Consider the following 72,089-nt stretch of genomic DNA (forward strand, 5'->3'; position numbering starts at 1 on the left):
CTTAGTTATTGGAGCAACAACCACTTCTTTAGACAAAGCCTCATAAAGAAACTATCTGTTTAACTTTCTTGCTGAAAAATGCTAAGTTTAATTTAAAATTTTAAGTTAAACATGTTTTCGGAACCCAATAGAGATTCCTATTTACAGGGTTAATTAAATATTTTCTAGGTACATACGCCTTTGACATTTTTCTAATTTGATTTTGGTGAAGCCTATAATACCAGTTTAGTCCTCTATAATTTTTAAAACCAGAACCATTTGAACCGTTGGACTTTTTCAGCCTTACTATTTCTTCTTTAAGTTTTTCATTTTCAATTTTCAATTTTTCAAAATCCTTTATAAGACATGATTTTGCCAAAATTCTTTTTGTTTCTAAAATTTTATTTTCTAATTTGATATTTTATTTTCTAATTTATACATGGATTTTGTCATTGCCTTAATACCAAAGTAAAGTTGATCAGGGGGTAAGAGGCATACCTCACTTACCATATCAGACTTGAAGCCTGAATCTCCCCCTGCTTCGCTACTTTCATCTGAGGTCGCTCCCCCTTCATCGATGCTGGGTTCTGATGTACTTTTCCCTTCGTATCTTGCCATCAGTGCTATCCCGGTATATTCTTGAATCTCGGACTCAGATGAAGAAATGTCGTCCCAAGTAGCTTTTAGGTTCTTGTGCTTCTTGGGAATCTTGCCTTTGTCCTTCTTTAGTTCTGGGCAATCTTGTTTTAGATGTCCTTCCTTTTGACACTGGTAGCAACGCATCCTTCTTCTATTTCTTGGATTCTTTTTATTCTGCATTTCTTTAAATTTATTAGATCTAAAAAACTTTTTAAAGTTTCTTACTATGTATGCTTCCTGATAATCTTCTGAGTCTGACTCGGGTTCATCCATTTTGGTTGCGTTTAGTGCGATCATCTGGCTTGATTCCTTTGTTCATGCACACCTGGTTTCATGCAATTCAAGAGTGGAGAACAGTTCTTCTAAAGTACTTACCTCTAGGTCTTTCGAAATATAATAAGCGTCGACGATTGATGCTCATTCTAAAGTTCTGGGAAACGTGTTGAGTGCGTAGCGTATTGTGTACCGATTTGTTACCGTTTCTCTGAGGTTCTCGAGACTAGTAATCAGTTCTTTTACCTTCGCGTGTAAATTGGCTACCTTCTCACCTTTTTCCAGACAGATGTTCATCAGCTTATTCCAGAGGATGTCTCTTCTAGCGAGCTTCGCTTCGGACGTGCCTTCGTGAAGTTCCAGGAACTTCTCCCAGAGTTCTTTAGCAGATGAATAGCTTCCGATGCAGTTGACCTCTTGAGGCGGCAACATGCTCAGCAGGTGATATTCCGCACGGCTGTTCGCTACAGACTCATTCTGCTCCTTCTTTGTCCAATGGCTCTCTTCTTTTCTTCTCCATCTTGATTCATCGGAGCTACAAAACCATACTTCATAATAAACCAAATTTCGAAATCAGTTTTTAGGAATACCTCCATACGACGCTTCCAGTCTGTGAAGTCCCCCTCGAATTTTGGTGGAACGATGCTTGGTCCGACCATCTCGTTGCTTCGATCGGCGGTTAGTCCTCTTGAAGCGCCTTGCTCTGATACCACTTGTTAGTTCCTTTGGAGGCCGGCAAGAGGGGAGGAGTGAATTGCCCTATAAAAAATAAACCACAAACCTTTCTCGGATATTCAACTAATTTAAAAGAACTTGTAATAATAAATGAAAGAGACTAATTAGAAACAAATTCAAACACAGAGGGTTTACTTGGTTTGCAATCAGAGGATTGCTAATCCAAGGCAAAGATGACGCACTATCTGATTCTCCTCTGGGCGGAGTAGCTTATTACAGCGTTGACAGTACAAAAGAATAGAAAGCACAGAGAAAATGAATTACAAGTTGAATTGAAAAATTTGTGCAAACCAGTGCTATATTTATAGCACTGGTCGGGGCGCCCCGAAGGGGTTCCGGGCGCCCTGGGGGGATAAAACTTTATCCCCCAATGTTCAGATCACGTTAGAATTGATCTGGTCAAAAACTTCATCCCGGGCGCCCTGGGCTGCTCCGGGCGCCCGGAATGGTTCCGGGCACCCTGAGCCTTAAAGTCAACAGAAGTTGACTTTTTCGTCTCTAGTTCATCTCGTCTCAGTCCGAGTCTTGTTCGCTCTGGCTCTGCTAGTTTGGGTGATCTCAACCATCTGGAATAGGGCTCACCCGAACCCAAGTTCCGGCCTTCTCCTCGACCAGCCTTCCTTCCCGATTTCTCGTCCCTCGAACGCCGCACACGTTCTTCTCATCCACCGGTGTACTCTTCTACGGTCACCTCGTCCCTCGGATGCACCGAGCCCGTCGACTCTCTCCCCATGCCGTTCTTCTCGCTAGCCGCGTCTTCCGCTCGACTTCCTGTGTTCCTAAGCTCCTGCACACTTAAACACAAGGGTTAGACAAAACATGACCTAACTTAACTTATTTGATCACATCAAAACACTTTGGGGTTCCAACATATATATATAAACAGAAAACATGTATGTTACATGAAGCCAGCATGCTCAGTAAGGTGTGTAAATAACCACATTCAAGCAAGTAAGCATAGTATCTAGTATCTATATATCCAATATCTAATATCTAGTTTCTGGTATATGGTATCTAGTATCCAATATCTAAGATTTAGTATCTGGTAACTGGTATCTGCTAAATATCATGGATAACAATGAGAGACTGTATAGATATAGAAATGAGTAGCTCAAAATCGAGTGGATAAGCTTCAAGCACAAGAAAAAATACGAGTGGAGTAAAGATAAACACAGAAACTATTCGAAAATATAGCTCATGTACTAAGATCAATATACTAAAGAAATAAAGCAAGAAGTACCTATCTTTATCAATAGTCCGTACTAAACAATCCTCACATCGAGTCTTCTCGAACCAACGCTTTGCAAATCGCATGATATACAGTTTAGCTAATCACATATATAACAACTAGCTAAACCTAAAGCTCAATTCTAATTTGATTCGGTAACTGTTTAATTTCACCTAAAAATCCAAATTCAACTAGATGATAAGTTCATCTTTAATCCACCAATCAATTCAAGATCTAAACTAACAATCCAACTAATATAATAAATCATGTATCAATTAATCCTCAATTAACACAAACATCTTTTAGATTAATCAATACCAAGCTTAAAATATGCATATCAACTAATCAAGTCCATAACTCATATTCGACAATCAACATTCCCATAAAGCAAGTCATATCTCTACTAACTCAACTTCATCATCAATTCACTTATCAAATCTAATGTAGAAAAGAAATCAAATCTCAACATGACTTACCCCAAGTCTTGCAACTAGGTGTCACTGAAAGTGACTCACAACCAACAGTAGTGATCCACTACTGTTTGCTAACTCCTTCCCTTGCAAACCTAACAATCCAAACAATGAATCCATTAATTAACCTTGTAATCCAAATTGAGCTTGACTTCAACAACCTATAAACTAACACTTACCCAATCTCAAATGAGCTGCTGGTAGAATCAAACAACAACAATGGTCGTTAGCTACTATGATGGCTGGAGCAGAGGAATGACGTTGGTAGATTTAGGTTAGGCGATGGCGGTGAAGAGCCAGCAACTGGATCGGAAGAAGAAAGGGTGGCGACGAGGATGAACAACAGAGACTGTTTGTGGCGATCCGTGATGACCGTTGGAAAAAGGATGAAGGGGCGATACACCATGGACACTGCACTCTCGCAATGGTCGGTGGAATCAGCGTTGCTGACCTAGACCCTTGAGAAGGATGGGTGACGGTGGCTAGGGAAACCCCTAGTTTCCTGCTCATGACCGAAGAAGGGCCGACGACTGCTCCCACAACGACCGGCAGAATCGATGATCGATGGCTTGACGAGGACGACACGATCGGGGCATCGCTAGAGGGAAGGGCAGCGACATGACTCGAGAGAAATGAGATAGGCTCGGGGTTCTCCTTGGTCGGTGGTTATGTATGAGGGGAGAAGAAGCATCGCGGCGTCGGAAGGCGGCGAGGATCGACGTCGGGTTGGGAAGGAGAGAAAAGGGAAATTAGCAGCGGACGCTTAGGGAACGAGTAAGGATGAAAAGGAAGATTTATAACTTACGTAGTTTTAATTAAACCTAAGGTTGATATCTCAATCAACTCCCACAAAAGGGTTATTCCAAACAGACTTTCTCTATACCGAATAGCTTTATCCCCTTAAATAGCTCATACGAACTCCGTTTAAATCCTAGAAAATTTCTAAAAATTCATAAAAATTCTAATAATATTATTTATCAAATAATCATATTATTTAATTATTATTTGGGTACCATATTTTATACCCCGAGACCAGGATATAGTCAAGGTCTCAGCTTAGGTTTCCCAACATTTACAGTTCCCTCAACAGGGAACACGTCCTCACTGGATCTTTCATCCAGCTGCTTACCTCCACTAATCAACTATAGTCACTTGACTTGCCTTTAACTCACCAGGTCTTCCCACTAGTTGTCAGGTCCACATACCCAATAGGACTTCGACTAGTTGTCAGGTCCCACGGATCCAACCGGACTTCTTGCCAGATATCGGGCCTCGCGGACCTATATAGACTTTCCACTAGCTATGAGTCCACGGATCTAGCTGGATTTTAGTCTAGTGTTAGGTCCTTCATACCAATCAACTCCTGCACACTTGGTAGAAAGATTAGTCAAACATCACATCTAATTTTAACATATTTATCATACATCAAAATTAGGGATGTAAACGAGTCGAACCGAGCTGAACAGTATTAGGCTCGAGCTCGACTCGTTTAAGTTATATTCGGGCTCGAGCTCGGCTCGAGCTCGAATCAAGCTTTTATCACAAGGCTCGAACTCGGCTCGTTTTAGAATTATCAAGATCGCGAACAGTTCGAGCTCGGCTCGTTATTAGCTCGATTATCAAAATTAACGAACCTAACTCGTTAAGCGAGCTCGGACTCGTTTTCGGGCTCGTTTAGAGCTCGCTTTAGAGCTCGTTTTTTGTCTCATTTTAAAGCTTATTTTAAGGCTCGTTTTAGAGTTCATTTTTTTGGCTCGATTTAAAACTCATTTTTTGGTTCGATTTAAGGCTCGTTTTAAGGCTCATTTTTTTGGCTCGCGAGCCTATAAACGAATATATTCGCGAGCTCATGAGCCGAATATCCTTAAGCTCGAGCTTAGCTCGATAAAACTGTCGAGCTCGAAATCGTGCTCGAGCTCGGCTCGATAAGATAAACGAACGAACTCGAACGAGCTTTTTACCGAATCGAGTTCCGAATAGCTCGCGAACCATTTGGTTCATTTACATCCCTACTCAAAACTAGATTATTAGTGCAATTTGCACTAACATATAATAATACATTCATAAGACTCTCTCTCTATATATAAAAATATAATTCATAGTTAAATTCGGTATTGGAGAGAATGTTCTTACCCGCGCAACAAGAGGCGAGGCATGCATGCAAGTTCCAAAAATGATACAGAGGATACCCATAACTAAGGATCTCTTAGTGGTTGTGTGGATCAATAAGAGCACTAAAGTTACTATAACTATCATGAACACCATCTCAAGTACTAATCAAACATCTCAAGTACTAATAGTTTGATGACCTTCAACTAAATTATATTTACATGTATAGATTGGTTAGGGAGAAGTTTTAGATGATACAACAAATATGATAGAGGAAAAAATTTAGGGAATGTTATACTTACACGGCCTTGGCGAGAAGCATAGATTAAGAAAATGATTAGGTAGAATACTAATTCAAAGGCTATGTCAATACCATTTAAATGTCATAGTAATAATTACCAATGAAAACTTAATACACTAAATTTCATCTCTATTCAACAATGAATATTATTTTCTCTTCGCTAATAATTCCAAATTAACTATGTTTCTTTTTATTATTAACGATCCTTTTTGCAACGACTCTATAGTTCCGTCTATATTTAGAGACGAAATTATAATGTCGTCTCTAAGTTAAAGATGAAAATATATTTTTGTCTCTAATTCTGTAGTTAATTTTTTTTTTAGTGATTATCATTTCTTAGTTTAAAATCTCTTTAAAATTTAATAATTTTTGGAATTTGATCTTTAATTATTTTTTCAATTAGAAAAAAGTTTGTAATTAATCAAGAATTAAAATTTTATGATAGTTAAAATATGAAACAGTACGTTTAAAATAGGTTTCATATATTTTTTTTTACAAATTTAATTTCATCATTTAATTTTTTTTGAAAAAAGTTAAATTTTAAAATTCTAAAGTTCTAATAAAAATTCTTCAAATTTAAAAAGAGAAAGAGCTCGAAAATAAGGCTAAAAGTATATATTTATTTTTAATTTTTAAATTTAAAATTAATAAAGTATTCTTATACAATATTATATTATTAATATATATAATAGATTTAGTTAAATATACCGATTAAAATAATATTAATCATTAATCAATGAGAAATTAATATATTCTAAGGATAACTTTTTCTCTTTCTAGTGGAATAATTTTTTTTTAAAAAAAAATTAAAGATGTTGCTTGAGACTAGTTATATACATTATGAAATTTAGTTATTTGAAAAATTATTTTATATTTTCTAATTATTTTAAAATTTTTGAATGACAAGATCATATAATTTTAAAAACTCTTGGAATAAATTATTCAATTATAATTTGATCATCAATAAATAATTTTTTTTTGTTAGATACATTTATTTCACAATAACGCAATACATCACATAGAGAAAAAAAAAAGAGATTGATTTGTTTAATCATTAATGCAAATTAATATAGGAAAGAATATAAAAACATATATCAATCAAAATTCAAAACTAAAATCTTTAGACGGGCAGCTCCACTTCAGCTCTAGCATCCTTATTCGATGTGGACTTGAAATAACAAGTATAGAGAACTAGTTGGGCAAGGCCAAAGAGAGTCCCCAAACCATTTGGAACCTAATGAAAGAAAGTGATAGAAAAATATAGATTAATTGATTGATCAAGATTATATATATATATGGACTTAACTATACAAATACTTACGAGGATATTGATATCGAAGGGGAGGAAACCATAGCTAGTCCAACAAACTCCATTGAGGAAGCTAGCAAGAGAAAGTGTGAAAGGCATGAACTCCACGCCTTTTGTTTGAATCACAAGTTTCTACAAAAGTATAATAATAAATTTATGAGACTCTCTTTCTCTATATATATAAAATATAAGTCATAGTTAAATTAGGCATAGGATAGAATACTCTTACCATCACAACAAGAGGGGAGGCATACATGCAAGTTCCAAAGATGATACAAAGGATACCCACAACTAAGGATCTCTTAGTGGTTGTGTGAATCAACAAAAGCACTGAAGTTACTACAACTATCATGAACACCATCTCAAGTGCTAATAGTTTCATGACTTTCAACTAAATTGGATTTATATGAGTAGATTGGTTAGGGAGAAGTTTTAGATGGTACAAATATGATAGAGGAAAAAATAATGGACATGTTATACTTACGCGGCCTTGGCGAGCAGCATAGATTAAGAAAACAGTGAGGTAGAATACTTCAAAGGCTATACCGATGCCATTGATGGTGATCACGAGAAGACTATTGGGGTGGACAATGGGCAACCCATAGAAAAACCAAAGCAAGCAATTGAGTAATGTAGCGAGGTAAGGGATTGGCGAAAACTTCTTCACATCCTTGCTCTTGATGATTTGTATATACGTCGGCCTATAAATCGTGGAAGAGTTGCATTTAAATTAACATATAATCTTTGTAAGTAATTATCAATAACAAGAAAAATAAAGAGTTTAAAATCTTACATGGGCGACAAAAATAAACCACACGAGATTACATTGCCTGCAATGAAGATGAGTTTTTGTTTATCATAGATTATGGAAGATACATGAAATTATTGATTTTTTAAAAGTATAATAAATGCATATACCTATTATTCCAATGATGTTGCGGATGATGCTTTGGTTGATAATCATCTTTATTGTAATATTGTTAACTCAAATTCTGCCTTGTAAATCAATGAAAGTATAATCAAATCAAATATACCTTTCCATTTCATCCAAATGAATTAATTAAAAAGAAGAACATATTATAAAACCAAACTAAATCAGATAATTTGTACGTGCCAAAAAGGAGGAGGATGAATCTGTAATATCCAAGAGTATGTTGCTAAACTCCTCTACTCTTCCACGGTGGAGCTGTCCCTCTTTCTCTAGATCTTATGATGGGCATGCAAAGGTTGTATTTTATAGCCTAATTATATGACTTAGTTTGTTATATTTTTTCATAATATCTTGGATAATGTTATAATCATTTGTTATTGTTGGACTTAGTGAATTTCACTTTTTTTTTTATTAAGATAGGATATTCCATTTTTAATATAAAAAGAAAAGTTCAAATTATTTTAATTAATTAGCATAATAGATTAAAAAACATGGTCTAATGAATGAATAAGTTTTAGTTAATCTAATGGATTAAATGTTATTTAATAATTTGATAGATTATTCTTGAATTATTAATTTATGTTTTCGTGTAATTTAAGCGAATATTTTTTTTTAAAAAAAAGAGAATTTTAAAGGTTTAAATTATTTAGGTATTTAGTGAAAAAAAGTTTCATTAAATAATAAAATAGTTTAAATAATATGGATAATTAAATGAGTTAATTGTCTTGATAATAATAACGTTTTTATTATTTAATATTAATTATCGATTGAGTCAATTATTAATGATATTAAATTCATAAGAAAAAAAATAAATATCTCTTAATTTTATTATTAATAATAATGTTTTTATTATTTATTATTAATTATTGATTAATTCAACTAGTGATAGTAAGTTTATAAGATAAGAGAGCTGAATCTCTATTTTTTTATAATTAATCATAATATTTTTATTATTTACTATAATTAATTATTGATTAAGTCAACGTAACTAATGACCACAAGTTTATAATATAAAAATAAATCTCTTAATTTCCTTGATAATAATAATATTTTTATTATTAATTATTGATTAAGTCGAGTAATTACTGATAGGGTGTTGGTAAGATAAAAAATAATTTTACATATATTCACAATAGTATGATATTATGTCTAAATTCTGAATTTATTTTTAAGCTCTACTTTAAAGAACTTGTACCAATCGAGATATTTTTAACTTTTAAACTCATAATTTTTTTCTATATATTTTCAATTTGTTTTACATCATCTTATATGACATCTGATTTTGATCATAACTTTAATATCATTTATTAAAATAAAAAAATTTATATATCTTTATAATAATATTATATTATCCATTTTAAGCTAAGCTCCCTATAATTTTTTTTTTTCAACACTACCTTGAAAAATTTTCATGATTTTAAATTTATTCTTTCCATCTATTTTTAAACGTGGACGGTATTCCCAACCATTTTTTTCATTTGTCATATTTAAAGATAAATATAAAAAAATTAATATAAGTAATTAAATATATAACTAATAAAAAATAAAAAACCTGAGTACTAACTTGGTTCTCTATACCATTATTCGGAATAAGACCACACATATCATATCTCCTACTACTATATCTTTTATATAAAATTATCAGAAAATGGATTCGTGGCGCAATGGTAGTGCGTCTGACTCAAGGTTGTGTGTTCGATTCACGTTGTGGTGGCTTAACTCTAGGTCAGAAGATTATGTGTTCGATTCACGTTGGGCTTTAAGTCAAGACTACTCTAATTTGTTATTTGAAAACCTCTTTCAAATTTAATAATTTTTAAAATTTTGATCTTTAATTATTTCTTTCTTATTTAACTTTGAAAAAGAAAGTTTGAAATTAATATAGAGTAAAATTTTTATAGCATTTTAAATATGAAATAGTACTTTCAAAATAGGTTTAAATATTTAGTTCAAATAAAAATTCTTTAAATTTCAAAAAAGAAAGAGTCTGAAAATAAACCTAAAATTATATATTTATTTTTAATTTTTAAATTTACAATTAATATATCCTTGTACAATATTGTATTATTTTTAAAAATATATAATATTATGGTAAAATAAATAATAGATTTAGTTAAATTTACTGATTAAAATATTATTAATATATTTTAAATCAAATATGATGGATTTTTCCTATCTAATTGGAATAACTTTAAAAATATTTAAATATTATTCTTTAAGACTAATTATATTTTATATACGTTTTGAAATTTATTTATTTGAAAAAAAACATTTTGAAATTTTAATTATATTAAAAACATTGAATGATAAAATAATATAATATATATTAAAAATTATTAGAGTAAATTATTCAATTATAATTCAATGACCAATAAATAATTTTTTCCCATTAGATTTATTTGATTTATGCAAGTGAATAAATCAATATTTTACCATCTGAATATCTTTTTGCTACCTGTTAAAAAATGTAACAGAAGCATTAATATAAAATTAATGACAATTCCATATCATTCCAATATTAATGAAGACATTAAATCTATTAATGACGACATTAAATCCAGTATTAAATGCAAGGTGAGTGCTCCTATATAAGGAGGCTGGATCTTGAGCAAAGCAAGAAAAATAGTGAGAGCGAAAGTAAAAGAGTTCCTCTACCTTCGTTCCCCGATTATTTTCTCTTAGTCATGCATTCGTTCGGCTGAACTACTTGTGATAGCATTCAGGTGCATTCTCAGTTCACCACGAACAACCAGTGCTTGGTTGCGTGCGTCGTTTTTGCCATTGTATTCTGGGAAACAGACGACCTGAGAGAACCTCGAAGCATAGCCGGAGGTGAAACAAATATGTTTCAAGGAAACTGCGTTGAAAGTAGGTCTCGGTATCTTAGTCAGCGAATTTTTTTTTCTAATTCGCCGATCGACTCTAGATTCAGTGATCGACTCCCGATTCTGCTACGCACCGCATAAACTTTGCAATTATTAGAGTATATTATTCAATTATAATTTAATGACCACTAAATAATTTTTTCCCATTAGATATGTTGATATGGGTTATGATGAATGGATAAGGTGACGTGGCAGTTAGAGTTAAGATGACGGGGCAGTCAAAGTCAAGATGATATGACAATCCTACTAAAAAAAGAGTAATATCCCCTCATCTGACCTAGATCAGTCGCCGAGTGTTAAGGTTCTTAGGCTAACCAGAACGGGTTTTAATCCTGCCGGGAGGAGATAGTCAGTTGCTAAGTTGAGCGAACCAGAGACACTAACGTCTCAAGGGCGGTCAGATATTAAGGCAGTCAAGCTTAAGGCCGATCGACCTTATATATCGACTAGAATGATTGGCTCACTCTACAACATACCAAAGCATAAATGATAGTGCACATGTGTATCCGTCCAACCTTATAGTTGGGCCAACATGTATGCTCTGATCGTACAAATATTTGGTCGCACAAATATCCGACTGGGAAATGATACAATGTAGCTGCATCTCTCTACGACCCCTTATTGACTCGGGCGAATAAGAGGACGACCGGGTTTACAACACCTATCCTTCTATTTCTATATGGACGGGATTCGACCATGTATAAGTTATCACAAGGGCCCCAGGAAGTAAGAGCTACTATATTATTATTGTGGCTCAAGTAGATCCCCAACATGACTAAAACACTATATCATCCTCTAAGCAAATATCACAATGCTATGTAGAGTATAACAGAGTGGCTTAATGATCGAGCTCGATGAACGAGGCACGCATAAAGATGGTAGGCCTTAATGGTTAGCTAAGGTACATGTGGTATAATATATAACAAGACAGATTAGGCAAAATATCACCGAACAGCCTAAATATATAGACGGCTTAAGGACAAATCGAGATATATCCTGTGATTAATATCCTAACAAGGCGATTGATTTAACGATCGACGATCGGTCACCGGCTTAGAGACCGGTCGAGATATACTTAATTATTAAATAGCATCATAATGAGGTAGGCTTTAAGGCTAGTTGAGACAAATGCAGAATGCGTCTGAACGTCCCAACAAAACGGTAGGCTTAAGGATCGGTCAACTTAGGCTCAGCAAATAACATCATCCTGACTAGATAGCCAACTTAAAGACCGGTTGGGATATATTCAGTAAACTACATTAGCTTAACATTGCAGCTGAATTAAAGACCGGCTGAGACATATTCAGTTCGCAACATCATCTCAATAGGGAGTAGGCTTAAGGATCGGCTGAATTATGTTCAGCAGATAATATCTCGACAATCCTGACAACCGACAGAGAAGGAAGCTTGCGACGGAAGAAAGTAAAAGCAACAAATACGACGACTACGGCTAATCGCGCGACGAGCGATGGTACTGTGCATGCTCGTGGAGAGGAGGGTGAGCGGCGGAAGATAAATAAAAACTTAGATTTTTAATTAAAACCTTACGTTAAGAACTCCAATTAGCTCTCACTTTAAATAGGTATTCTAAATAGACTTTATATCCTACCATTTTATTTCCATAAAATCTAAAACGACTCATTTAAATTCCTAAAAAAAATTCATAAATGTTTATAAATTCACCTAAACATATTTTCTGATTAATTATCTATTTTTTTAATATTTTCTAAATAAATTCATTTAGTTGAAATTTTTAATTATATATATATATATATATATATATATATATATATATATATATATATATATATATATATATATATATATATATATATATTTCATTTTATATTCTACCCCATTAATAAAAATTTGGTCCTTAAATTTACTACTTAAACTATAATACTAAAATATCCTCATCTAAAAGTAACAACTAGGCAATACACATATATACTAGTCCATTCAAGTATCCTGAATAGTCTATAATTGTATGAGATCCCTTATAGACCACATGATCTATTCGCTACTTCTGAGCTCCTTTGTGCATGCCCATAGTGGATCCTCCAGTTAGTGAATGGTAGACTCCGTCTGTCTAAAATTCTGTACAAAGTGAAGTTCTGCACGAAGCAAAGTTTTGTACACATAACTCGTTGAAAACTCCACCAAGTAATCCAAAGAGTCAGTCTAGTGAGTCAGTAGTAAATGGGCGAACTTAATTAATCGATCAATGATCACGACTACAAGAAAACAGGGCTTCAGAGATGAAAAAATCTATTTATGAAAGTCATTTTTCTATCTATAAAGAAAGTTTGAGATGAAATTGTTGGATCGTGAAACGTCGATAGAGGGGGGGGGGGTGAATATCGATTTGAAAAACAACGTTGAAAAAGAGTTAAGCGCAGCGGAATTTAAAAGAACAGACACAGTAATTTTACTTTGTTCGGAGCCTGTCACGACTCCTACTCGAAGGCCCGTACTCCGTGAGTACTTTCGTTGGGCAATTTACTAGCAGTTCGAAATGATAATTACAAAGGCAGTACAAGAAATGCTAATAAACGGTAAAACAAAGCTATACCGACAAAAGGAAAGCTACAAGGAAAGAACACGTTGTCAGAGTTTCGTTAGCGTCGTTGGAGCGCAGAGCAGCAGAGCAAGCAGTTTAAGAGTTCTGAGTTGATATTGAAGCTCCACCCCTGGGGCTTCTTTTATATGCTGCTCCGAGCGCCTGGATCCCTTCCGGGCGCCTTGGTGCGACGTGGCAAGTCTAATCAGTGAACTCCACGTGGCGACGACTCGGCTTGGATAAAATTCGCCTCCGAGCACCCGGATCCCTTTCGAGCGCCCGGACCTCCGGGCGCTCGGATCCCCTCCGGGCGCCCGGACCCCTCTTCTCCAGAAAGTCCTTCTCTTGTAAGAAAAAGTTAGTCCGAGGTAAATATACCCTGCAACACAGATTGTTAGCACAGTTTTATAGATAAGCAAATTTAGTATGAATCAACAAAACAGAGTATGACTTAGATTCCGTCTTTCCAAGACCGGAATCTAGTCACGATCTCGACTTAGATATCCAAAATGGATCTAAGACGGATCGACGCCTAATGTTCCCTTCCCGGGAACGCGTCCTCGCAGTCACTCCCCTCCAGTGACTTACCTCACTTACCTGCCCGACGTCCGGTCAGCCCGTCGACCCGTCTGGACGGTCAGCCTGTCGACCTAGCCGGACTTCGTGCCTAAGTGTCCAGCCCGTCGACTCGCTTGGACTTCGTGCCAAATCCCGTCGACCTAGCCGGGCTTCGTGCCAGACATCGGCGACCTGTCTGGACTTCTCCTACACACTCGATCAAAGTGTTAGACAACAACAAACTAACTTAACCTGATTTTTCATTCATCAAAACCTAGGTTAAATCGTTAGTGCTAACCGCACCAACAATCTCCCCCTTTTTGATGGAATGACAACCTGGTTAAGTTAGTGAAAACATATGCAAGAAAAGAACAAGTAACAACATGCATTTATGTGGATTTTTAAGTTAGTTTATATTTTCAGTTTGGTTTTAGCTAACTTAACCACCTAACCCTCCCCCTTTGACATTCATCAAAAGAACTAATGTCAAGTAAGCATAAATACAGACTTCAGACAAAATAATGTCAAGTTAACCTAGGGGAGTTAAAATTAAATCCTTTAAAAAAAACTAAGTCTTGAAAAAATAGCTGATTTATAACTTAGTAAAAATTTTAAGTTTGCAAACATCACTTTCAAAAGGTAATTTTCAACACTAAGTTTTTGCAAATTAAATTAAGTTAAACCTAATTTTTCAGAACTGGATTTAGGATAACTTTCAAAGTGAAGTTAAATTAAATTTAAACATTAAGAAAAGTGATTTTGAATTTTGGGAGAGTAAAATGAAGGAGTTTTCAAAATAATTTTATAAAATTGTTTTTCCAAAATCAAATTTTCAAAGTTCAAAAGTATTAGTTTCAAAACCATGGTTTAAAATACTTGAAAAGTTCAGTTTTCAAAGACTAAGTAAAAAGGATAAAAAGTTTGTGAAAAAGAAAAAAAAATTCACAATTTTGAACAAGTTGTTTTTAAACTTTGATTTTCAAAATTAAGTTTTAAAATTCAATTTTGAAAACTAAAGTAGTTTTATTTATTTCTCCCCCTGAACCTGATATTAAATCAAATGTCTAACTAGTTTATTACTGACTGACTATCAAAAGATAGTAGCTTTCACTTGGTTAGTCAAGTTAAGGTCAACCTTAACTTGATTAATGTATATTTTGTATTTAACGCCCAGACTTATATCGATGCACTGAAATAAGCATCTTAAGTCTTAGGCAAGTGGCCTATGCATCTCACCCCTTTCTATGTTCGTCAAACACAAGCAAGGTAAGCCTAGGGTGTCGGTGAGATTCTCATAAACTAGTCCTATGGGTACATGCTTTCTAAGGATGTTGAACTAGTCTAAGGCTAAAAGTATTTTTTTAAAATCTAAAAATAGGAAAGTTTTGAAAATAAAACATGTTTAACCTATAATTTGAGAACAATCATTTTGAAAATATTTTTGAAATTCGAAACTCCTAGTCTATTAGGCACATTCCTAGTTTTCTACGTAAATTGCTAAATTCACTTTCAGGGAGTGGTTTGGTGAATATGTCAGCTAAGTTTGACTTGGACTCAATGTATTTGAGCTCAATGTCACCCTTAGTAACATGATCCCTGATAAAGTGGTGCCTAATTTCAATGTGTTTGGTTCTTGAATGATGCACTGGATTTTTTGTTAAATTGATTGAGCTAATATTGTCAATTAAGACTTTTACATTTGTGATTTTTAAGTTGAAATCTTTTAAGGTGTGCATCATCCATAATAATTGAGCTACACATTCTCCTATGGCTATGTATTCTGACTCAGTTGTAGATAGTGCAACACAGTGTTGCTTTCTACTAAACCAGCTAACAAGTGATGGGCCTAGTAGTTGGCATCCACCACTTGTGCTTTTGCGGTCTAATTTGCACCCAGCATAATCTGAGTCAGAATATCCTATTAATTCAAAGTTATTGGTCCTAGGATACCAAATTCCTACATTTGTTGTTCCATTAAGATATCTAAAAATTCTTTTGACTTGAGTCAAATGGGATTCTTTAGCACAGGTTTGGTATCTAGCACACATACTAACTGCAAATAAAATATCAGATCGGCTTGCAGTTAAGTAAAGTAGACTACCTATTGCACTTTTATAATACCTTAAATCCACTGGTTTTCCATTTGGGTCATTGTCTAATATTGTGTTTACTGCCATAGGTGTTTTTATTTCTTTTGTATTTTTCATTCTGAATTTTTTAAGTAATTCTTTAGTGTATTTGTGTTGATAAATGTAATTTTCTTCATTTGTTTGTTTGATTTGTAATCCTAGGAAATATGTCAATTTTCCTACTAAGCTCATTTCAAATTATTGTTCCATTAGGTTAATAAATTCTTCTAAAAAGTCTGAGTTAGTTGAACCAAATATTATATCATCTACATATATTTGTGCTATAAATATGTCATTATTTAGTAATTTAACAAACAAGGTTGGGTCAATTTGACCTTGATTGAATCCTTTGGATGTTAAGTAAGATGTTAGTCTTTCATACCATGCCCTGGGTGCTTGTTTAAGGCCATATAATGCTTTCTTTAACTTAAAGACATAATCAGGGTGTTCTAGATTCTCAAACCCAGGAGGCTGACCTACATAAACTTCTTCTTTTATTAGTCCATTGAGAAAGACTGACTTAACATCCATTTGATATAGCTTGAATCCCTTATGGGTTGCATAACTTAGTAACATTCTAATGGATTCTAATCTAGCTACTGGGGCATAGGTCTCATCGTAGTCAAGTCCTTCAACTTGACTGAACCCTTTGGCAACTAGTCTAGCCTTATTCCTAGTAATTTCGCCAGTTTCACTTAATTTGTTTCTAAATACCCATTTTGTTTCTATTACTTTCTTATCTTGTGGTGGTACTAGATCCCAAACTTCATTACGCTCAAATTGAGCTAGTTCTTCTTGCATGGCTATGATCCAATCTGGATCAAGTAAGGATTCAGCTATAGTTTTGGGTTCAATTTTTGAAATCAGGGAAATTTGACTTAGGTTCCTAAAGGATGATCTGGTCTGAACCCTTAGGTCTGGGTCACCAATTATTTGATCAGTTGGATGGTTAGGGTTGACTCTTATAGTTTTAGGGGGTTGATTTACTTGAGTGTGTTCATCTTCTTCATTGTCTAGGGATTGATTGGTTTCTTCAGAATTATTAATTTCAATAGGTTGAAGTTGAGTTTGCCCTTGGGTTTCTTCAAATTTTACATTTGTGGTTTCCTCGATTTTTAACGTAATTTTATTATATATTCTGTAACCCCTACTGTTTAGAGAATATCCTACAAAAATTTCATTTTCTACTTTAGAGGTAAATTTTCCTAAGTGTTCTCTAGTATTTAGGATGAAGGCTGGACATCCAAATACTTTAAAATATTTTATGCTGGGTTGTTTGTTATAAAATATTTCAAAGAAGGTTTTATTATGTCTTTTATTTAATGTTGTTCTATTTTGCACATAGCAGGCTGTACTAACAGCTTCTGCCCAAAAATTTTTAGGTAAGTTATATTCATTTAACATAGTTCTAGAGGCTTCTAGTAAGGTTCTATTTTTTCTTTCTACAATTCTATTTTGTTGGGGGGTTTTTGGACACGAAAATTCGTGATGATAGCCATTATCAAGACAGAATTTATTAAAATTATGATTTTTAAATTCTCCCCCGTTGTCACTCCTAATTCTTTTAATTTTAAGATCTTTTTCATTTTCAATTTGTTTGCAGAAGTTTGTAAAGATTTCAAAAGTTTCGTCTTTATGTTTTAAGAATTTTACCCAAGTAAACCTAGAATAATCATCTATTATTACTAAACAGTATAAGTTTCCATTTATGGATTTAACTCAATGGGAGTCGAAAAGGTCTAAATGTAGAAGTTCTAATATCGAGTTGGTTTGTGGCTGATTGGTTGGTTTGTGAGTGGATTTTGTTTGTTTACCTTGTTGACAAGCATTACATATAGTTGAATCTAGGTTAGGTAATTTTGGTAAGCCTCGCACTAGTCCATTTAGTTTGCTTATATTTCTAAAGTTGGTGTGAGACATTCTTCTATGTCATAACCAAGTTTATTCTTTTTGTGTTAAATAACACTTAATTGAAGAAGTGGTTAAGTTGATAGCATAGATGCTGTCTTTTCTAAAACCTTTTAGGCTTATAGTAGGATTATCTAGATGTTTGATTAAACACTCTGTGGATAGAAATTTAATCTTATACCTAATATCACACAATTGACTTATACTCAGGAGATTGTATTTAAAATTCTCGACAAGTAGAACATTTGTAATTATGAAATCTATTTTTAATTCAATATTACCTATACCAATTACCTTGAGTTTGCCGTTGTTTCTAAAGGCAACTGTTCCTAAGCTTTTGTAAGTGAGTTGAGTGAACTTGGTGTGATCTCCAGTCATGTGTTTGGAGCAACCACTGTCCAAAATCTACTTGGTTTCCAACAATGAGTAGGAATTAAGGTTAGTCTTTTAAGATTATAAATTTTTAAAGTTAATTTAATTTTTAAAATAATTTTTAAAGTTAATTTACTTTTTAAAATAATTTTTAAAGTTAATTTAATTTTCAAAAATAATTTTTAAAGTTAATTTAATTTTCAAAATAATTTTTAACGTTAATTTAATTTTCAAAATAATTTTTAAAGTTAATTTAATTTTCAAAAATAATTTTTAAAGTTAATTTAATTTTCAAAATAATTTTTAACGTTAATTTAATTTTCAAAATAATTTTAAAAGTTAATTTAATTTTCAAAATAATTTTTAAAGTTAATTTAATTTTCAAAATAATTTTTAACGTTAATTTAATTTTCAAAATAATTTTTAAAGCAAAAATAATTTTTAAAGTTAATTTAATTTTCAAAAGTAATTTTTAAAGTTAATTTAATTTTCAAAAATAATTTTTAAAGTTAATTTAATTTTCAAAATAATTTTTAAAGTTAATTTAATTTTTAAAATAATTTTTTAAAGTTAATTTAATTTTCAAAAATAATTTTTAAAGTTAATCTAATTTTCAAAATAATTTTTAAAGTTAATTTAATTTTCAAAATAATTTTTAAAGTTAATTTAATTTTCAAAAAAAAAATTTAAAGTTAATTTAATTTTAAAATAATTTTTAAAGTTTATTTAATTTTCAAAATAATTTTTAACGTTAATTTAAAAAAATAATTTTTAATTTAAAAAATAATTTAGTTTTAATTCAAAATTTACTTTTAATTAATTCGAAATTTAATTTTAATTTGAAATTCACTTTGAAATTCGAATTTTAATTTTAATTAATTTTAATTTAATTTGAAAGTTAATTAATTTAATATTATTCATCTCACCCGATCTAGATTATCAATCAGGGAATCCTATAATTTTGTGAGATGAATTAGATTTTAATTATAGAGTTTGGTTTAACTTGTGTTAGATTCAGGTTTAGCTTTGGTCTCAACAAATAGGCATTCTTGGGATAAACTTCTAAGCTTGGTGAGTCACTTGGACGTCATTAGAAGTAACCAACCTTTCAAGGTTTTCCGAATAGTCCTATCCACGGAGCTTAGTACTAAACCTTGGTCTAACTAGTTAGGATCCATTTAAGGGTAGCTTCGGTCAGTTCCACTTGGCCAAATGCACCAGATCGAAGCCATATCTTTCTAGACATGCGATGCCCGAGCTTCCCTAATGTACTATCATCCAAAAACTTCACCAGTATGATGATTCAAGTTAAACTTGGTCTCTTTTTAACTAATCGTAATCACCCTGCCGGGTTAGTTTGTTTGGGTTACCCTGTCGGGTAAGTTAGTTTTGGAAGTGCCAGCTATTCTGGAGCCTCCCCCTGAATTATTGGCCTTAAATTTTCATTTTAGGTTTGTGTCTATTTCTTTTATAGTTATAATTAACTTGGTGATAATTTATATTTTGTTGAGTTTTAAAATGTTTAAATTTTGAATTTTTTGATTTAGGTTTGTATTTTGGTTTTTGATTTGGTTTATTCGAGTTTATATAATATATTTTTTCTTTAGGTATATAATATTGATTAAGTCCTACTTGCGTGGTCAAACACGCTTTCGGAACCCAAGCTTGATTAGTTGATTTGTATTGGGTTATTAATGATTTAAAAGTTTTATTTGAGTTCGACTTGTATCCGAGTCCGGTTTTATTATAACACGCCTTTTGATTATTCAGGATTAAGTCTAGATTTTTTGATCTTGTTGTGAATTTTTCTAGCATTTCTTTTAACTTATTAATTTCTAACTTTAATGATGAATTCTCCTCAAGTGTTAGATCTTGAGTTGGATTTGAATTTTTGATTTGTTCCTTGAGGTCTTGATTTTCCTCAAGGAGTGATTTGTTTTCATTTTCTATTTTAACTAATTTACTATTTAAGCAGGAAATATTTTTTTAAAATTTTTTGTTTAAATTAAAATATACCTCATCCGGGCCTTCGGAAACGAGTACGGACTCGTGGCTCGATTCGGGTTCGGACCCGTCTTCCGATTCGTCTTCCGTTTCAGCTTCGCGGGCCATCAGCGCGAGGTGACTCTGGTGTTTCTGCTCTTTTACCTCCGATTCATCCGAGGAGTCGTCCCACGTTGCTTTGAGGGCCTTCTTTTTGGTCGGCTTCGGTTTGTCGAACTTCAGTCTTGGGCATTCGTTCTTGTAGTGCTCCTTTTTATTGCATCCGAAGCAAGTCACGTTCTTTTGTTCCGAGGGAGAACTGATCTTTTGAAGGTCCTTCTTGCTGAAGCTCCTTTTTCTCCTAGTGAACATTTTTCTTACCAGGTTCACCAGGTGTTCTTCGTCTTCGGAATCTTGATCGGAATCTTCTTCAGATTCAGACTTGCTCTTCTTTTCTTTGGAGGAGGCTACAAATAAAGCAACACCTTTCTCGGCTCCAGTATTAGTTTGTTCATGCAATTCTAACTCACAAAAAAGCTCGTCTAACTTTAATTTAGATAAATTTTTAGAAATTTTATAGGCATCTACGATCGATGCCCACAAACTATTACGTGGAAAAGCATTTAGTGCGTACCTTATTAAGTCTCTGTTTTCCATCTGGTGGCCTATCGCGTGAAGTCCGTTGAGGATGTCCTTGATCCTCGCGTGGAGTTGACTTGCCGTTTCCCCTTCCTGCATTTTTATATTAAATATTTTATTTAAAAGTAAGTCTCTTTTTGTTACCTTTGCGTCGCTCGTTCCTTCGTGCAGCTCGATCAGTTTGTCCCATAATTCTTTAGCGTTCTGATGCGGTCCGACCCGGTTCAGCTCTTCTCGTGTTAGACCGCAGTGTAGCGTGTTGATTGCTTTGTTTTCCGCCGACGCCTTTTCCTCATGTCCGGAGTCCACTATTCTGTGTCTAGTGGATTTCCGGAGTTGTCGGCTGGAGCTAGGTAGGCTTTTATGACGCTGAACCATTGATCGTAGTCCGTCTTTAGGTACACCTCCATTCTTTTCTTCCAGTGCGAGAAGTCATCCCCGTTGAATAGGGGAGGACGTACTATGCTGAAGCCTTCTAGTTGAGACATCCTGCACACAAGTAAACAACGACAAAAAAAATATCCCAAGACTTGGTCTTAGATTAGTAGTGCGGAAAAAATAATAAAGATATCTAAATTGGTGTTGCACCAATTTAGATTTAATTGCAACGAAAAAAATTTCCAAAACAGGTAATAATACCAGATTGGAATTAAGCGTAAAACTGAAAATCGAAAAAATAAAGGTTAATTTTTTACCCCCTGTCTGATTGGTGGTTGCACCAAATCAGAGCGGTACCTGCTCTGATACCACTTGTTGGATCGTGAAAAGTCGATAGAGGGGGGGGGTGAATATCGATTCGAAAAACAACGTTGAAAAAGAGTTAAGCGCAGCGGAATTTAAAAGAACAGACACAATAATTTTACTTCGTTCGGAGCCTGTCACGACTCCTACTCGAAGGCCCGTACTCCGTGAGTACTTTCGTTGGGCAATTTACTAGCAGTTCGAAATGATAATTACAAAGGCAGTACAAGAAATGCTAATAAACGGTAAAACAAAGCTATACCGATAAAAGGAAAGCTACAAGGAAAAGAGCGCGTTGTTGGAGCTTCGTTAGCGTCGTTGGAGCGCAGAGCAGCAGAGCAAGCAGTCTAAGAGTTCTGAGTTGATATTGAAGCTCCACCCCTGGGACTTCTTTTATATGCTGCTCCGGGCGCCTGGATCCCTTCCAGGCGCCTTGGTGCGACGTGGCAAGTCTAATCAGCGAACTCCACGTGGCGACGACTCGGCTTGGATAAAATTCGCCTCCGGGCGCCCGGACCCCTCTTCTCCAGAAAGTCCTTTTCCTGCAAGAAAAGGTTAGTCCGAGGCAAATATACCCTGCAACACAGATTGTTAGCACAGTTTTATAGATAAGCAAATTTAGTATGAATTAGCAAAACAGAGTATGACTTAGATTCCGTCTTTCCAAGATCGGAATCTAGTCAAGATCTCGACTTAGATATCCGAAATGGATCTAAGCCGGATCGACGCCTAATGTTCCCTTCCCGGGAACGCGTCCTCGCAGTCACTCCCCTCTAGTGACTTACCTCACTTACCTGCCCGACGACCCGTCTGGACTTCGTGCCAGCTATCCGGTCAGCTCGTCGACCTAGCTGGACTTCGTGCCTAAGCGTCCGGTCAGCCCGTCGACTCGCTTGGACTTCGTGCCAGCTATCCGGTCAGCCCGTCGACCTAGCTGGGCATCGTGCCAGACATCCGGTCAGCCCGTCGACCTGTCTAGACTTCTCCTACACACTCGATCAAAGTGTTAGACAACAACAAACTAACTTAACCTGATTTGTCATTCATCAAAACCTGGGTTAAATCGTTAGTGCTAACCGCACCAACAGGAATATTCTGTCTCAAAAATCCGTTAGTCATTTGTTGGGACCTTGACGCCACTAGAGGGGGGGGGGGGGGGGGGGGAATAGCAAGTCACCCAACGTTTGCTTCCTACAATGGTTAGTATGCATAGCGGAATACAAAAAAAAATACTAACAAGAGAAAGCAAACCTAACACGTTGATTTAACGTGGTTCGGAGATAAATCTCTTGCTCCACGGTTGTCCGTAAGATGGATGATCCCGATCCGTTGGTGGATGACTCCTCGAAAAACCTTTGGCTAGCTTAAGTAGCTCCTTGTGGGTGCAGAAACCTCGCCACAAACTCGCACAAACTCTTGATTACTTAAGAAGACCTTGGAGACTCTAATAGGGGTTAACCAACAATATTTTCGTCAACCATGGCCAAGCACCCGGAGCTCTCTTAAATAGAACTCGGGAGAAAATACCTAACTGTGTTTTCTGCCACCAGTTGACTGGTACGATCACCAGTCGACTGGTCCTAAGTGAAATTCGACCGTTACAAGCCAACGGTCAGCTATCAGTTGACTGATGAAAACACCAGTCGACTGATACAGTAACGCTATAGTGCTGCTACAGTGATAATACAGTACTGCTACAGTTCACACTAAAATTTTACCCTGAGTGCAATCTCTCATGCACTTATCCTTGCCCGCACAATCTAGACCTAGCTTTCTAGCCTCCTCCATCAGCCTTGCGTCCCTTGGATACCTCCCCATCCTTCACGCCTTGCCTTCTGGAGCTTCCATTAGCCTTGTCATCATTGTCAAGTGTTCACTGCCAAGAGCCACGCTTCAGGACTTCATCCTTTGCCAAGTCACACTTGGACTTACATTGCCAAGACTACATACTTAGACTTACACCGTCAAGACTCACCCTTGGACTTTCTTCCTTTGCCAAGATCACTCTTGGACTTTCCTTGTTGTACCTATATCCTGCACACTCACAATGCATATCAAATATAACAATAAACCTAACTTAAACCTTTGCCCAAACATCAAAACCTAGGGGACCCAGATTGCTCCAACAATCTCCCCGTTTTTGATGGTTGGCAACCCGTTTAAGTTAGGAAAATAATATAGCAATACATATGCAAATAAATATGCATATCAACTCATGCATAAATAATGGAACCTAAATCCCTAGGCTCCCCCTTTACCTAGGATTTCTTGCAAAGGTAAACTTCTCCCCATTTGCTAATAAATGACCAATCACTCCCCCTTCACCTAAGGTCCCCCTTGAGCTAGGATTTCTTGTAATGGTAAATTTCTCCCCCTTTGCTAATAAATGAGCAATTGCTCCCCCTTCACCTAAACTCCCTCTTGAGCTAGGATTTCTTGCAAAGGTGTGTAGATTTCCCACTTAAACCTATACTTCTCTCCTTTTGCCATACATCAAAAAGAGCTACAACAATATTCTAATTATTAGATTCTTTGATCTCTAATGACCATAAACATTATGTATTAATCCCCCATAAGATTACATACATGTTCACCACTCTTTTAGTTATTTTCTAATGCTGAAAAATATTTTTAGACCGTATTAGTCGACTGTCATAAGTCCCAGTCGACTAACATCGTCAAAATGAGCTTACAGAGACATTTTGTGCTCAAAATTACTATTACCAATCGACTGATAACTGTACCAGTCGACTGGTACTCTATTTCTGTAAAAATCAGTCTTTTTGACCCAACTTCAAAAATACACCAGAAATTCCATAGACCTCCAAAAAATTCTAAATTTTGTGGAGAGGTCTATTTTATCCATGTCTACTTAGAATATATATATATATATATATATATAAATATATTTATCACATATCCCAAGATTGACATAAAATTCAAAACTAGCTAAATGGTTCAATTGAACCTTGATCTAAAGTTCTAGTTTTGGCTTCCTCTTTATGAATCTGCCTATACTAAACCATAATACATCCCTAGCATTAGTTTATATGACATCTATACATCAAAAATTAATTTTCATGCAATATGAACCCAATTCACATTTTAATGCATGAAACACATCTCAATTGTGCCAACCCACTAGGTTAGAGACTTAAGTCCGTCTCCTAACCACTTGCCACATTTGATAACCCATCTACCATGGGTCCCAGAGGCTCTTCCTAACCTTAGGAATCTTAACCTTAATCACCTTCCTTGGTAACTCATCCACACTATGGCTACACCCACATGGTATACCATAGGTGACACTTGTCCTACAAACTTGACTTTCTTAACCTTAGACACCTTGTCTTTGGTTAATTTCTTCTTGTCCTTCACCTTAGACACCTCATCCTTGTCATATTATATGTCACCCTAGCATATTCCTTCTTATTAGCCTTCGATGACTCTCCCTTGTCCTTTGTTACACCTTTCTTATCAATGTCATGTGTCACCCTAGCACTTGACCTCCATTGGCATGGGAGGGATCCAATTTGACACTTTTGGATCTTTGACCACCTAAATACATGTAAAGTCCTCTAGGTCCAATAATGAACCTATCTAGGACTTTCTTCATTTCTTCAAGCCTTACCTTCAAGGCGTGATTTTCTAATTCTAGGGTTCTAACCCTTGAATAAACATGTCCATCTTGGACATCCATAGACCTACTCACCTTCCTAGGCATATGTCTCCCTTTCTTAGGATTTATGCTTAGGTTTTCACCCACTTTCCTTCCCTTAAGCAAAGTAGTTTGGGTCTTATTATGTCTACCCTTACTAGATTTAGCATGAATATGTCTCCTAGGGTTATCACCTACATTAACCCTATTCCTATCATTGTATTTAAATCCATGATTATGCTTGGGTAAATAATGTATGTTATTTCTAGCAAGCATATAAGAATTAGAGCTTGGATTAAACTTTAAAATAGGGATTAGCTTCTCTTTTACCTTTGAAGCTCCTCCTTAACTTGAGCTCCTCTTCTTTTCCCATTTCTTCAAGTGCACCAATTTCTTAAGCTCTCCTCTCCTTGGGCACTTTGTGCGGTAGTGACCCCACTTACCACATGTAAAACACCTAATATGCTTCTTCTTCTTCTTCCTACAACTCACATTAATTTCTAAATTAACTTTAGTGAGTTTAGGATTTACCTCCTTTACCTTTTTGAGCGAAGGACACCTACTCTTGTAGTGCCCCATCTTACCACTCAAAGCATTTAATGTGGTCCTTTGTGCTCTTCTTGGTAGTTAAGGTGGAGGGTTGAGCTTCCAAGATCTCCTCTTCCTCGGATTGCTCTTCTTCATCTTCACTTGAAGATGTGGATGATTCCACTTCTTCCTCCCTTGAAGATGTGGATGATACCTCCTCATCTTCCTTCTCCTCCTCGGATGTTGAACACGTGTCAACATCTGATTGGTCCTTCTCCTCTTAGACCAATGAGCCCTTCTCCTTGGGCTCCTCCACTACTTAGAGTTTTGTAAGATCCTCATAAAGCACAATTACCTTTCTCCAAAGGTCGCTTGCGTTCTTGTATTCACCTACATTCACTACCAAATTAAGAGGTAATAAATTAATCAAAATTCTAGTTACCTCCTTGTCCGCCTCTAATTGTTCCCTTTGCTTCTCGGTCCAATACCGAGGTTGGAGGCGCTTTCCTTGCTTGTCCGTTGGAGCTTCAAACGGTTCCTTCAACACAATCCATTGGTTCCAATCCATTTGGAACCAAGTCTCCAAGCGCTTCCTCTAATACTCAAAATCATCTCGATCGTATGGAGGTGGGATTCAGATATCCCATCCTAGAGGGCCTTCGGACTCCATCTTCCTCTAGCGCTTTGCTCCCTCGGCGATTAGTCCGTAGAAGAGCGACCCGCTCTGATACCAATTGTTGAGACCTTGACGTCGCTAAAGGGGGGTGAATAGCAAGTCACCCAACGTTTGCTTTCTACAATGGTCAGTATGCACAACATAATATAAAAACAAATACTAGCAAGAGAAAGCAAACCTAACACGTTGATTTAACGTGGTTCGGAGATAAACCTCCTACTCTACGGTTGTCTGTAAGGTAGACGATCCTGATCCGTCAGTGGATAACTTCCCGGAAAGCCTCCGGCTAGCTCGAGTAGCTCCTTGTGGGTGCAGAAACTTCGCCACAAACTTGTACAAGCTCTTGATCACTTAAGAAGACCTTAGAGACTCTAATAGGGGTTAATCACCTCTATTTTTGTCAATCATGGCCAAGCACCCCGAGCTCTCTTAAATAGAGCTCGGGAGGAAACACCTAACTGTGTTTCCCGCCACTAGTTGACTAGTACAACTACCAGTCGACTAGTCCTAAGTGAAATTCGATCGTTACAAGCCAACGGTCGGCTACCAGTCGACTGCTACATTAACGCTACAGTACTGTTATAGTAATGCTACAGTGCACATTGAAATTTTACCCCAAGTACAATCTCTCATGCACTCGTCCTTGCCTGCACAACCTAAACCTAACCTTCTAGCCTCCTCCATCAGCTTTGCGTCCCTCGGATGCCTCCCCATCCTTTATGTCTTGCCTTCTGGAGCTTCCATTAGTCTTGTCATCATTGTCGGGTCTTCACTGCCAAGAGCCACGCTCCGGGACTTCATCTTTTGCTAAGTCACACTTGAACTTACATTGCCAAGACTACATACTTGGACTTACACCACTAAGACTCACCATTGGACTTTCCTCCTTTTCCAAGATCACTTTTGGATTTTCCTTGTTATACCTGTGTCCTGCACACTCACAATACATATCAAATATAACAATAAACCTAACTTGAACCTTTGTCCAAATATCAAAACCTAGGGTACCCAGATTGCTCCAACAAGCCCCGTAGCTAATTTTGAGATGGATATATTATGTCTCTATTTTTAGAAACGGATGAAAAAACTGTTTATAAATATGTTTTTCAGTAACTAAATGAAATTTATTTAAAATACAAATTCAATCTTTAATTTTATTTTAAATCAGTTATTAATTCATCTTAAATAACATATCAAATATAATTTTAAATTGTTTATAAATTTGTTTACAATTCTATTTATAAATTCATACATAATTTTATTTTTTTAATTTATCACTAAATTTTATTATATTATATTTTTATATTTTTCATATATATATTATTTTTCAAAAAATAATCATGCATTTCAAATAAATTTAAAATATTAAAAAGAACTAATTTTTAAATAAAAAATAACATATAATTAACGATACATAATAGTTACATCACACAAGTAAATTTAACCATTAAAGAAACTATAAATAAATGTATACAATTTTAAATTTCATCACAAGTAATCTAATTTTTACATTATCTATCACAATACTCACTAGGACCAATTCCTTCTAGATATAAATGATTTGTATGTTCCATCTCTTGAATCATTTTGTCAATCATCTCCTTGTGATTTTCTTCTCTTTATCTACCTTCTTCGATAAACTTTTCTTCCCTCTGCCTACCTTATGTGATAATGAGTTTCATTTTTATTTTACTTTTAATAATGTCTTTCTCCATCCTCTTGTTAATAGTATGCATGTCTTGAATTTCTTCCCTTTGCTCTCCCTTGTCTTCCAATTCCATTACATGAATTGCTTCTCTTCTACAAATTAACAAACCAACCAAGTGTGTTGAGATAATCTAGCAAATTAAAACACGAAATGAATAAATCTTACAAACACAATATCACATAAAATAAAAAAGCTTAATATTCACCAACACAATACCACATAAACTCTAAACATTGCCAAGAAATAATCATGTAACATTAGTAAACAAAACTATAGCAGATAGTAAGCAAATAGTACCAAGCAAATGATTAAAAGATATATTTGAATGCAATCAAACACCTCATTATTCACCTCAAGGCACTACCCAATTTTATTAGCAACACCAGTTCAAAAACTTACCTTGCAAAACCTAAAAACCTCAGAAGAAAAAACATTAAATATAGAAGAAGCTTTTGAATTGAAATTTAAATATTGAATAACCACACTTAAAAGCAGAAAGAAAACAAAAGTAATTAATTTTTTAGAATCAAAAGTAGATAAAATAATAGACTGCAACAACTATGAAGTGGTTGAAAGTGTAGTAGTAAGTGTAAAATTCTAGACCTGCTAACAAGAACAGATTTAAACAAATTATGTTTGAAGAATGAATCACATAGTAATTACCTTAAAAACTTGATTTTTAATAGCAAACCAGTATCCTTCCAAGTAATCATGGACTAGTGTAGAGTCGTAATTCAGTTGCTCAAGGAATATTCTGGATGTTAGTAACATCGGGTGAAGTTTTGATAAAATTCAAGTGATAATAAAGACATGAAGAATGTAGAAGATCTTCTCTTTAATCCAGCCAACACAATGCCCCCCAAGAACAAACTGACCCAACTGCATAAAGTCATTCTTCATGGATTCACCTTTAATAAACACATTAATGAAAACTATAAACAAATAGATAAATCAAACGAGTGGACAGTAAGAGCCAGAGCTTTTATTATATATGATTAGTCGATTAACATTAACAAATATTTTAACTAATGACATGATAATAATAAATATATTAACTAAATATATAACAATAAATAGATAAAACAAACTAGATGCACAGTTTTACAATACTTAACGAAAAGCAAACTACGCAAGAGAGTGCTAAAAAATGGATAAGAATTGTCCTCCTTATCCCCAATATCCATAGAAAACACTTTACATATATATTAAAAATAGCGTTCACAAAAATTGCCCTATCAAGTGATCACATTAATCATGTGACATTACCTGATTTAAGAAAAATATCATACCCATAAACATTACTCATGTGACATTACCTGAAAGGCTGGAGGTGTAACGTGTTGGTTGCTACTCGGAAAACCTAGAGGTTTCATTGTACAAAAATTTTGTACAAAGGTCTGAACCTTTTCCTAGCTACCATGTGTTCTTTTAAATTAAATTTTGGATCGTCTGCGGAACTTAACACGTTTGATCCAAAACTTAATCTATTTGTTCTTTTAGGTTTTGACTTGGATCTCCTGCGGAACTTAACACGTTTGATCCAAATCACCTAAGTTATTAATTTCATTAAATATTAATTTCCAAAATTGGTTCCCAGTACTGACGTGGCGAGGCACATGACCTTCTTGGATATGGGAGCAACCACCACCGACTAGACAAAACCTTTTAAGGAAAGCTAATATTTAATTTCATAAAATAACTTTAGGTCAACCGAAAAGAACAATCAAATCACAAGGAAAAGAAAACAAAAGAACACTATATCGAAAACAAATTGAAACACTAGAATCGTATGCCTCTTGTATTTAGTATTATTTCCAAAAATAACTAGTATGATGGAAAGAAAATTACTAGTTATACCTTTTAGAAAACCTCTTGATCTTCTACAGTATTCCTCTTCTAACCTCGGACGTTGTGTGGCAACGATCTTCCGAGATGAGAAACACCAAGCACCTTCTTATTCCTTACAAGTTTCGACCATCAAACTTCTCCTAGGATGAAGAGGTTCGCCACCACCAACGCTCCAAGGGATGCTAGAAAGAGGCTTCTTTTCTCCTTCTTCTCCTTCTTAGATCCGCCACCAAAGCTATCTCCACCAGAAGGTTTCGCCACACAAAGGAGAGGAGAGGAAAGAAAGGTCGGCCACACCCAAGGAGAAAAGAGAAAAATAGAATAGAGTTCTTCACCGTGAAGCCTCCTCTACCCCTCTTTTATAATCCTTGGTCTTGTGAAATAAGGAAAATTTAATAAAACTTCCTTAATTCTTTTGCCATTGAAAAGAAAATTTATTTAATTAAAATAATTTTCTTCTCATCAATTCATATGGTATTAAAGCTACAAACAAGGAGAGTTTTAATTAATTAAAACTTCCTAATTTGTCTCTAGAAATTTATAAAAATTTCTCCAATAATTTTCATCCCTTCATGATTGGTTAATAAAAAGGAAATTTTATAAATTAAAATCTTTCTTTTAACATGTGGATAAAAAGAAAGTTATCTCTAAAAATTAAAATCTCTTTTAATCTACAAATAAGGAAAGATATCAAATCTTTTCTTAATCTCTTGTAGAAACTTATAAAGAGAATATTTAATTTTTAAACTCTCTTTTAAATGGTTAAAAGGAAAGTTTTCTTAAAATTTAAAATCCACCTTTAATCAACAAATAAGGAAAGATTTCAAATTTTAAACTCTCTTTTAAACATGTAGATGATTTACAAATAAGGAAAGTTTTTACCAAAAATTAAAACCATCCTTTTAAACTACAAATAAGGAAAGAGATTAATCTCTTCTCTTAATCTTTTGTAGAAAGCTATAAAAGGAAATTTTTAATTTTAAACTCTCTTTTAAAATCATGATATCCACATAAGAAATAATTTTAATAAAAATCCTTTTTAATATTCTAGTGGCCAGCCACTTAAGTTGGGTCTTGGTTAGCCCTAGCTTGGGTTCCAAGCTAGCTTGGGCCCCATTGGATGGGTAAGAAGGTGGGTATCTGGTATAAATCTCATATACTAGAGGCTACGATAGGGACCGAGGAGGAATTAGTTTGGTCTCCCGATAAAATTAAGCATCCGTGCTCGCCTAACACACAACTTAATTTTATCAATAATAATTCATTCCACTAGAGAACTATTATCGAACTACGCACCAATCCCAAATTACATTTGGGCTCCTTCTTATCATGAGTGTGTTAGTCTCCTATGTTTAAGATAACAATGTCCACTAATTAAGTAATATCGACAACTTACTTAATTAATATCTAGCTCCAAGAGTAGTACCACTCAACTTCATCATCATGTCGGACTTAAGTCCACCTGCAGGGTTTAACATGACAATTCTTATGAGCTCCTCTTGGGGACATTCTCAACCAAGATTACTAGGACACAGTTTCCTTCTATAATCAACAACACACACTATAAGTGATATCATTTCCCAACATATCGGGCTTATTGATTCATCGAACTAAATCTCACCCATTGATAAATTAAAGAAATAAATATCAAATATATGTGCTTGTTATTATATTAGGATTAAGAGCACACACTTCCATAATAACTGAGGTCTTTGTTCCTTTATAAAGTCAGTATAAAAGAAACGACCTCTAATGGTCCTACTCAATACACTCTTAGTGTACTAGTGTAATTATATAGTTAAGATAAACTAACACCTAATTACACTACGACCTTCCAATGGTTTGTTCCTTTCCATCATGGTCGTGAGCTACTATTTATAATTTATAAGGTACTGATAAAATGATCTTTTGTGTGTGACACCACACACCATGTTATCTACAATATAAATTAATTGAACAACTACATTTATCACAAATGTAGACATTTGACCAATGTGATTCTTATTTCTAGATAAATATTTTATACCAAAAGCTAGGTTTTTAAGATACATTCTAACATAACGGACAGGGGACGAAGCGATCTGGTTGTGAGCAGAAGGAGATAATAAGGGAGGAGGACATCGGAAATGAAGATGATGGGTAATGTGATGGATGGGTGGTGAGGAACATAGAGGCGGCGAAGAAAGCAGAGGAGGAGGTGAAGACGAATAAGGAAGCACTCCTCATAATGAACGGTGGAGTTTTATTTTTGTGGACGATGACACCTTGAGCAACATAGGTCACCCCAATGTGTGGCCACGGTTCAAGCCCCGGCCCTGGTAGTGGGGGTCGTGTTATTGTACCTACCATAGGTTCCATATCCATGCCACAAATGATTGCTTCCAGTTCGCCCGAGACTCTCGGCGTGCAGCTGAGCTGGGTCTGCCTCCACCTGAGATCGCGCCAAGGATTCAGCAGAGGATACTGGTCAGCCAACAACCCGTGGCAAGTTAGTTTGGTAGACCCCTACCCGACAATGCGGGACAAAGAAATCAACAGCCTGACTGCAACCAGGAGCTAGGGGAAGCCTGGGAAGAGGAGAACAGGGGAAACACAACCATCGGCGAGATCGGCATAATCTCAGAAGGGCCCACAGATGGAGACTCCGCTAGGGCTCGGAAGTCTCACGAGTGGCGTCTGGAGATACACGTTGTAGGATGCAGCCGGGAGCAAGTTGCAGGGCCCGTCATTAGCTTTGGGCCACAAGACTTGGAAGGGCTGGAGCTTCCTCATGATGATGGCCTAATAATTAAGGCCGTCATCACCAATAGTCGCGTGACCAGAGTTTTCGTTGACACCGAAAGCTCTGTCAACGTGTTATTCAAGAGTGCATTCGAGGGCATGCAAATCGACGCCAGTGAACTCCAGCCTATGGTTTCTTCATTGTATGGTTTCCCCAGCAATGAAGTATGACCCATGGGGCAGATCAAGCTAGCCATATCTTTGGGTAGCGAGCCCTTAGTGAGGACACGGAGGAGCACCTTTATAGTGGTGGATTCTTCATCCTCATACAACGTTATCTTAGGGAGACCGGCACTGCACGAGTTTTGGACGACAATCTCCACTTTTCATCAAAAGATCAAATTCCCTGTTGGAGACCAAGTCGGGAAAGTCAGAGGTGAGCAATTGGTCTCTCGCAGGTGTTACATTGACATTGTGAAGGTGGAGGCTCGCAAGGCTCAGTGAACCTAGGATGGCAGGATCCACGTCATTCAAGAGGAGACTTCTCAGCCGAGCAAAATAAGAAGAAGAGGAACTTCTCAGCCGAGCAAAATAAGATCATTCGAGCTGAGATGGATCAGCTCAGTAAAGCATGTCACATTAGAGAGGTACAATTCCCGTCTTGGCTCTCTAATGTGGTCCTAGTAGCTAAAGCCAACAATAAGTGTAGAGTCTGCATCGACTTCCAGGACCTCAACCGCACCAACCCTAAGGACTGCTACCTGCTGCCCAAGATTGATCAGATGGTGGACTCGACCTCAGGCTGTGAAAGGATTTGCATGCTTGATGCTTATCAAGGATACCACTAGATCCCTCTGACACAAGAAGATCAGGAGAAAGTTAACTTTATTACGGCAGATGGTACCTTCTGTTATACCATCATGTCTTTTGGATTGAGGAATACCGGAGCTACCTACCAAAGGATGATGGATAAGATCTTCCGGAAGCAAACAGGGTGAAATGTGGAAGTCTATGTGGATGCCATCCTCATCCATTCAACTCTGGCCATAAATTTGATTGTTGACATAGAAGAAACTTGTGACACACTACGTTAGTACAGATTGAAGTTGAATCCCTTAAAATGCCTATTTGGAGCTCAAGGGGGGGGGGGGGATTCTTGGGATACCTCGTCACTAAGCAAGGAAATGACGCTAATCCAGAGAAGGTCCGGGCACTTCCAAATATGAAGCTGCCTCAGAATCTGAAGGAAGCTCAAAAGTTGGTGGGCCGAATAACTGCACTATCTCGGTTCATATGTCGGTCTGTAGATAAAGTCCTACCCTTCTTCAAAGTACTCAGGAGAGCAGCCAAGTTTTAATGGGACGAAGAATGAAGCTAGGCCTTCGAGGAATTAAAGAAGCACTTGGAGACCTTACCCTTGTTGTTCAAGCCTATTACTGGAGAGCCACTCTGGGTTTATCTATCAGCTACCCCTGAGGCCGTGGGGGCGGTGTTGGAAAAAGAGCCGGACGAAGTATAGCGACCAGTGTACTTCTTCAGCCACTTATTAAAAGGGGTCGAGCCCCAATACATGACCCTGGAAAAATTGATCTACGGATTGGTACTCATGGTTCATCGCTTAAGACCGTATTTCCTGGCACACCCCATCACAGTCCTGACTAACAACACCATGGGAAAGGCTCTCACTAATGTGAAAGTAGCAGGCCGCCTCATCAAATGGGCTACTAAGTTGGGAGAATATAACATATAGTATCATCCCCGAACTACAATTAAAGCATAGGCTCTGACAAATTTTCTGACGGAGGTTCATCAACCTGACTCTGAAGAAACTTGGAAGATCTATGTAGACGGGTCATCTATTTAGCAAGGAAGTGGAGTTAGGGATCCTCCTGATATCCCCTCAAGAAGACATCCTGCAACTGGTTGTTAGGTTAAGTTTCAGAGCCACGAATAATGAGGTGGAGTATGAAGTATTATTGGCAGGACTGCAAGCAGCTCGGCATGTCGGATCCACTCGAGTGGTTGTTTATTCAGACTCTCATCTTGTAGCTCTGCAAATAGTAGACAACTTCGAAGTTAACAGTGACAAGCTGTAGTATATCGGGAAGCATATGAGAAGATGAGGGAGGATTTCAAAGAAGTCACGGTGACTAAGATTCCCCGAGTCGATAATCAAAAGTCTTCACATCCGTAGCTTACCCTCAGAGTAATGGGCACATCAAGGTTACCAACAAGGAGATAGTACGAGGGTTGAAAGTCAAGCTGGATCATGTTGGAGGCGATTGGGTAGAGGAGCTACCCAGCATCCTCTGGGCCTATTGCACGACTCCCTGAGAAAGCACAGGACTCACCCCATTTCACTTGGTCTATGACAGTGAGGCCATGGTACCCATAAAGGTCGAGGTGCCCTCAGTTACAAGACTGCTATATGATGAAGGAAATACCGAGTGACGACTTTCAGAGCTGGATTTAATAAGTGAAATTCACGAACGGATAGTTGCCCGCTTAACGACATATCGGCAAAGGATGTGTCAAAACTACGATAGAAGGGTTGTTCCCTGGTTCTTTGGAGAAGGGGACTTAGTATGGAAGAGGACAAAGCCCGTAGGGGAGGTAACCAAGTTGACACCTCAGTGGGACGGCCCGTACAAAGTTGTCAAAAGATTAGCGTCGGGTGCCTATTATCTACAGGACGCTTAGGGTAGGAAGCTAGACCGTCCCTAGAGCGCTAATTACCTCCAGCCCTATCGTATTTAAGTTAGTACCTTGTAAGACTTGAGATCAAGAAGATATAACTAGTCGGGCATGAAATGACAGGTCGGGATACCTGGGTCCAGAACACTCATGAATCTTCTTTAAGACCTGATCAGACCCCCATGCTCGGGTTAACAACTTAGGTCCCACTAAGTTAAGACTAAGGGGAAGGCAGAAGATCTAAGAAAGAAGTAGGCACACAACAATAGTGAACATTAATAGAGTATAATAAAATATCCACACACAAGTCATTTGAATTCCACGAATACATCGTTGGGCATCTGTCTGAAGATATGACGATGATCCAAAAAATCTTCAGGAGGAGCAGAGGACAGATACCCTTGTTCCTCGAGTTATTGAAGTGCCCCACCACACCATAAGCCACAGACATGACAAAGTGATCCCCTAACTATGAGTCGAACTCTGAAGAGTGTAAATATTCTTCTCGGCTCGCTTGTAGGCGACCACTCTCCCCAGCCTTGTAGGTCTCTAAGGCAATGACAGAGCTCAATAAAGCAGATTGAGCTTGAGACAGCTCTGCCTACAAAGAATCAAGCTCTCCTCGCCATCGCCATGGCCCTCTTCTTCACCCTCCCCATCGGATCATCGTCGCCACCACCAACTCGGTAAGCCGATGCCGCTACATCATCATTCTAACGCCGCTGAGAAATTCTATCAATTCATTCGGTTTCTGCAGTTTCCCGGCTCTTATCATCACGGAGATGGTGATCGGCTACATCCTGCCGGGGAGGCCCATCGCTTTCGTGGTCTTCAAGACCTACGGCTACATCAGCATGTCTCAGGCGATCATTTTCCTCAGCGACTTCAAACTCGGCCACTCCATTAATATTCTTATTAAATCGATGTTCGTAGCTCAATTCGTCCAATTGGGCAAACATTTGTTCATAATTAGGTTGAAGTGAGAGTAGAAAGACATAGTAGGAGGAACATAACCACAACAGAGAACGAAAGCTTACCATAGTGGTCATTTCAATGGCCAAGTCCACCAGGCCAGGCAAAGTGCGGGTGTCCATCACTTGCATGGTGTGCTCCCACTGAGATGCTAAGCAACCCCGTAACAAGATATTGCAAGCAGGAGTGGGAAGAGAGCGTCGCAATCCCACTCTGTGGGAAAAGTGGCATGGTAGCGGAGATACCGAGGCCGAGAAGAGTTTGGAGCAGTCCCGCTCGGGCTAGGCTGGGTGGAAGCAAATCCTGGTTGAGGAGATGGACCAGTCGAGGTAGAAGTAGACCCTGGTTGAACAGAAGGGCCAGAAGAAGACTGAGGAGCGGTTGAAATCAACCATCTCCGAGAGGACAAGAGTAGGCTTGAAGCTCTCCTGCTGACCTCCGAGACTAAGTGTCAAGAGACTCAATCGGAGTTAACTCAGCGATCTGCCACTCTGGAGGATGTCAAGCTTGCACATAAGCAGGAGATGGATCGCATGACCCAAGAACTGAGTCCTCGGGACCTGCAGGAGGCACGGGGAAAGCACGCCTGGAAGACTTAGGAGTGAGTGAACACTCGGAGTTGCTCGGGTAGCTGATTGAGGAGCGATTGAAATAGTAGCCCCTATGGGAAGTGTAGTAAGGTGCAACAGACCCCTCCTATCCAGCATTATGCGTCCTCAGCGTTGTATTTCCAAATTACTCAGGGAGAGAAGCCTGATTGGGGACGTCCGGGAGTGTCGGCTATAAGAAGAACACCAAAATCAGAATATGAAAGCAAAGGTCAGTCAAGGTAGGTTAAGTCGTACCTAAGGAACGTGGTAGCTCTGAAGGGGTGCGGCTCAGCCTGAATAGAAATAGTACATCCTTTGATAGCAATCTAAGCAAGTCCAAGCATCAACATCCCAATTGTGCGGAGGCCTTTGTAAAGTCGAGGTCTGTCTAAAAATCCCCTAGAGGTGGTGCCGGAGGTAGAGTCGAACGCCACTGGGTAGGCCATTCTACGGTAAGGGGAAAATTCAGGAAGAAATATTTTTCTTTCCATTCCGAGTCTGAGGATGGAAGAGGAATAAAAATGTGGTTCGGGTACTGGCTTGGAGACAGAAAATGCCCTCATTGTGATGAAGAGAGGTAAAGAACCAGTGGAATAGGCAGGGAGTCCAGGGTATGTCGTACACTTCACAGAGGAGGAAGTGTTGGTGCAACGGAGACCGGCAAGAGGCGGGTGAATTGCTGAAAACAAAAAAATAAAAATACCCTCCTCGGATTTCAACTTAGAAATAAGTGCAGCAATAAAAATAACTAGCAACTATATAAAATTAAAGACAGAAATAAAACGGGAGACTGAGGTTTAACCTGGTTACAACCAAAGAGGTTGTTAATCCAGGACAATCGAAGATCGCACTAGCAGAGTCTCCTTCACTGTAGGCGGAGAAGCCTTTTTACACACTTAATGAACTCACAAGTTGCTAGGAATTGAAAGCTTGAATGAATGAATAATTCCTAGCTCCAGGGGCCTTTTTATAGCTCCTGGAAAGTCTATCCCGAGGGTCCAAGGCGCCTCCAGCTCGGTCAGCGGATAAAACTTTATCCATGCAACGGTCAAAAATTTGATTTAGTGGCATCAGATTCCCTCGATTCACCGAAAGTGTCTCAATTCTTTTGACATGTTCCCGCTTCTTTCCACTTCGCAACGGTTCTGTGCATCGAAGGTGCTTATAGTTGATCTGTGGCACCTCGGGTACTGCTCATCTAAGGCACCTCCAGGCCTTCTCTTGTAGCGACTCGGTAGGATATCTGAGGCGCATCTAATCAACTGAGGCAGCTTGGCTCTTCAAGTCTTTCTAGTCACTTCTGAGTTGCCGCTTTCTGACTTTACTCGCTTGGCTCATGCTCTCGGGCATAGGGATCGAACCACGGCGGGACCTAACTTGACTTGGTTGATCACATCAAACTACCACGGGTCCAATGATCTCCCCCTTTTTGCCCAAATTCAAGTTAGGGTTAAAATAGACATAAAGAGTAATTTTAAAGAAAAAATTACTAAACTAACAAGTTAAGCATAATTTTTGCAATTAGTAAAATTGTAACACCTTTTAAAAATAATAACAGAAAATTTAAATTTTTCTAACTCCCCCTAAACTTGTACTTTACTCTCCCCCTTTAATCACAGAAAAAATGGGGTCGTAAGAATTTTCAAGTAAGATTGAAGATTTTGAAAACTTTCTAAGTTAAAAATGAATTTTTGAAAAAATTGCTAAGTTAAAATCAATTTTAAAAAAAATTCTAAGTAAATAAAATCCTAAGTAAATGTTCAAATGTTCCAAAAAAAATTCTAAGTCAAGTGAATGATTTTTCCAAAAAAAAATTTCTAACCCAAAAAATTAAGTTAGAATTTAAAAAAAAAATTCTAAGGAATTTTTGTTAATTTTAACAAACATTTGATAAACTTTCAAAGCATTATTTAATTCTTGTTTAATGTTTTTTCAGAAAGTTAATTAAACATTTTCTTTCAATATTTTAGCTTTCAGGTCGTGGCGAGGTACTAGGCCTTCTTGGTTATTGGAGCAACAACCACTTCCTTAGACAAAACTTCCATAAAGAATTTCAATGTTTAATTTTCTCACTGTAAGCTTTTAATTTTTGAAAGATTAATTAAGCACAGATTTTGGAACCCAATAGAGGTTCCTTCCTACAGGATTATTCAAAAATCTAGGGGGTACATAGTTTCTTGGTATTTTCCTAAGTTGCCCTTGGTGCTTCCTTATATACCAATTTAATTTACCATAAATTCTAATTTTTGACTTCGGAAATTTCTTTAAGCATGCATCATTTTTCAATTTCTAGTTTTAAATTTTCATTTTCTGATTTCATACTATCGTACATTTCAAGTGGCCATGCTTTTGCTAATTTCTTTTTTAATTCTTTATTTTCTTTTTCTAATTCGAATAAATCTTTAGAAAGTGATTTAATAAATTGAAATGACTGAGACGGGATTAGATTGCGTACCTTACTTACCTGATCGGTGGCGCTCCCCTTCACTCTTTCTTCGACGTTCCTCCCCTTAGTCGATCTAATCTCGAGCTAGGCGTTTCTTGTTCTTGATAGTTGGCCGTGATGCTAGTCCAGGAATTCTTGACTTTCGATTCGGAGGATGACGAATCATCCACGTTGCCTTTAGGTTCTTGTGTTTGAAGGGTTCCGGCTTCTTGTATTTTGGCTTTTCCTTTCTTTCTCCTTTCTCTTTAGCTTTGGGCAATCTCTTTGATGTGCCCTCTTAGTTCTTGAAAGAAGCAATAACCGTCCTCTTCTTTCGATGATGCCTCTGCGATTTAAATTTGTTAGTACTAAAAACTTATTGAGCGTCTTACGGTGAGTGCCGGATTAAGTCGTGAGGCTTGGTCGAATTCGACTTGCCTTTAAAGGCGATGTTCGACTTGTCTTCTCCGCTCCGTTGGGTTATGAAACTCGAGATTCATGAGTTCGAAAGTGGAAAATAATTATTCTAAAGTACTTACCTCGAGGTCCTTAGAGATGTGTCTGCGTCTACTTAGGAGGCCCATTCAAGTTCTCGGGAAGACATTGAGCGTGTCGGATGGAATCCGGTTGGTTACCTCTTCTCGAGGTTCGTTAGTTGTGTTATTAGCTCCTTGATTCTCGCTTGGAGTTGCTCTACCTTCTCACCTTGGTTCATAGTTCAACTAGGTCAGGAGGATGCTTACTTACTTCGCCGGAAGTACCTTCGTGTAGCTCGTGAATTTTCCCAGAGATCTTTTGTTGAGTCGTAGCTTCCGATCCGATTTACTTCTTGTGGTGGCAGCACAAGCAGGTGGAACTCCGCCTTTCCTTTGGCGACGAAATCGGCTTGCTCCTTTTCTTTTTCTTTCGGCGCTGCAAAACCATATTTCATTGTAATAAGAATATCAAAATCCGTTTTAAAAATACCTCCATTTTGGCTTCCAGTGGCGAAGTCTCCGTCGAACTTGGGGATGGATGTCGCTCCGGCCATCGTCTTGATCGTAGTGCTTGATTTGGGTTAGTCCTTCCGAGGCGATCGGGCTCGATACCACTTGTTGGTGCGGCGGAGGCCGGTGAGAGGTGGCAAAAAAAAAATACCCTCCTCGAATTTCAACTTAGAAATAAGTGCGCAATAAAAATAACTAGCAACTATATAAAATTAAAGGCGAAATAAAGCGGGAGAGAGGTTTAACACAGATTCTGACAAGGAGGTTGTTAATCGGAATGATCGAAGATCGCACTAGCGAGTCTCCTTCACTGGCGGAGAAGCCTTTTTACACACTTAATGAACTCACAAGTTGCTAGGAATTGAAAGCTTGAATGAATGAATAATTCCTAGCTCGGGGCCTTTTATAGCTCTGAAAGTCTATCAGGGTCAGGCGCCTCAACAAGGTTGGCGCCTCCGGCTCAATCGGCGGATAAAACTTTATCCACGCAATGGCGACTGTTGAAGGCGCCTTGGCGAGCTTCAAGGCGCCAGGCGCCTTGAGCTGTTTAAGCGCCTAAAACTCTGATAACCTGCTACGGTAACTTCTGCTACGATAATTTTGGTCTCTTTTGACTCGTTTCTTCTTCGCTTTGGCTTGAAGCTCGTTCTTTGGGTGATTGCGGCTTGGAATAGGGCTCACAGAACCCATTCCGGCCTTCCCTCGGCGCCTTCCGTCCCGCTTAACGTCCCTCGGCGTCGCGTACTCTTCACGCCCACAGTACTCTTAGCGGCTCTCTCGTCCTTCGGACGCACCGAGCCCGTCGGCTCCCTTCCCGTGCCGTCCTTCTCGCTTGCTGCGTCTTCCGCTCGACTTCCTGTGCTCCTAAACTCCTGCACACTCAGACACAGGGATCAAACACAGCAGGACCTAACCAACTTGGTTGATCACATCAACACTATCACGGGGTCCAACAGGAAGAATCTAGACAAGATCCTTATGGAATTAGGTGTAAGTTGGCCGAGAGGGATGCGGAAGTAACGACTGACTTGGGAAAAGAAAGGGTGAATGGGGAAGCAGAGGCCAGCAACGAGTTGCTCCTTGAAGAAGGTCGTGTACCCTACTGGGGGTGAAGAAACCTGGTGGATCTCAGAGGGAATGATGATGTGTATGGTCCTAGGAATTTCATAGGTGAAGCGAAGGTCGTCCAGGTCCACGCTAGTAAAGGTCGACACTCTAGGAGCGTAGCTAGGTGCAGGGAAATCCATGGGAGAATGCAAACACAAAATACAAGGGGCAGAGCACAACCGATACCGGAAATGAGAGGAAGGTTTATTCTTGAGGCGAAAAGTTTAGTAAAGTTGAGGAGAAAGGATATTTATAGATGCTAAGGGGGGTATAAATGACCTTGTCACCAACGCCCATCAAATGGTTCATATTCAAAGTAGCTGACGTCAGCCATAAACCTAAGAGCAGCGTGTTAGGACCAAAAGTAGCTAGAGGGGGGGTGTGAATAGCTCGTTGCGTGCCCGGTGTTCGGCGTTGCTTGTTTCTTCAAAGTGATGCGCAGCGGAATACAGAAACAAATCACACAACGCTAACACGGTTTGTTTACTTGGTATCCACCTCACAAGAGGTGACTAGTCCAAGGATCCACACCAACACACACACCCTTCACTAATAAAACTCTCCTTTATGGTAACTACCAAAGGCGGAGAAGCCCTACAAGACTCAATACAAGAAGAAGAAAGGGTAGTAAAGAAATACAATCTTACAAGCTTACAATGAGTGCACAAACCCTAACCCTAGTTTCTTCTTCTTGCTTTGATCCGCCTCTTGACTTGGAAGAGCCTCCAAGAACCTTCAGGCGATCTCGAGCTTGAGAAGAGGCGTGGAGGAGGCGGTGAAGATCTGAAATGAATCAGCGTGAAGAGATCGAAGACAGCGCTCGCATTATGTCGCGAACTGAGAGGTCAGGGATCGATTATTCGATCGATCGGGAGGCTTTGGATCGATCCGGATCGATCCGTGCCTTAGGCATCGCGAAAGCGCTGGATCGATCCACGGATCGATCCGGTTATCCCCATTGGCAGCTCCCAATCGATCCAGCGATCGATTGAGACCTCTAGATCGATCACCGATCGATCCGGAGGCTTCTCGTGGGAAAGGTCCGGATCGATCCAGCGATCGATCTAGATCGCCTCGAATCGGATCCAGAGCTTGGTTTTTGCCAAAACCAAGTCCCAAACCAACATCCGGTCAACCTTAACCTGTTGGTATGTCATGCCTAGCACCTAGTCACTCCCTCGACCTGCTGGGACTCCCCACCAAGTGTCCGGTCAATCCTTTGACCCACTTGGACTTTCTTTCATGCAGTGTCAGGTCGCTCTCTTGACTACTTGGACTTTCACTATCTTCACTCACTAGGGTTTTTCATAGCTTCACTCACTGGGTCTTTCGCTTGCTTCACTGGGTCTTTCACGGCTTCCTCACGAGTTTTCCTGCTTCACTCACGGGACTTCCATCTGCTAGCTTTACTCACTAGGACTTTCACGACTTCACTCACCTGATTTCCATCTGCTTCACTAGGACTTTCACCTGGCTTCACTCACCAGGATTTCCATCTGCCTAGCTCCTCTCACTAGGACTTTCACCTGGCTTCACTCACCAGGGTTTCCTTCCAGTCAGGTATACCTACTTGACTCTTCTTCATTCACACTGATTAGTCCCTGATCAGAATCTCCCCATATGAACAACTGCACTTGTATTGTCCATGTGTCTACATGTATTGTCAAACATCGAAACTATGACCAAGACTCAAGCTTGGTCAAACCAGTCAACCTTGACCTAAGGGATATTGCACCAACACAGTGACCGCTGTAGGATCCTTCTAGAAAATCAAGTCAAGGGGGTGTGTCAGAAAACGTGCAAACGAAAGACATAAGGGGAAAGGAGGGATTGCTGGGACTTCGAGAATAGACAACGCTACAGTGACTTACTCTCGGGACTCTCAAGTACCTTGGCTCACGACCAGGTGAATAGCATAGAACTCGATCACGCATCCTAAAGTAAACTGGCTTGACAGAGTGACTGATCAGGTCGCCTAATGATCGAATTCGGTCGAGACGTTAAACAGACTAGTCAGGTTAGATGCCCGGTCGGGTAACAAAAACTCGACCAATCGCAGCCTCGACGCCAACATGAAGGCTAAGTCAGCAAAACCACTGCAGAAGGGATAAACACTTAACAAATCATGTGGACATATTTAGTAAGAAACAACATAGACTGTAAGAAAAAGTGCTAAATGAACTATACAATTATGCATTACAAAAATAGTCTGCCTAAACACTGGTCCTAGACAAGGCTCCAATCAAAGGTAAAAGATAGGAAGCACACACTAATCATCAAAATACGGGAAGGTATCGTCGGGAAGCTCTCGGAGAAGGCGACCCTTGTCCAGGAAATCCTCTGGAGGGGCTAACTGAAGGTAGCCTTTCTTGTGAAGCTGCAGTAGGTCTTCCATGCCACTGTAGCAGACCATCCGATCAATGAGACTGCCTATCTTCACTCCAAGTACTCTGGAAGCAAGATAAGTGGTCTTATAAGCTTCTAGACGAGCAACCTCACTGACCTGGTAATCTTTTAGCTCATCCTTGGCCTTATCCGCATCAACTCAGACCAGGGCCAGCTCTTGGTGTGCGGTGGCAGCTTCACCCTTGGCCTTGGACAGGTTTGCTTGAAGGGATTTCAGGGTAGCTGAGCCTACCTCCCATTGCCTCCGAAGAGCAGCCTCCCGGCCAGTACTAGCGGTCAGGTCTGCCTTCTTTGCCTCCAGATCTCTCACCAGAGTGCCGTGAACTTCCTACAGTTCCTTCAGCTGCGAGGAGAGGGCCGTCACCTTAGTTTCCTTCTCCTCTAAATCAACCAAAGTTTGGGTGCGCCTCAACCCTTCATACTTGAGCTTGGACTCACTAGTCTTCAGGGTTGAATGCAAGGTTGCACCTTCTCTGATTCTGCCTGAGCCATGTCCCGGGCAATTTGGGCTTTCTCCCCGACAATTTGAAGTCAGGATTGTAGCAGGTTATCAGAGGTGGTCAAGTCAAAAATGTGGTAGATGGTAGCAGGGGATTCCAACTCACGGAAGCGAGCCCTCAGGGACTCGTTCTCTCGTTGATGGTCGACCACGTACTATGATATGCTTAGACCCATTGCACAGGCCTGTCAGGAGTAAAGAAAGATTACCTTTATCTCAAGGGTCTGAGAAGGAAGCATAGATAACTCATTGATACTAACCGATTGGAGAACATGTCAGCTAGCTCCAGAGGGGGACCTTTCAAAATTTGGTTGACAGCACTCTTCCGTGACTTGGTCAGGGCCCCATGAAACTTCACTTGGCCACAGTGAGGAGAGGCACTAGCCGATGGGATAGGACCCTGGACGTGCAGGGAAGGCAGCTGGAAGGCAGAGGTAAAAGCATACTTGCCCTTGGTGCGCTCCTTGGGGCGCGAAGAGGAGGTCGGTGCCAATGAAGGAGCAGAGGGTGGAAGAGAAGTGGTCGCATCATCTCCGGGTTAGTCTCCTGACCGAGAGACGGTCTGCTCCGGGACAAAAATAGGGATAGGAGAAGTCGCAACCTCTGTTATTGGAGAAGGGGTTATCAGGGTAGGGGTTTTCGCCTTGGCCTTGGAGGAAAGAGGAAGCCTCGATGGCGAAGATTGAACTGATGGGATGACCCGCTTCCTTTTGTGTTGAAGGCGCAGACATTTTTCTGAAGGAGGAGAGGGAGCTCTCTCCTTCGCGGTCGTGTCGGTTCCAAGGGCCTCGGGCTCCCCGGATGGTTGAGAGGAAGCCTCCGCCGAGGCACTGGTTTGCGGGGCATAAGGAACCTCATGTTCATCCAAAATATCCTGGTCCTGTTTCTTTAGAACATCGCTAGGTAATTTAGAAGAGTCGAGGGCGAAGGCACGAAATATGGCGGCTTCTGCAAAACACAAAGAAAATACCTCAGTTAGCGAAGACCGGGAAGTGGGGGTATTGGATCTTACCAAAAAGAGCGCCCAGGGGCGTCCGGATGGGACTGAGCCCAAAAGTATATAACATGCTCTCTCGCAGTAGAAAGGGGAGCCGCAGTTGCACGCCCTCCAACTTTTCGATTGTTGTGTGACAGGGTGGTTGATGTTAGTGGTTGCGTAGCTCAAAGGGAGTGGAAAGATTATAGCGTCACTCAATTAGCCAGGATGCTGACTCGGGCAGTTGAACATAGAAAGATCTAGACTTCCAACCTTTGTTGGAAGAGAGCATCCCGTCAAAATATTTGTACCCGACCTTAGACTGCACCATAAAAACACCCGGCTCCGAGTGTTTGAGGGTATAAAAATGGTGAAAAAGTTACGGGGTCAGGGGCATACGATATAGGTGACAAAGGATCACCATTCCACACATGGCGCGGAAGGCGTTGGGGGCGAATTGGGACAACGAAATACCAAAATACCTGCTCAAAGAGGAGAAGAACGAATGGATAGGAAAGTAAAGACCGCCAAAGAGCTGGTCCTTAAAAAAGGTTGCAAAATCAGTGGGAGGGGAAAAAGTATGGTCATCTGCCCCCGGAGGACGAATCTTGTAGGCCTCAAAAAGTTCCAGACTCGACCGAATTGCCCTAAGATAGCTAGTATCCATGTTAGAGCGGAAATACACATACTAGGGCACTTCCATCTCACCAACCATTACAAGACCAAAAAGGAGTGGGAAAGGAAGAAGGAAGAATACTTACAGAGGGCAAAGGAAATACACAAAGGAGGAGGCGAGCAAGCGAAAGCAAGAAGGAGAAGGAAACCCGAACGAAGTTGAAGCAATGAGGAACGACGGACAACCTTTAGGGTTTTTTTAACTAAAACCCTTAGGAAGCATAGAAAAGTGAGCCGAACAACTGAAACGGCCTAGCACACGTTAGCCATCAGATCGATAAGCAGAAGCTATTTGGGGTCGCGTGTAAAAAGCGTGCGTCATACATTATGGTGAATTAAGTTAGTGGGGCACGTGTCATCTCCCGAGGAAAGGTCATTTATGATGGAAGTGACATGAAAATCATAGAGGGGGATATGCGAACAGGAATGCCTTACCTTGTGAAGACCATGCCTCTGAGACTGAAAATTCCATATGACTGCCTCGAGAAACGAAGAAGAAGGCGGTGGGAAGTGTCACTCCAAATTCGACGCCTTTATGCCTCCTCGAAATCAGAGTAAGGTTTAAATTTGACTAACGCCTTATGTATTGCACCTTGTGATCACAGGAGTACTAAGCTAAGTCCTCGAGTGTGATCCCTTCAAGTCACAGAGGTTGCTCGTCTGAATCATTGTCTGGTCAGACCCCCAGATCCTTTCGTGGTTAGGTCTCCAGAGGAAGCCCTCGTCAGGTCTCCAAATTCTTGCCTAGTCAGACCTCCAGATTCCTGCCTGGTTAGGCATCCATATCCATTCCTGGATAGACCTCCAGATCCACGTCTGGTCAGGTCTCCAAATCAAGTACTGGGCAGGCCCCCGACCGCTTCCTAGTCAGGTCTCCAGAGGAAGCCCTGGTCAGGTCTCCAGAGAAAGCCCTAGTCAGGTCTCCGGATTCCTGCTTGTCCAAACCTCCAGATTCCTGCCTAATCAGGCCTCCAGATCCATTGTTGGGCAGACCTCCAGATCCACGTCTAGTCAAGTCTCCAGATAAAGTCCTGGGCAAGCCCCCGACTGCTTCCTGATCAAGCTCTCATGCCTCCAGACTCTCGTCCCAGCGTGAGTTATAAGTGAGCTTCCTCTCATGACCAACAACCTCTCAGTCGGGATTCCAGACTCTCGCCCCAGTGTGAGTTATAAGTGAGCATGTTCTCACGCCTCGAGACTCTCACCCCAGTGCGAGTTATAAGTGAGCTTGCTCTCATGACCAACGACCTCTCAATTGGGATTCCAGACTCTCGCCCTAGTGCGAGTTATAAGTGAGCATGCTCTCACACCTCCAAACTCTGCCCCAGTGCGAGTTATAAGTGAGCATGCTCTCACACCTCCAGACTCTCACCCCAGCGCGAGTTATAAGTGAGCTTTCTCTCACAACCAATTACCTCTCGGTCAAGATTCCAAACTCTCGCCCCAATGCGAGTTATAAGTAAGCTTGCTCTCACGACCAACGACCTCTCTGCTGGGATTCCAGACTCTCGCCCCAGTGCAAGTTATAAGTGAGCATGCTCTCATGCCTCCAGACTCTCACCCCAGTGCGAGTTATAAGTGAGCATGCTCTCATGCCTCCAGACTCTCGCCCCAGTGCAAGTTATAAGTGAGCATGCTCTCATGCCTCCAGACTCTCACCCCAGTGCGAGTTATAAGTGAGCATGCTCTCATGCCTCCAGACTCTCGCCCTAGTGCTAGTTATAAGTGAGCTTGCTCTCGCGACCAATGACCTTTCGGTCGGGATTCCAGACTCTCGCCCTAGCGCGAGTTATAAGTGAGCATGCTCTCACGCCTCCAGACTCTCGGCCTAGTGCGAGTTATAAGTGAGCTTGCTCTCACGACCAATGACCTCTCGGTTGGGATTCTAGACTCTCGCCCAAGTGCGAGTTATAAGTGAGCATGCTCTCACGCCTCCAAACTCTCGCCCCACCGCGAATTATAAGTGAGCTTTCTCTCACGCCTCCACATTCTCACCCCAGCGCGAGTTATAAGTGAGCTTGCTCTCACGACCAACTACCTCTCGGTCGGGATTCTAGACTCTCTCCCCAATGCGAGTTATAAGTGAGCATGCTCTCATGCCTCCAGACTCTTGCCCCAGTGCTAGTTATAAGTGAGCTTGCTCTCGCGACCAACGACCTCTCGGTCGGGATTCCAGACTCTCGCCCTAGCATGAGTTATAAGTGAGCATGCTCTCACACTTCCAGACTCTCGGCCTAGTGCGAGTTATAAGTGAGCTTGCTCTCACGACCAATGACCTCTCGGTTGGGATTCCAAACTCTCACCCAAATGCGAGTTATAAGTGAGCAGACTCTCACACCTCCAGACTCTCGCCCTAGCGCGAGTTATAAGTGGGCTTGCTCTCACGACCAGCAACCTCTCAGTCGGGATTCCAGACTCTCGCCCCAGTGCTAGTTATAAGTGAGCATGCTCTCACCCCTCCAGATGATCACCCCAGCGCGAATTATAAGTGAGCTTACTCTCACGACCAACGACCTCTCGGTCGGGATTCTAGACTCTTGCCCTAATGTGAGTTATAAGTGAGCATACTCTCACATCTCCAGACTTTCGCCCCAGTGCGAGTTATAAGTGAGCTTGCTCTCATGACCAATGTCCTCTCGATCGGGATTCCAGACTCTTGCCCCAGTGCGAGTTATAAGTGAGCATGCTCTCACGCCTCCAGACTCTCGCCCCAGCGCGAGTTATAAGTGAGCATGCTCTCACACCTCCAAACTCTCGCCCTAGTGCGAGTTATAAGTGAGCTTGCTCTCACGACCAACGACCTCTCGGTCGAGATTCCAGACTCGCCCCAGCGCGAGTTATAAGTGAGCATACTCTCACGCCTCGAGATCTTTGCCCCTGTGTGAGTTAGAAGTGAGTCTGCTCTCACGACTAATGATCCCTCGTGCAGGATTTCAAATTCTTGCCCTCTCATCACACCACAGCGCTGCATAACTCACGAGTTAGCCTTTTACACTCTTAAGTCCCGGGCGAGTTATCAGCCAACAAAGAGGTGTTAGGAAAAAGGAAAAAGAAACAGAGACTAAAGTCCAACCAAATTTGTATTTATTTAATGAAGTACAGGGAACACTTCTCGAAATCTCATTTCACAATTAAGGATATCTAAGTAATCAGAAGTCCATGACAATGTTAGTAGTCAATCGGCACCTCGAGCAAAGGTATTCCGTGTGACCTGCTTGCCTCGAGTCAGATCGCGCCTAAACCAGCTCTTCCTTGGTGAATTGAATAATGCGACGCTGCTGAGCAATAGTTTCATCTTTGAGCCAGTTCTCTTCTTGAAGAAGGGCTATGGAAGCGGCATGTTCCCCTTTTAGATAGATCAGGAATTGAGCCTGACTCTCCAGATCCTCATAAGCTTTCTGCTTCAGTGCTACTTCTACTCAGGTCCGAGACTTAGCAGCTAACCAAAGTTCCTCAATGTCTCGACGCAGAGAAGATTGAAGATATCTGCCATACGTCATCTCGGGTAAAGCAGCATCCTTTTGGGCCAGTAGCTGAGTCATATGGGCTAGCTGTTGGTGCAGGGGTGACACCTCGTCAGACTCAGAGGGAGATTCCATAGTCAGAAGATGCCAGGAATAAAAGTACAATGGTATGGCGGGACTCAACCCTTTTTAAAGAGGGGATGTGAAGAGTCAGTTCTGAAAGGTTGGTGAGGTCCTTCTCCCGAGGTAGATTGGGTGATTAAACAGGTTACGTATCCGAGGATCTAGGGAAAGGAGCAGCATTTAAAGACGTCATGGTGGATCAAGTAAACTAGACCATGAGTCTAGTCAGTTGGACTTAAGCCTCCTTCGACTATACTTGGGGGGAGGCTTGTGATACGGTGCATGATGGTGGGGTCTGATAAGGTGGGGCAGTCAGAAGTCAAGGGGGAATGATAGTCAGAAGTCAAGGGGACGTGGCAGTCAGAAGTTAAGAGGACGTGACAGTCAGAAGTCAAGAGGACGTGACAGTCAAAAGTCAAGAGAATGTGGTAGCCATAAATCAAGGGGATGTGGCAGTCAACAGGTATGAAAAGAGGAAGTAAAACTAGGTGACGACTCTAGCCATCTGATTCCTGGTCGGGTTCTCACACACCGGAACCCCAAGTCTGAGACATCTGAGTAGACAGTTGAGGTGACACCTAACCTAGCTTTGATGGGTTGGGCTCTCACGGCCTGGTTGTACTTAGTCCTAGTGCTCTCAGTAAGCTAAACTCCCAGTCAGCTAACTCCCGGTCAGCTCTTGGATGATCTCTCCGTGGCTCCCAGCCCCCCACGGTTTGGGTCGGGTAGTACACTAGGCTGAGTATCCCGATCTGCCCTATTCATACCCGGTCGGGACAAAAGACACTATATGACAACAAGGTCAGGGAATCGTAACCGCCTGCCAGAGAATAATTGTTGTGAGTCAGGGAATATTCCAGCGGTCTGCGATCATCTGCGAATGGAACCTTCCTTTAGCCTACAGGAGGATGCCACGTGTTCTCTATCACTCGACAAGTGCTGACACCCGACATTCTCTGACAGCAGTTAGGCTCCAGAAGGTACGCGCTGTCATATAAAAAGGGAGGTCCTCTTCCTTACGAAGGTACACTCTCTCGCACATTCGTATTTATCTTCTACTTTCTTTTTTCTTTCATACACTGTTCTTCTGGAGAAAAAGTACCTGACTTGAACATCGAAGGGCCTACTCTGGGGACTTTTTCCCTAGTTTTCTGGCCTCTAACGCCCGTGTGCTTGTCTGAGTGTACGCATAGCTCAGGTACCGTTGGCTTAGTTATCGTCGTTCGTCAACACCACGTGGGAGTCTATTTTTGGAAGCGCGTATGAGAAAGGTGTCTTGCTCACCCCTCCGTCAATGCCAACAACAACTCATCCTATCTTCATCTGACTCAGATTCCGAACAGGATCAGATCTCATTGATCACACTTATTGTAACTATCAGTACCTAAGAGTTTGAAATGTCTAATACAAATACCAATTTTGCCAACCATGCTCATCATTATGCCCTGGTAAAATTGGACACTAGCTATCTAAGATGGGGAAATTAAAAGGGAGAGTCCCTAATGCTGCACAAAAAAAGAAAAAAAAAAAAAAACAGCAAATCACTAAAAACTCAAACCACACAACCCACTGAGGAGGAAATATCAATGAATGCAAAGCATTTTACTAAATTTGTGACATTATCAATATATGGTAGCATTGTTGTTAACAGTCACACCGCAATATTATAGAACTGAAACAAGTAATGCATATACTTCCTAAAATTTATGAATTCTAAATAACTTGTTTAAGAGATACAAACTCAAGGAGATAATTTCCTTGAAAGAAGACAGCTTGTCGGATTCCACTTCAGTTCATGGGGAGTATATGAATAATGGTAAATAGTTAAAAACATGGCAAATAGTTATAATTACTAATTAGCAAATTCTGCAGAAAGGTAGATTCAGCTTTGTATATGAATATGGTACTAAATGATAGCAGCTGTAACACAAGTAGTTTGACAAATCAACTACAATGGTTTCAGATTTGTATACAAGCAGAGAATTTCATGAACAATCAGGTGGCCTGACTCAATTATAAATAAGGGTTAGCAAAGAAGCAAGTTAATAGCAAAAACAACTAATTCATGCTAGATTCAATCACTGGATCACTAAATTACATGCCAGAAATCATCAAAATGATGGAAGACCATTTGTGAAATGACCCTAATTTTTTTTTTGTTCACATTCCATTCACCATATAACATTCCAATAAATAAGAAAACTGTTTATAATTAATAAACCAGTCAAACATCCTGAGGATCTAAATTGAGTACAACTTTATTCTCTCTAAATCATAAATGTTGTTTATTTATTCTTTATGTGGAATCGGAGGTCCTCGGGAGTGTATTGTCCAGCCCAGTCTGGTCAAGGGTCCAAGCCTCCAATCGTCTATTTCTTCACTTGCCACAAACCAAACCCAGTGAGTTTAACTCAACACCTCCAAACCGTGGTAGCAAAATTCCTTAACTAGTTGCATGCATCATTAAATCTACCTTTACTTGGAATTTATTGTCAAATATACAAGTAAGCAGGCATATTGGGATTTTTCCATAAAACATTAAACTATGAGTATCACACAGCATTATTTTGAGTATCCTTCAATCATTACATTATGGAGCATTTTCCTTTAGCATTTATCGTATATCATTCTTAGGTGGAGATGCATTAGTCATCCTTTATCCTTTGTTCGATTGATCAATCTGTTTAACCATGGTACTAAGTGACGGGCCCACCGGGTCATGGCCAAATATGAAAATCTGATGTTGGGATCCCTCTGGGGCCTTGTCCCATAAACGGGGTCCCTCTAGGGCTTTGGCCCTAGCAGAATTTCCTTTAATCCTCCTATATATATATATATATATCCTTTCCATTAAGATAATCATGCATCATAACTCTAGCATATCTATCCTATTAGACTACGTAAAGTCTAATAAACATACATATCATTAAACTTCACAATGCTAAAAAAACATGCACACCATTAATCTACAAAAAAGTCTAATAAACATATATAACATTAATCTACATAAAGCCCAATAAACATGCATATCATTAATCTACAAAGAAGTCCAATAAACATGCATATCATTCATTTACATAAAGCTCAATAAACATGCATATCATTAAACTACATGAAGTTAAACAATCATTTACAGTACTCGTTTATTTTATTGTGTTGCAATTACTTATGACAATGCCACAACTCCTATCTTCCTTGGACAAAAAGGCGGCCAACTATTCGTCAAAACCTACTGTTCACTCTTCCCACAACCATTCGAAAATCTGCTACATACTACCCTCAAACACCCCTCGAAATATGCTGCCCACAATCTCAAACAACCATCCAAAAATATGCTACATACCACCCTCAAGCACCCCTCAAAATCTGCTACACATGACCTCAAACAACTTTCCAGAAATCTGCTATGTACCTCCCTCAAGCACCCCTTGAAATCTGCTGCACACGACCTCGAACAGCCTTCCATAAATATGCTATGTACCCACTCTCAAGCACCCCTCGAAATCTACTGCACACGACCTTGAATAACCCCCCATAAATCTGCTACTCTTAGCCTTCAAATCCACCTCGAAAATCTGTTGTAAAGAACCCAAATATCTCTCAAAACCTACTACTTGAAGCCCTCAATCCCCCTCGAAAACCTGCTACGTATACATGTTCAAAGGCATAGAAAGAAAAGTTGAAAACCTTGTGCGTTTACAGATTTAAAGGTATAGAAAGAAAACCTACTACATTTACAGGTTCAAGGTGTAGAAAGAAAAGGGTTTAAGAGGTGCCATGCTTGGAGGCTTGGTGTTGGTGTAGGTGATGATGAGGAGCAACGGTGGGGCGTCCCTTTGGCCTCGTTCTTCCTTCCAAAGTCGTAGCCAAGAGCTCTCCCTCCCCCTTTCTTTTCTTCCGCCGAGAGCCCTCCTTTCTCTTTCTCTTTTTTTTTTTTCTCTTCACCGCCCCTCTTATAAGAACTAAACCTTAGGGTTAGGTCCATTCCTCACCAATTGGGCCTAACCCATGTGTCTATTAGTTGGTTATTAGTAATTTAGCCCCCCTTAAGTAAAATAAAGAGTCTATTATCATGCTCCCCCTTGATTTTTTTTTTCTTTTTCTTTTCTTTTTAAAAAGTCGGGCCTTACAATTTTTAATAGGTAAGCTATCATCAAAGGAAGAGGAAGGAGTGTAGGGACACTTCCCTAGATACATAGATCCATGCAGGGTTAACTTAGATTTCATATTAGCTAATTAATAGAATTGCAAGCACGCATGTGTAACGCAGAAATCTTTCCTTTTTTTTTAAAACATTTGAGTTATAGTAATGGATAGATCAATTAGCTTGCAATGCATCTCGATATTGTCAAACAATTGTCATAGCTTGTACAGATTTGACAAGCTGTGAGCAGATTTCACAGCTTGTACATAAACTAAATAGTTGTGAGCAAAAAGTAGGAAATCAAAGGATTTAGTTAGAAAGATATTAATTTCTTATATACAGAATAATTAGTTTTCTATTCTCTATTTTATTGTAACGTTATATATAATGGGTATTCCCTTTCTGAATGTAAACAATTGATTGAGTGATATCGATTCGATCCACATTTTTCACATAGTATCAGAGCTTTAGCCTTCATTGCTAATTCTCTTTTCTACATTTCTTCATCATGGTCGATTCTCAAACAACCATTTCCAATAACCCTAGCCAATCTATTGTGTTTGATGATGGTAGTTCAGTCCAGAAAATTAGCGATCTGCAGAATATTCAAGCTTCCAATCGACTCAACGGGAAGAACTACTTGAAATGGTCTCAGGTTGTTCATACATATCTCAAAGGCAAAGGGAAACTTAGCCATATCCTTGGGGCAAGACCTGCCACGACTGATCCAATTTTTGAGGCATGGGATGAAGAAGATTCTATGATTATGTCTTGGTTATGGGATTCCATGGAACCATCCATCAGTGATTCATGTATTTTTCTCTCTACTGCTCATGAAATTTGGGATTGCATTACCCACACTTACTCAAAAGCCCGTAATGCTGCCTAAGTTTATGAACTTAAAGTCAAAGCAGATGCTACTAAGTAGGGAGATAAATCAGTCACTGAATATTTCACGATTTTACAAAAGCTGTGGCAAGAACTCGATTACTACCAAGTAATTGAGATGTAATATACTTCATATGCTGTTGTTTTGAAGAATTTTATTGAAAAGAAGTGTGTATATGATTTTTTTAGCCGACTAAAATCTTGAATTTGATCAGGTTCGGATCCAAACCATTGGCAAAGACTGCATCCTGAATTTTTTAGCCGACTAAAAAAAAAGAATTTATTTTTTCTAAAACCTCTGGACCACCACTATTAATACCAAAAATAACAATGGAGAGCATATTTGGATTGCTTGTAATTTTAGAAATCCACAGGACCTGAAATGGTTGTAATTTGAGGTCTCTAGGTCGATCAATGGGACCCACTAATCGACTTAGAGACCTCAGATTGTAACAAATTCGGGTTCTACGGATTTCTAAAATTGTAAGAAGTCTAAATATGTTCTCCATTGTTATTTTTGGCATTCCTAGTGGTGGTCTAGAGGTTTTGAAAAAAATAAATCTCTCTTTATTTTTTTTCCCTTTTTTTCTATTGTTGGGCCCGATATGAAGAGATATCAGGCCCAACGTGGGTCTGATCTCTTATAACAGGGTTGAGAAAAAAAAATAAAAATAGGAGAAGAAAAAATAGAATTTATTTTTTTCAAAACCTTTGAACAACCACTAGGAATGATGAAAATAATAATGGAGAGCATATTTGGATTCCTTGTAATTTTAGAAATCCACAGGACCTAAAATGGTTGCAATTTGAGGTCTCTATGTTGATCAGTGGATTTCAGTCGAAACCCACTAATCAACTTAGAGACCTCAGATTACAATCATTTTAGGTCCTGTAAATTTATAAAATTACAAGAAGTCTAAATATGCTCTCCATTGTTATTTTCGGCATTACTAGTGGTGGTCTAGAGGTTTTGAAAAAAAATAATTCGTATTGAATAAAATTTAATAGGTGAGAGAAAAGAAGAAAGAGATTTGATCATCCAAAATGAATAGTTTACACTTAGCATGTCACGCTCCGGGGGAGTCCCTACCGAAGAAATATCGACAACATCTCCCTTGTACGGGTGACAATCTGAAGCTTACTACAAAGTCTTCAAGGCTCACAAACCTTGGCCAACATGGTCGGAACATATACAATAAAATATTTAAACAACCACGCAGTTTATATAATTCAGCCTCTGGCTGACTACACAACAATTCACAACCACGCAATTTAATAAACCTATACCACTACTTGAGGAAAACACAACCCAAAGCAGAAAACCATCGCAGCGGAAAAACAAAGGTAGTAGACCAAAACTCGATATAAAAATCCTCGAGTACAACCACACATCATAAGTATGTAGGAACATAACAAGGAAACCAAAAGTTCAAAGATAGAAAATCGTCGCGACTCAAGGTGGGGACTAGCGACTGGAACCTCCTGACAACATCAACCTGAAATAGAAAATATATCAACGGGGTGAGTCCAACACTCAGCGGATACCAAGCTGACATGCATAGTAGGAAATAACCAATAATAACAATTATGCGTACAGTCTCCTGGAATAATAATGGAAAATGCAAAAATGAAGGAAATGGGAGAAGCTGTACTCACCAAGACCTCCTATCAGGATAATAAGGTCGTCATACCAAAAATGTCATATCTCCTGTATGCATGTCAATCATATGCATCCACCAAATATGCAACAAACAAAGTGCAGCAAACACAAGCAATAAATGCAATCATGCATATGATGCAAATGACATGTCCTGATCACTCTTGACTCCAGTTAGTCATCTCACACACGATGGTGAGACCGAGTGGATAGGGTTGTGACAACTGTGTACTCTGCCATCACTGCTCTTGAGTGACCGAGTAGACAGGATATTGTCGGAGTACACCTATCCTCCTACCCCAAATCATAAGTGGGGGAGCTCAATGCTCTCATCTCCCTGAGTCGGTCCAGAGGAGGGATCCCTGTCCTACTACCACGCTGCGCCACGCTACCCATGAGTGGACCAGCGGAGTGTTGGGGTTGCAAGGTTGCAAACATAGTCCCACATTGAAAATACATGGTAAAGATCATGAGTTTATAAGAGAAAGATATCTCCATTAGCATGAGACCTTTTAGGTAGAGCCCAAGAGCAAAACCATGAGGGCTTAGGCCCAAAGTGGACAATATCATGCCATTGACGAGATATCTAAATTCTTTTTGATCCTACAATTTGTATCAGAGTTCAGACTGCTAGAAGGTTTAACCGCTGACTGTGCATAAGAACTATGGTCTGATTGAGCCATGTGGGTACAATATTGATCTCGAACAAAGAAAGTGAGAGCTTCTATGTTCGGATCAAGAGGACCAAACACCAGGCAAGAAGTCCTAGTTGCGGCTAGGCAAGTCCTAGTAGGTCATGCAGACCGAGGGGTAGGAAGACCTGGTGGGTCGATAATCGGACGTGGGAAGCCTGTGGTCCTTTGTTTGAGGGTGGGATTGTTGGGGTTGCAAGATTGCAAACATAGTCCCACATTAAAAACACATGGGAAAGATTATGAGATTATAAGAGAAAGATATCTCTAATAACATGAGGCCTTTTGGGTAGAGCCCAAGAGGAAAACCATGAGGGCTTAGGCACAAAGTGGACAATATCATGCCATTGTGGAAATATCTAAATTTTTTTCGATCCTACACGGAGCACTGACAGAGCAATCTGTTGCAACACACCCTGCCTGAATAAAAACTACTAACCCATGAGTGGTTGTGTGTGCAGATCCATGTAACTGACGATGTGCTCAACAATAATAGAGCTGACAATCGCTCAGTATGCAATCATGCGAGATGGTACATAACACTAAGCATGAAAATCCTGACCATATCTATCTCCATAAAACATGTACAAAAAATAAATGACTCAATTAAGAAGATCTAGGTACACATATTAGATATGGTAAATGTTTAGTCCGGTATATCATAAGACATGGTATGTCACTACCTCTATGAGCATAAATAACCAAGAGGGTTGCCACCATAAATAATCAAGAGGGTAATGGATGCAAAACATGTAATAAATAAGCATGCTGAAAGAATCAAACAATGAAATATTGATGCAAATATAACATAATTATTACCACTCATTAAAATCCACTATGCATATCAAATGATAATATCTAAAAGATAAGTTAAGGTACTCATCTCAAAATAGCGCGTGCCAAAAGAAATCCCACGTAAGGCAGCTCGTCGCAAATCATAGTCCTGTAACCAAGTATTTTATTTAGCTAAGTTTCTATAAATTAAAATAGCTAAATAAGATCCAAAAACTTGTTAGGGAAGACCCTATTCGTTAACCCTAACTATCGATTAGGTATTTCTAATGCAATTCACCACTTAACCTAGAGTTAAGCTAGTGTAACCTCAATTAATCCATTATTAAATCCATGGGGTAAATCAACCTAGTTAATCTATAACAAAGTTCAATAATCTATTCCACACCTAAATCTCACAGCCATTGCTGTTGATCCACAGCTAGAGATGTTGTTGACGAGAAGGAGTAGCTGCTGGAAACCACCTCACTCCCTGGATCAAAGAGATCAAGAAGTCAACCAAGAAATATTTTCACCACTATAATCCAACAACAAAAATAGTTTCCCTTACCTCTTCCTCTTCAATCGTCGGTGCTGATCATGGATCCGGTGAAGGAGATTATCCCCTGTTGATGACAGAGGTGACCGGAACCAATCGCACCTACTGCCTCCCAACCAAACACCCAGATCAACACTACACAAAGATCTAAGCCAGAAATCCACAGCTAGATTTAATGGCTTACCTCCAGGATCACAACTAGGGCATGGTACGTCCTCGTTGACAAACAGAGAGGAAGATCGGACAACAGTTGGTGAAGACAATAGCTGTCCCTTCACCCAAATGGCTGGTGTTGGACAGATCTGACACCGGTAGCCCCGATTTTCCTCCGACCTAAGTAAATTTGAGGGTAGCGATGGTAGGATCTTCGCTGCCTCTTGCCGAGGCCGAAAGAAGAACGAAGCTAAGAATCAAGGAGACTAGAGTAATGAACAACCTTTTCCCCCTTCAAGGCTCCAAGATCGACTCCTCGCCGGTGACACCGAGAGACAGAGAGAAGAATCGTCGATCGCAAGGAATCGAATGTGCGAGGAACAGAGGACGAGTTGGGTAGAGAAAGGATTCATCTCCTTGGCCACTGCTTTTGTACGCGGGGGAGAGGAGGCATCGCAAGCGGCGGCGACGTTGGCGCTTCGGTTGGGGAAGAGGAAGAAGAACCGACGTCGCGCGAGAGGGGAGGAGGAGAGGGATCGGGCGAGGTTTAGGGCACGGGTAAGAATAAGAAACGAAGGAAAAGAGAGAAAAAGAAAATAAATAATAAAAAAATCAAACATTTCCTCGTTTAAATGAGATAACTTAATCAGACTTTTCCGTGGTCTAATAATTGATCCCCTTAAACTTGTCATATGAGCTCCGAAAAATTTTCAGAAAATTTCTAAAAATTTCTGAAAATTCCCTTAAGGTTATATTTAGGTGTCGTATTTTACATAGCATGCAATAACATGTTTTCTAAATTTAACAGTGATCATCCAAATAAATAACAATTTAAATGATTATCCAAATGGTTATCAAGTCGAACAATGATCATCCAAAATGAATAACAATTTCAATGATCATCCAAATGAACAGTGTCTATGCTATGAACTACGCTACTATTTCCTAACATATGATTATATAGTGCAAGTTGATGAATATACACAATATCCTATCCTGTTGCGCATGGAAAATGACATCGATACCATTTGTGAACAACGGGAGGTAATGGATGTCCCTCACGTAAAAAAACCTATATACAAAACATGAATAATTAGCAATGTAACAAATTATAAATTAAGAAATTTATATTGTTGAACTGAAAATAAATGTACCTTAATAAAATGATTTCCATTCACATGTGCAATACAAATATATTTTGAAGACTCAACCACAAGAGTCCGCAGAGGGAGAAATGTATAACATAATTGAGCAGACAAACTAACCAGGGCAACATTATATCTCGATGCAACAAGATAACTCATTTTCGGCAAAGTCATCCAATGTGAGAGTGACATGGCTTCATTAAAACAATCCAACATGTGCTTTACTTCTCCAACACGATCATTTTCATTGAATATTTCTTCATATAATATTTTGAAATGTGTGATCTTCTCAAGAAGGTCCCGTCACACCCTTGACCATGCATCCTCACCAAAACCAAGTAGGCCAACAATGAAACAAAAACCACAGTGACTATCACTCACCACATCTTTAGTGTCAACAACATACTTGTGGAGATGAGATGGTAGTTGATCAATATAATCAATAGTGGAAGTTGATCGTGTATGATGACGAATAATCTATTCAAAAGTGATACAAAAAGTCAATCGCATATGAAAAAATTAATAATTATTTAAATGTATTAAAAAATAGATGTCGTTACCTTTAGCTTCTGCCTCCTCGTTCTACACAATCCTACATGTTGTGGAAATATCGGCCCACTAATAATTAAAATATTTTCCATTAGTGAATGACTATCTTTGATAGACTCGACATACTCAAAAGCACTCGGTTCACGCTTGATTGATTTTATTTGTTTAGCTTTCGAAGTTTTGGGTCGACCACGAGTGTGAGTGTTTACCTCTAGCACTTGCAGTGAGGTTGTTGTTGGATTAACAATCTCTCTCAATCCCCTTAACATTAACAATCTCCGTGAATCATTCGCCATTTAAAAAATCATGTTAACATCACCAACCGCCTCAGACCATCGACTACCAATGTCATCCCTAATATCAATCCCCTTACTCGCCTCCATATCTAACTTCCTCCAAAAACTTGTCAACAGTATCTAATGGGATTAGCATGTCCACCTGAGTATATTCGGCAAGCTCATGTGCACAAGGTAAGCCACATGTCTTCTGCAATACACAACCACACAACAAAAGGATCTACGCCAGTCGCACTTATACCCTTCATTTCATCAAAAATCTTGTCCAAAGCTGTAATTGAAACTACACCTCGTAAAAAGTTGAACACGAATGGTTTGTATTGATGTTGGACTACATTAATACTCTTTTCAAATGAATCTTTGACTACGGTGTGAGATAACTCAAGTAAAGAGTGAATTTAATCCAACATGTCTCAAAGTTACCCTGGCTCGATCCAAGTTGCCTCTTCAATTTTGCATGTGCACTCTCGGCCCTATTTGTTGTTGTGTTGACAAAATGGATGACATTATTTGTCCAACAGGACACAAATCTTTCTTTGAAAGGAAGAATCTACTGATTTGTTATATACTGAACAGTATCTGGATGGTCTGAATAATCTTGTTGGAATCTCCTAAGCAACTCATAAAATGTAGCTTCATTTTCAGCTAACATCAATACATTCCACAAGATATAAAAGAATCTCATTTCTCCTTGGTACGAAATCCCTTTTTGCAATTTGCCAATATATTCCTATTAATATGCCACCGGAACAATAAATGCTTTGAAGTGGGAAAAGTACTTTTGATCGCATTCATCAATACAATCTCTCGATCGGTTATAATTACCTTGGGTAAAGATGAATCGTCCATCAACGACCTCAAGATATACAATGACCATAAGTAGTTATCTTCACGCTCAGACTCTAAATACACGCAAGCAACGAAAAATGTCAAGTCTGTTAACGTCACACCAACTATTTCAAATAGCGATAACCTATATCGATTTGTCTTGTACGTACAATCCATCAACAATACACTTGGAAAAGCACACAACAGGTCAATACTCTTCGGGTGAGAAAAGAAAATATCCTTCATCGCGTCAGTTTTCTCGCACCGCCTGTGATGGTAGACATAGTTATACTCCTTCAACTTTGTCATAAGATATTGCATTTGTGATCAACCTCTATGTTCGATTATTTTATGCTTTTGTCGTGCATTGTAAATAGTCTTCATTGTCGACTTATTTTCAAAAAATCTCTCCTTTAACACGCTCAATATGTCTTTCGGTAGACTGTGGCTCTTTGACAAGTCAACCACCAACTCCTCAGAACATGACAAGCGCCCAGCAAATGAGTGACCTTCCAAATACAACGCGCAAGGATAATTATGCATACCGCAAACAACATTCAAAACCCATGGTCCGTCAATGGATATTTGCATAGCTTTAATTAAAAACGAACAACCACACTTCTTTGTTCCAGTAAGTCTCTCCTTACTATTCGGATTACATTCTTTTCATCTTTCACATTCTCACATCTTTCTTCAAACAATTTCTCTTTGGCTGACGATATTGGCCACTTTGTTCACATGCCAAAAACAACCGAGCCCATCTCCCACTATCTCTATTGTCTGACCTCTTCACTACTACAACCATCCTATTCGCCTTTGCCACCTTATGTGCCCAAGCAACTAGTGCATCATGAGATTCAAAACATTAATTCGTAGTGAACACTATTGTATAATCCATCACCATCTCATTATTCATAGGAGCAATGACTTTACCCTCCATAGAACGTGTATTTGATTCCTAACAAAAATCAGAAAATATTATAACATTACAAATATAACTTTACAAAATGTAAAAATACGCATTAGTATTGTTCGCCCAGTGTTCAGCTACAAATGGACAAACATAACTCACATGTTCAAAACTAAGATACCGAACATATTCAGCTATGTTCGAAAACAATCAACCGAACATATTTCGTTATGTTCAGTTTCCAAAAGCCAAACATTGCTCAAAGTGTTTGACTTGGTATGACCGAACATTACGCGTTTGAATAACTTTTAGACTGCTACAATTCAAATCACAATGATACAAATATACAATTATACTGCACGAAAAAAATGAAAAAAAAAAACTTACATTGTGTAGGGCCGTTAGATTCGATAGAGGGGAGGTGAATATCGATTCGCAAAAGACGAGTATAAACGCAGTGGAAAAATAAAATAGACACAGATGTTTTTACTTCGTTCGGAGCCTGTGACAACTCCTACTCGAAGGCTCGTGGTCCTTGACCACTTTCGTTGGGCAATCACTAACAAGTCGAAATATGATTACAGAATAAGTACAGGAAATGCTAGTGAAAATAAAGCAATACCAACAAGGAAATTAAATAAAAGCCGAAGGAGCACTTTATCGGAGCGTTGTTGGCGTCGCACTGAACGTCGAGCAGCAAGACCAGCAGTAGAAGAGTTCTCAGATGAATTTATTCTGAAGCTCCTGCCTGGGGCTTCTTTTATATGTTGTTCCGGGCGCCTGGATCCCTTCCGGGCGCTTGGAATGTGACGTAGCTGCTCAAACCGAGATGCTCCACGTGGCGATGCGCAATCAGGATAAAGTTTGCCTCCCGGGCGCCCGGATCCCTTCCGGGGCGCTCGGACCTCCGGGCGCCTGGATTCCTTCCGGGCGCCCGGACCCTGTTTTCTCGCAGAATCCGTCCTGCACGACAAACGTTAGTCCGGAGGCAAATATATATCCTGTAAAACAGATTGTTAGCACAATTAAAGTTCAACAAAGTAATAGCAAAGAGTATGACTTAGATTCCGTCTTTCCGAGACCGGAATCTAGTCACGATCTCGACTTAGACATCTGAAATGGATCTAAGCCGGATCGACGCCTAATGTTCCCTTCCCGGGAACGCGTCCTCGCAGTCACTCCCCTCCAGTGACTTACCTCACTTACCTGCCAGACGTCCGGTCAGCCCGTCGACCCGTCTGGACTTCTCGCCAAGCGTCCTGTCAGCCCGTCGACCCGCTTGGACTTCTCGCCAGCTATTCGGTCAGCCCGTCGACCTAGCTGGACTTCTCGCCAAGCGTCCGGTCAGCCCATCGACCCGCTTGGACTTCTTGTCAGACATCCGGTCAGCCCGTGACCTGTCTGGACTTCTCCTGCACACTCGATCAAAGTGTCAGACAACAACAAGACTAACTTAACCTATTTGTCATTCATCAAAACCTGGGTTAAATCGTTAGTGCTAACCGCACCAACACATTGTTCATGGGAATTGAATCTTCATGGTCCATCATGTTTGATTTGTTACAAAAACGAAGTTTTGGGAGATATTAGCTTGTTATGGTTTAGATAAAGAGAAAAAAAAAGAGAGCATAAAAGAGGAAGGAGGAAGGAGGAAGGAGGAAGGAGGAACATGACTCACATATTCGAAACTAAAATACCGAACATATTCAGCTATTTCGAAAACAATCAACCGAACATATTTCGTTATGTTCGGTTTCCAAAAGCCAAACATTGCTCAAAGTGTTTGACTTGGTATAACCGAATATTGCGCGTTTGAATAACTTTCAGACTACTACAATTCAAATCACAATGATACAAATATACAATTATACTACACGAAAAAAATGAAAAAAAAAATTTACATTGTTCATGGGAATTGGATCTTCATGGTCCATCATGTTTGATTTGTTACAAAAACAAAGTTTTTGGAGATATTAGCTTGTTAGGATTTAGATAAAGAGAAAAAAAAAAGAGCATAAAAGAGGGACGGAGGAAGGAGGAAGAAGGAACGAGGAACGAGGAACGAGGAAGGGGGGAGAGAAATATAAATTTTATAAAAATGACATTTTAGACTTTTTATCTAAGCATATTTTTAAGAAAAAAAATTAGAGTGTGTTTAGTGATCCAGGTGTGGATAGCCGCTCCTATTTTTAAAACACCTAGAGTGGCATGAAAAAATATATCAATGAACAAAAAAAAGTATGGCATTGATCACTAAAAATTAGTAAGAAAATTTCATCTTCTGGTATTCATCTATTGTTTTAATCTGTCATTTTCCACACAAGAAACTAAGACATATCCATAACAATCACTAAATTTTCCACTTCTTAGGACATTTAAAGTGCACGATTTCTGGGAAATTCACTGCAATCCAGTAAGATCAGGAAAAAAAAAAGGACCTTCTTTACAGCTTCAACTAGAGCAGCACTCATCGTCTTTGGATGCTCCATAATGTCAATGGTCTCTTCTGAAGCATTAGCTGTTGGCTCAGGATAGTTAGGTGACAGACGGACAGGGGAAGCATCTCTCTGCAAGGTTCTAAAGGTATTCAAGGTAAGCAAGACCATGGCGTTCGCTTGCTCTTGTAGCTGAGAGATAATATCCATGACTATGCACTCAATCTATCCAGAAACAAAACATTTCCAGATGAGCAGAAACATATAAACAACACCAACAACAAATATTAAAAAGTTTGAAAAGACATTAATTCATGTTAACGATTAAGCTGGCAACAAAACCCTCGTCGGCCGACGGGCGACTACCAGCCGCAAAGAATGGAAAAATATCAACTACGACTAAACGGAGTGCGAAGGATAGAAAAACCTGCGTCCGACAACCGTAATAGGATGCACCATTGGATAGCAGATCTCTTGGACCATTTTTTTGTGATCCAGAAGATGGACCACTCATATTTACAGTCAAATTGTGGCTACGATCCGGTCGCAATTGATTGCGATTCCTTCCTAAGTTCACTGTCCCCACCAGGTTATAGTTTGGTTCGGAGCGGATAGCCGGAGGCCGTCCAAAGGACACCAGTGGTGGATAAGTGGTCAGGTTGCTAGGCGTCGAGCGAGGGTCTCCTCCGGACGGCCCCCGCTCCGAACCAAACTATAATCTGGTGGGGACGGTGAATCCAGAAAGGAATCGTAACCAATTACGACCGGATTGCGACCATGATCCTACCGCAAATATAAGTGGTTCATCCCTGGACCATAAAAAGTGGTCCAGGAGATCCTGGCTCGCGCCATTGGCGGACGGGGGAGGAAGCAGATTGGTCGGGACCGGGAGAGTATTCTTAGCGAGCGGAAGTCTTCATTCTCGACTAAAGGCCCAATTAAAGGTTCATATGGGCCTTTTGAGGCCTTCAGAATAAGATATCCGCCGACCTGGACAGGACCCATTGAAGCCCTTCATGCCTCGATTGGGTCACGCTGTCCTACTATAGTTTTTCAAATCAACTTGATAGAACAAGAAATCAAGTTGTAACCCTTCTGAATAGAAGGTCGCTATTTTAATGATCTCATACGGTAGGTCCCATGATAAAAGATAAATCAAGAAATTATAATTGATCACTACACATCAAGTTCTGCTCCGTAGTAACCAACCCAATCTGATATCGGGAGCAAAAGTTGTAACCCTCCTTGACCACCAGGCTTAATCTGCAAAGCTTTGCCCCACAGGGTGTCGGATGATCCCCATGGGTGTGATGTCAGCCTTCATCTGTGCCTCTACACAGAGCGAGCTTTGGGAAAAAGTAGCTTCTATTTTTTGGGAAAATTTTAAAAATAGACCTAAATAGTAAAGTTATTAACTTTTTTACGAATCTAGGTGAGATAAATTTATATCCGGGATTTAAATCCCGGTACTTATTATTTTTTATTTATTTCCTTATATTCCGGGATTTAAATCCCGATATGAATTAATTATCGGGATTTAAATCCAGGCAACTTTTTTTTTTACAAATTGTTTCATTTTTCATTTGCTTAAGTTTTATTTTTTTAAAAAATAATTATAATTATTGATTTTGTATTGAGCCGCATGTGCAATGGTCCCATTAATTATTATTACAAAGCTAAAGTTTTTTCGATGCGGCTCCATGCAAAACGAAATCAAATGGAATCTTAATCAATTTGGAGCGGAAATTTCGCTGACATGCAGCGAGCAGAAAACACGCTGACATACAGACATGTCACGGGAATCCTGTTGATATATAATGGGCAGGAATCCCGCTGATATGTCGGATTGATTAATTGAGCAACAGTCATTAATTAACATGTGCAGCACATCAATTCTCTATATAAATGTGTAATGAATTAATTGTGCGAAGCGAGGCTCTGAAGGGAAAGCGTTCAAAACAATTGAGGTTGCAAATGAGCTAGGAAGAGCAAAATTGTGATAAAACATGTATTTTTTTTTAATCTCAAGAGCATTTATACAAGTAGATTAAAGATTTATTTATCATCCGGTATCGATTGCTTAAATTTCAAATAAATGAATTAAATAATTCAAATAGATATGATCAAGTTTCTTTCAAGTTAGTTTTATTTTTTTAAAAAATAAGTAATTATAATTATTGATTTTGTGACCGCTTGAAAACTTATTAATTACATGAAATAATATTATCAGTCTATTTTTTCTTATTGTAATTAGAAAAATTACTCTGTATTATTCCTCTGACATGATTACAAACTAAATATTCAACTTACTTTTACTGTTTGAAAGTAGAATTAACAATAATTATAAAAATTAATTAGTAAGTAAATTTTTTAATTTTATTATTATGCAGCTAGTAAGTGAAATGAATTTATTAGTATTTAATATTAATTAAGAAAATTTTAATATGTAATTTTAAACTTGAGATTTTCCATGAGAGATTTTTTAATTTAGTAATATTAAATATTATATTTGAGGTATATGAAAATACATAGTATTTGTATCCTATGTAGTTTTTATATTAGATTTGTATTATAACTGCTAGTAATTTAGTTGTATAGGTTTTTACTTTTTTTTAAAGTATTATTAAGCATAATGTAATTAGTACATTTAGTTTATTATTAAATAAAATTTTGATGTGTTTAAAATAACCTTATCTTGGCAATAAATTTGAATTTTAAACTAATGAAAAATATTAATTTAAGAGATGTGAAAATAAAAAATAATTTATTTCATTAGTTTAATTAAAAAAACGTGTTATGATATTTTGTTTGTTGAGAATTTCTTTATGTTTACAAATTATAGTTTATTTAAAATTTGGTGTACCATTACTTATTTATTGTAGAATGACTTCAAGAATAAAAGTCCTTGTTAGCTATGGAGGTAGGATCGTTGAGGGTGAGCACGGTACAGATTATGAAGGAGGGTCGCATCGGGTAGTGTTTTTGCAAGAGAGCTTTGAGTATAGTGACCTTGTTGAGTCCATAAGTCAGAAATTGGAGTTCCGATCAGATGATATTATATCTGATATAATATATAGATTGTCTTGTATGTCAAATGGAGTCATCCATTATTATTGTATGGAGGTCAAAGATGGTGATGATATACGTGCCCTTGTTGATAGTATTGCTATTGTTGAAAGTACAAGTTATCCTCAACTATATGTGAAAACTAGAAAATATCGAGTTAAGGGTAGGAGAAGTGTATGTACTCAGGAGGCAGAGCTGGGTGGTAGACGAAGTTTTTGTGATCGTAGTTTGGGTCTTTTGCATAAACCTGTTATGCAAAGTGGTAGGCATAGTGTATATGCTCCTACTTCAGAGCTAATTGGTGATCCTTTTATACTGCCTAGTCGTCACAGTGTATGTGCTCCAAGTTCTCAATCGTTTGGTGATTCAACTCTACAATGTGATCGACGAAGTGTGTATGTTCCGAATAAGACATTGTCTGAAGCTCCATTCGAACCAAGTCTCGGCGCAAGTATTTATGATGAGGCTGGTCCATCACATGAAGTTATGGAGTCTTTTCGTGTATTGATCCATTCAGATGTCCCACTACCTAAGAGCATTGACATTGTTAGAGTGTATACTAAAAGCCTAGCTTTTGGTATAAACATTTATCTAGAAATAAGAATCACATTGGTCAAATGTCTACATTTATGATAAATGTAGTTGCTTAATTAATTTATATTGTAGATAACATGGTGTGTGGTGTCACATACAGAAGATCATGTTATCGGTTCCTTATAAATTATAAACAGTAGCTCACGACCAAGATGGAAAGGAACAAACCATTGGAAGGTCGTAGTGTAATTAGGTATTAGTTTATCTTAACTATATAATTACACTAGTACACTTAGAGTGTATTGAGTAGGACCATTGGAGGTCGTTCCTTTTATACTGACTTTATAAAGGAACAAAGACCTCAGTTATTATGGAAGTGTGTGCTCTTAATCCTAATATAATAACAAGCACATATATTTGATATTTATTTCTTTAATTTATCAATGGGTGAGATTTAGTTCGATAAATCAATAAGCCCGATAAGTTGGGAAATGATATCACTTATAGTGTGTGTTGTTGATTATAGAAGGAAACTGTGTCCTAGTGATCTAGGTTGAGAATGCCCCCAAGAGGAGCTCATAAGGATTGTCATGTTAAACCCTGCAGGTGGACTTCGACATGACGATGAAGTTGAGTGGTACTACTCTTGGAGCTAGATATTAATTAAGCGAGTTGTTAGTAACTTACTTAATTAGTGGACATTTGTTATCTTAAACACAGGGAGACTAACACACTCATAATAAGAAGGAGCCCAAAATGTAATTTGGGATTGGTGCGGTAGTTCAATAATAGTCCTTTAGTGGAATGAATTATTATTGATGAAATTAAGTTGTGTGTTCGGGGCGAACACGGGATGCTTAATTTCATCGGGAGACCAAAACCAATTCCTCTTCTCGGTCCCTATCGTAGCCTCTAGTATATAGAGATTTATACCCACCGCATACCCACCTTCTTACCCATCCAATGGGGCCGGCCAAGCTAGCTTGGAACCCAAGCTAGGGCCGGCCAAGACCAAGGCTGGCCAAAGCTTGGGTCCCAAGCTTAGGTGGCCGGCCACTAGAATATTAAAAGGATTTTATTAAAATTATTTCTTATGTGGATATCATGATTTTAAAAGAGAGTTTAAAAATTAAAATTTCCTTTTATAGTTTTCTACAAAGATTAAGAGAAGAGATTAATCTCTTTCCTTATTTGTAGTTTAAAAGGATGGTTTTAATTTTGGTAAAACTTTCCTTATTTGTAAATCATCTACATGTTTAAAAGAGAGTTTAAAATTTGAAATCTTTCCTTATTTGTTGATTAAAGGAGGATTTTAAATTTTAAGAAAACTTTCCTTTTTAACCATGTTCATGATTTAAAAGAAAGATTAAAAATTAATAATTCTCTTTTATTAGTTTCTACAAAAGATTGAGAAAAGATTTGATATCTTTCCTTATTTGTAGATTAAAAGAGATTTTAATTTTTAGAGATAACTTTCTTTTTATCCACATGTTTAAAAGAAAGATTTTAATTTATTAAATTTCCTTTTTATAAATCAATCATGAAGGGATTAAATTATTGGAGAAATTTTATAAATTTCTGGAGACAAATTAGGAAGTTTTAATTAATTAAAATTCTCCTTGTTTGTAGCTTGGTGTGGCCGGCCATTGCAAAATTGAAAAGAAAAATTGTTTTTAATTAAATAAATTTTCCTTTTCAATGGCAAAAGAATTAAGGAAGTTTTTATTAAATTTTCCTTATTTGTCAAGACCAAGGATTATAAAAGAGGGGGTAGAGGAGGCTTCAAGGTGAACAACTCTATTATTTTTCTCCCTCTTTTCTTCCTTGGGTGTTGCCGGCCCTTTCTTTCCTCTCCTCTCCTTTGTGTGGTCGAAACCTTCTCATGGTGGAGATAGCTTTGGTGGCCGGAACTAAGAAGGAGAAGAAGGAGAGAAAAGAAGCCTCTTTTCTAGCATCCCTTGGAGCATGGTGGTGGTGGCCGAACCTCTTCATCCTAGGAGAAGTTTTGATGGCCGAAGCTTGTAAGGAAGAAGAAGGTGCTAGGTGGTTCTCATCTCGGAAGATCGTTGCCCACACAACGTCCGAGGTTAGAAGAGGAATACGGTAGAAGATCAAGAGGTTTTTCTAAAAGGTATAACTAGTATTTTTTCTTTCCGCATCATACTAGTTATTTTTGGAAATAATACTAAATACAAGAGGCATACGATTCTAGAGTTTCGAATTTGTTTTCGATATAGTGTTCTTTTGTTTTTCTTTTCCTTGTGATTTGATTGTTCTTATCGGTTAACCTAAAGTTATTTTAGGAAATTAAATATTAGCTTTCCATAAAAAGTTTTGTCTAGTCGGTGGTGGTTGCTCCCATATCCAAGAAGGCCATGTGCCTCGCCACGTCAGTACTGGAAACCAATTATGGAAATTAATATTTAATGGAATTAATAACTTAAGGTGACTTGGGTCGAACGTGTTAAGTTCCGCAGGAGATCCAAGTCAAAACCTAAAAGAACAAATAGATTAAGTTTTGGATCAAACGTGTTAAGTTCCGCAGGCGATCCAAAATTTAATTTAAAAGAACACATGGTAGCTAGGAAAAGGTTCAGACCTTTGTACAAAATTTTTGCAAATGGAACCTCTAGGTTTTCCGAGTAGCAACCAACAATTGGTATCGAGCTAGGGTTTGCCTGTGTATTTGGTATTAGTTTAATTATGCACATGTCATACATAATTTAGGCAGGATAATAGTAGGATGTGCTAACTTTGTGGATGCAGGATCCAACTATTATGGCTTATAGTTATTATGTGTGTGATTGGACCCTTGGACATGTCAAGGGCATTTAATTGTGTGTGCATGATTGTATTATAAAATACAGCAGGAGCTGTATTTAGTTTTATTAGGATTTTATTTTGATCTAGATACATGTACATTCCTTTTATGGAATATAGGATCAAAATGTAAAATTCTATTTATGTCATGGATCGAATCTTGCAAAGCGTGGAACCTTCTAAGGACCAGAGGCGCAGCGGAACAAGGAGCGACAGCTAGACCCGGTGGCGGTGGCCAAATATGGCAGCAGCTTGGGATGACAACACACCGAGGATAACTAGAGATAAAAGCCATAATAGTTGAAAATTAGATTTTCTATTTATTGCTTTTATATTGTTTTGCATGTTAGTTTACATATTTAGTAGGCTAGCATAGTTAAAATTCCTCATTTATAAATAACTAAGTGGGAGAGGATTTTTAAGTAAATCCCATGGTCTCCATTCTTGGTTTGTAAGTGATGCAAACAAGCTTTTGGCTCGAGTGCCTTCCTCCATAACGGATGAGCTTGTTTGTGGATCACTAGAATGCAGACTTCCATTTTGGATGACTATAGGAAGTTAATTAAGAGCGTGTGATCTTCCCAACGGAAGGGCATAATCTTATTAATGGACTTAGTGTCAAGTAATGGTATACACTTAGACACATCTAATAGTATCCTCCCCATCGGAGTCACCGCTATTATTTGTGTGACCAAATGATACCAACTATTAATTTTATTTGTCAAAAGTTAGGTTGACAAGATAATAAAATTAATGGGTTAAAACCCCTCTTACAAATGATTGAATTTGTATACGTCCACACTAACGTGGCATGCAAAATTCACGGTGTTTGAGGTG

At 38.8% G+C, this 72,089-nt stretch overlaps 1 protein-coding gene and 2 long non-coding RNA genes across 4 annotated transcripts; all 3 read right to left on the bottom strand.

Moving 5' to 3' along the window:
* Positions 1–6,854: 6,854 nt before the first annotated feature.
* LOC122048196 (bidirectional sugar transporter SWEET5-like) lies at positions 6,855–8,033 on the bottom strand. The gene is made up of 6 exons (XM_042609791.1): positions 7,962–8,033; positions 7,837–7,873; positions 7,528–7,744; positions 7,273–7,434; positions 7,056–7,175; positions 6,855–6,968 (listed from the first exon to the last, which is right to left on the bottom strand). The coding sequence occupies exons 1-6, from the start codon at positions 8,005–8,007 to the stop codon at positions 6,855–6,857; spliced, it is 696 nt and encodes a 231-aa protein (XP_042465725.1). The 5' UTR covers positions 8,008–8,033.
* A 20,017-nt stretch (positions 8,034–28,050) lies between these two features.
* On the bottom strand, positions 28,051–53,750 carry LOC122045470. 2 transcript variants are annotated; one of them, XR_006129991.1, is made up of 3 exons: positions 53,535–53,750; positions 28,983–29,227; positions 28,051–28,411 (listed from the first exon to the last, which is right to left on the bottom strand). It is a non-coding gene; the product is annotated as an uncharacterized LOC122045470 (long non-coding RNA). The 2 variants fall into 2 exon arrangements; XR_006129990.1 differs by lacking the exon at positions 28,983–29,227.
* A 3,897-nt stretch (positions 53,751–57,647) lies between these two features.
* On the bottom strand, positions 57,648–59,224 carry LOC122045471. Its single transcript, XR_006129992.1, has 5 exons — positions 58,953–59,224; positions 58,701–58,849; positions 58,529–58,621; positions 58,367–58,450; positions 57,648–58,129 (listed from the first exon to the last, which is right to left on the bottom strand). It is a non-coding gene; the product is annotated as an uncharacterized LOC122045471 (long non-coding RNA).
* Between the last annotated feature and the right edge of the window lie 12,865 nt (positions 59,225–72,089).

Source organism: Zingiber officinale, chromosome 2B, assembly GCF_018446385.1.
Source record: "Zingiber officinale cultivar Zhangliang chromosome 2B, Zo_v1.1, whole genome shotgun sequence".
Lineage (NCBI taxonomy): Eukaryota > Viridiplantae > Streptophyta > Magnoliopsida > Zingiberales > Zingiberaceae > Zingiber > Zingiber officinale.

Coding starts and splice junctions, on each gene's coding strand:
- LOC122048196 (XM_042609791.1), bottom strand. CDS start 8,007: ATGATTATCAACCAAAGCATCATCCGCAACATCATTGGAATAATAG. Junction 7,745..7,836: donor GGTTTATTTTTGTCGCCCAT/GTAAGATTTTAA, acceptor CACGATTTATAG/GCCGACGTATATACAAATCA. Junction 7,176..7,272: donor CCTCCCCTCTTGTTGTGATG/GTAAGAGTATTC, acceptor ATACTTTTGTAG/AAACTTGTGATTCAAACAAA.